This window comes from Lytechinus pictus, chromosome 9 (assembly GCF_037042905.1).
Source record: "Lytechinus pictus isolate F3 Inbred chromosome 9, Lp3.0, whole genome shotgun sequence".
Lineage (NCBI taxonomy): Eukaryota > Metazoa > Echinodermata > Echinoidea > Temnopleuroida > Toxopneustidae > Lytechinus > Lytechinus pictus.
Genome location: NC_087253.1, coordinates 1,058,966 through 1,122,500, shown reverse-complemented (window position 1 = coordinate 1,122,500; position 63,535 = coordinate 1,058,966). Strand labels below are relative to the sequence as shown.

At 34.8% G+C, this 63,535-nt stretch overlaps 1 protein-coding gene across 3 annotated transcripts; it reads left to right on the top strand.

Annotated features, from left to right (window-relative positions):
- The first annotated feature begins 7,261 nt into the window (after nt 1–7,261).
- LOC129268465 (dynein axonemal intermediate chain 7-like) lies at nt 7,262–41,855 on the top strand. 3 transcript variants are annotated; one of them, XM_064104444.1, is made up of 14 exons: nt 7,262–7,325; nt 16,488–16,596; nt 24,077–24,168; nt 25,654–25,758; nt 28,241–28,381; nt 28,861–29,007; nt 32,576–32,679; nt 32,900–33,432; nt 34,206–34,362; nt 34,746–34,852; nt 35,290–35,456; nt 36,107–36,277; nt 36,847–36,996; nt 40,093–41,855. In XM_064104444.1, the coding sequence occupies exons 1-14, from the start codon at nt 7,323–7,325 to the stop codon at nt 40,330–40,332; spliced, it is 2,226 nt and encodes a 741-aa protein (XP_063960514.1). In that variant the 5' UTR covers nt 7,262–7,322; the 3' UTR covers nt 40,333–41,855. The 3 variants fall into 3 exon arrangements, with proteins under 3 accessions (XP_063960514.1, XP_054761992.2, XP_054761993.2); XM_054906017.2 differs by lacking the exons at nt 7,262–7,325; nt 16,488–16,596 and adding an exon at nt 19,240–19,536; XM_054906018.2 differs by lacking the exons at nt 7,262–7,325; nt 16,488–16,596 and adding an exon at nt 21,550–21,923.
- The last annotated feature ends 21,680 nt before the right edge of the window (nt 41,856–63,535 follow it).

Sequence of the window (63,535 nt, the reverse complement as noted above, 5' to 3'; positions counted from 1 at the left end):
TATCATTCTAAGCCGGGTGGGGTCAAACATTAATTCAGGAAGTTCGAGTTCAACTAAAGTTTGTGGAGAATATTTATAATAATTGTTATATCCAATGAAAGGCATAATAATTGCATTTCCTTCCATTGAAAATAGAAGGATTTAGTGAAAATACTCGTCATAATGCCCAACTTCCCGTTTTGATTTTCTCTATTGCGAACTTCAAGATGAAGCGATACTCACTGGAACAAAAGAACACCGTCACCTGTGTAGACCCTAATAATTCCATGTATAGTATAAGAAAATGCGTTTCTTTGTGTATTTCCGTGCACGGCGGACAAAGAGTTAACAAAAAAATTACATAGGCCTATTTTTTATTGTTGTTTTTTTACTCATATTTCCCCCATGGATCTGCATCATGTCTATCAAGAGGACATAATTTTGTTTAATATCATGATAACTGTAACTATTAAGTTAAATTGAAGTAATCTTCGGTAGCATTGCTCTCCTGTCATTAAAGGGATGGTCCCGGCTGAAGATATTTATATCTCAATAAATAGAATAAAATTCACAAAGCAAAATGCTGAACATTTGATTAAAAACGGTTATCAAATAATGAAGTTATTGAATTTTTAAGATTTGTATTATTCCGGTGAAACAGTTCGAGGCATATCTTTATGAAATAGGTGGGCGGGTGATATCTCATATCCCCATCACTCGTTCTTTATTATATGAAATTAGGTTTATTCAAAAATTTTCTACCAAGAACTAAAACAATTGGATTAACAACTGATTAAGTGCATTAGATATTTATTGCTGCAACTTATTTCATCATAATGGAGACACATCATTTACGCAATCACGTATGAAAACATAGGCGGATCCAGGGGGCCCAAGGGGTCCGCCCCCCTCCCCCCCCCCCCTATTGGCGGCGCAAAAAAAAAGGAGGAAAAAGGGAAAGAAAGAAAAAAAAGAAAAAAAGGGAGGGAAAAGAGAGGATAAAATATAGGAGGAGGAAGACGAGTAAATAAAAAAGATGAGGGGAAGACTTGGAAAATAAAAAGAATCTTTCATGTCACTATACAAAATTTTTGCTCGCACTTCGCACTCGCAATGCCTGTTAGGTGGTTTTCATATCTTGTTCAATATGGAGCTAAAATATCAAATTTGGAAATCAATATACAAAATATATTTCACCTCGGAAATCGAACTTTCATTATTGTGTGTGATTTACAAATTGATTTTTAAAAAGTGTTCTGTAAAAATGTCAGATTAATGGCTGAATATTAACATTTTCTGCTCGCGCTGCGCGCTCGCAAATTTTGATTTATCAGGTACCTATTATGTTTGTGTCTTCCATAAAGTTTTCAAAATATCCCTTTTCAGGTCTGTTTGTCAAAATGTATCAGCTAGCGCTGCACGCTCGCATTTTGATTGGCTTTTAGGTCTAAATCATGATTTTGTTCCGCTTGCGCTTCGCGCTCGCATGAATTGTTTAGTTATATAGCTATTCTTGAAATGTCCAGTTTTTAGGCCATATTATCATCATATTTCGCGCCCTCAGTAGGCATTAATGAATAAGATAATTCAAAAATTAAATTGTCCCTTTTGTTTCATCTCGCTCTTAGCAAGAGGAACAGGAAGAAAGTCATCATTTTCATATGATGACATGTCATAAGGATGTCCCGGTCCTATGTCAAAACTCAAAGTAATAATAATGAAAAACATCAGCTCTTTATCAAGTGCGATCCACATCCACCTCATAATTTTCCTACAAAGTGTTTGAAATACAGAGCAGAAATTGACACTTTTTCAGATTTTGATTTTCATGATAAAAGATGTATTTAGAATGGCTAGATTCTAGGTCTAAATATGAAACACGTGCGCACATGTTTATCCAGATACTCAACGCGTTCTCTATCTACATCATTATCCAGTTTCAGATCACAATATCAAAATTTTTCAGCTCGCGCTTTGTGCTCGCATTATTAAAGTAGGAAGATCCCTTATTATTCATTCTTTTCATGATTTACAAAACATGAATAGAGTGTCCCGTTTTTAGGTCTAAATCTCGATTTTTTTTTTCCGCTCGCGCTCGAATGAATTGTTTTATAGTTATATAGCTATCCTGTTCACGATTACAAAAATTGTTTAATATATTCCATTCTCTATGTAGAAATGACAAAAATTTTCAGGTCGCGCTTCGCGCTCGCATTATTTGATTGTTGAAATATGTAACGTCTTCATGGCTAAGTGCAAGATCAGTTCAAAATGTATATAAAAATTTTCTGCTCGCATTATTAATGTAAGGAAGATCCCCAGTTACTCATCCTTTTCATGATGTACAAAACATGAATAGAGTGTCTTGTTCAGTATAGGTCTAAATATCGAAATTTTCCGCTCGCATGAATTGTTTAGCTATAGGGCCTATAGCTATCCTGTTCACGATTACAAAAATTGATTAAAATTGTCCATTTCTCTATGTTGAAATGTCAAAATTTTTCAGGTCGCGCTTCGCGCTCGCATTATTTGATTGTTGAAATATGTAACGTCTTCATGGCTAAGTGCAAGATCAGTTCAAAATGTATATAAAAACTTCTGCTCGCATTATTTATGTAAGGAAGATCCCCAATTACTCATCCTTTTCATGATTTACAAAACATGAATAGAGTGTCTCGTTCAGTAGATCTAAATCTCGAAAATTTGCGCTCGCATCATTTGTTTAGTTAATTATGTTTAAGTTACAAAAGTGCTTATAGAATTCCCATTCTTTAGGTAAAAATGTAAAAAAGCTCGCGCTTCGCGCACGCATTATTTGATTTTTTTTTAATATGTAACGTCTCCATGGCTGCAAGCAGTCTTTAACAGGTGCCTTTTCCATCAATTCATTTCTGCTCGCGCTTCGCGTTCGTATTAATTATTTAGTTGCATACACATCTTTTTCAGGATAACAAACATTACCCAGAATGATCAAATTTTAGGAAAACTACATAAAATTTCCACCAGAAAATTAGCTCGCGCTTCGCGCTCGCATTATATAAATAAGGATTATTTTATTATATATTTATAATTATTTATAAGAATAAAGTGGGAATGTGACATCATAAGCCCAATGAATATTCATGCGATGTGCATATAACTGTTTTCACAAAATATTAAAAACTTAAAAAATCAATAACTTCGTAATTTTTTATCCCATTTGAAGAATTTTTCAGCATTTAGCTCTAGTCTAAATATAAATATTTTCAGCCCGGACCTTCCCTTTAATGATGGAGAATATTAGTGACAGCGATACAAATTGGCGCTTATGTGCCACCCCACTGCGTGAGGAATGGCAATGTTGCATTAATGTTATAATAGCGTTATTACAAAGCATCATTAATAAAACACGTTATGTGATAGCTACATATTAGGCAATCCATTTTTTTTACTTCTAAAGTTTTCATTGAATTTCCTCCAATAATAATAATAATACAGAACCCATTCTGTACCATGCATTCAGAATATTGCATTTTATGTATAGTTTTTGCAGTTCATTCCGCTCGCTCACAATAAACCTGAAATGTTCAACGGTGTAACTTTTGTCAGGAAATTATGTAAAATGGTTCCGCGAACGCAGCGCATATAGGCGGCGATTTCATGAGATTTTGGTCCATGGGGGGGGGGGGGGAAGATGACATTCTCCCATAGGCGCTGTACAAAATTCGAAGATCGGAGGGGGGGGGGGGCTATGTCGCCCCCTCCCCTCCCCCGGATCGCCTCAAACGACGCAGTGTGTACCTATAATAACTTGAAAGCCATGGGAAAAAATCCACCTTCTAGGTCCATTAATGGGAAAAAAATGTTATCAAAGAAAATAAAGAAATTTCATTTGATTTGAGTGCACTAAAATGGGGCGACTTGTCTACATATAGCAAAATTAAGTTTCCCTCACCGTTATTCATTTCTAGCTTACACGCCTATATAAAATCATGGGTCCTTAAAATATTTTCAATGCAGAAACGCACATGGAGTTGAAGTTATTTTGCCAGTTAACGCGTAAAAAGATCATGAAAATGACTATCTACATTTGGGGCATGTTGAAGTCCCCAAATTTGAAAAAAATCTCCTTGGCCACTAAAATAGACCAATCGTAAAATGAATAAAAAGAACAAAATTATTAGATAAAAAGAAACACCTCTAAAACGCTCATAAATTCCACATAGCATGAGGATGGTTATCGGAAACCCCTTTACGAGTTCCACTTCTGAGAATGCACCCCAGTGACCAGATATCTACACCCCTCTATGCCCCCTATGACAGTGACGTGGTCCTTCCTCTTGTAATTTCATATTTCCTCTCACCATTCTGGAAGAAAACTACTTTTGTCACAGGGCACGATATTCGCGTGTTCCTGCTGAAACTTAATAAAAGGGAAATTCAAATTACCATCGAAAAAGAGTGCAACCCTTTTATGCAAAAATGACAATATTCTAAGTTAGTAGTCTGAGCAGCATAGGGCAAGGGCGTCCAATGGAGGGGGGCATTCAACCAGTAGACTCGTATTGGTGTATGGGAACACAAGCGAGCCCCCCCCCCCCCCCCAAAAAAAAAAAAAAAAAAAAAAAAAAAAAAAAAAAGATAGACAAAAATAAACTAAATGAATAAAATACAACATAAATGAATGATAAATAAATAAATCGATAGATAGATAGATAGTTAGATGAATAAATAAATGAATAAATAAGTAAATAAATAAATAAATGAATAAATAAGTAAATCTAAATAAATTAATAAATAAGTAAATAAATAAATAAGATAGTATAAATAATTTTAAAAAACACGCCGAAATGCAGCACTTTCTGTTTAAGACAGGATATCCGTTGTGCTTTTATGGTATAGGGTGTCAAACATGCACACCACCCCGCCCCACAAAAAGAAAATGAGATAAAGGAATATGGCTATTTCGAAAAGCAGTTAAAACGAGGACTGGGCCAATGTTTTGGGGGCATTATGTCTATATTGGCATGTTCACTCGCGCTTAGGGTTCCCCCCCCCCCCCTCATGGAGTTTTTGCGATCTAAAATTTTAGAATTAGGGCCAAGTAAATCTGAGAATTTACACCGTGAGGATTACTCTAGGCTGGAAATTCTATAATTTGGACAAAATGAGACAAACAAAACACTGAAAATATGATAAAATCTGACAAGGAATAACAAATTAAAGTTATGACATTTTAGAAATTTGTTTTATCTAGGTGAAACAGTTGTCTCCATGAATAATCAATGAGCTAACCAATGTTGTCATTTCCCCCACTTATTGAAAATGAAATTATGTTTAGCATTTTTTTCCCTCCAAGAACTAAATTAATTGGATTGACAACATAGGGCATTAGATATTGTGGTTGATCAGATCAATTGCAACTCTTTAGGTCCTAGAATCATGATCTGAACGCACGGACGTTCAGAAGAACAGCCATTGGCTGAAGTTCGTTTACCGTGTTGAAATAAAATAAATGAAATGAAATGAAATATTCAATGAAATCTGAAAAGTTTTCAGCTCGAGCTTTGCGCTCGCATATTTAGGAAGATATCAATTCTTTCATGATTATAATAAGTGTATCTAATGAATAATCTAAAAAAATATATATTTATATATCAGCTCATGCTTCGCGATCGTAATAAAATTGTTTATTGAGATTAATGTGTGCTTAAGCTGTCAGTTTATTTCGAATATCAAAGATTTGCAGCGCGAATTAACGCGCTCGTATCAATTGTTATGAGATACCCCATCCTATGTTTATGATTACAAGAAGTGATGAGATTGTCCAGTTTTTAGATCTAAATCGAAAAATGATATCAGCTTGCGCTTAGCGCTCGTATAGTTTATCTATTTATTAACAATGTGTTTATAAACTGTCCAATTTTCAGGTCGGAATAGAAAAAAAACAATCATCTTGTGAGAAAACTGTTCAGTAAGATACAGATCCTGTTAACTATAAAAGTGCTTCGCCTAAGAATGTCAAGGTTTCAGACCGGAAAAATGAAAAAAAAAAAAAGCTTGAATCAATGGTTTAGTTAGATGGCCTGGTCAAATACAAAAGTGGTGGAATGTCAAGTTTTCAGGTCGGAATACCAACAATTTCAGCTCGGGCTTCGCGCTCGCATATTATTGTTTTAGTTACATTATGCATCTTGTTCATGATTACAAACTGCTGCTCAGAATGTGATTTTTTTAGGTCTAAATAGGGCCTACATAATTATAATATAAAAAAATTGAGCTCGCGCTTCATTTACCTTACTTTGTAAGAATGATGCTAATTAATATGCCTTAATTGATAAAAGACTACCGCTTTAAAAATAAGTATATATTTTTAAATTCGAATTTAATCAGCTTTTATCAGCCAATAAATTTGGATGAAACAATATCCCCCCTAGCTCGTTGAAAGCTGGATCCGCACCTGAGAGGGGAAAGGGGATAGTGGAGACAGGGGAGAGAGAGAGAGAGAGAGAAGAAGAAGAACAAAAATAAGGTACTGAGGGCACTGGCGTACAGACAGGGGGCTTGTGGCGCTTGCCCCCCCCCCCAAAAAAAAAAAAAAAAAATATATATATATATATATATGAATATATAAGATAAATACAAATAAAGAGGAGAGGAGAGGAAAGGAAAGCTAGGAAAGAGAGGTAAAATATGATACCATTCTCTGAATATTCCGTCAAAATCTATCAAAAAATTGAATTTGTAAATATGTCAAAATTTTTGCTTACTCGCTCGCAACTTTTTAAATAAATTTTGCCCGATAATTATATCCAGCCCCTCAAATTTTTTGGCTCATTAGGCCACCGACTCAGGGACCCAAAGGAGAGATAGAAAAGGAGAATGAATAGAAGGTAAAGGGAAATGAGAGTAAAGAAGAAGAGGGTAAAAGAAAAATAGGCAAATAGGACCTATATAATATATAGATATTTACATGCTTCACAAAAGAAAAAAAATCTCGTTCACAATAGGGATATCGGAGCGGCACGCGACCAAAACGCGTGTCGGATTTCTCGACAATCACTGTAACGGAAACATTTTAATACGCTTCTTCGGTTTATTGGAGTAAGTTAAATGAATAGATAAATGAGTTATTCAAAGTATGAGAAGAATTTCGTTTTATCTTCCATTTTTTGAACTGCTAAAAAAAAGTTAACATGCGTAAAATTACCCCTTTGTGTCGACGCATTCGATCAGGCGATCGATGAATGCAGAATACAGCGCGGGCTATGCAAAAAATTTGACCTGCTCCTCGATCAATTGCGCATGCGTACACTAAGGCAATTTTGCGTTGCCATCTTTCGCTGAGAACAAACAGAGGCACCATGGTGAGTAACCGGCGGAAGAAATTCGATAATTTCGTATGAAGCTGACTCATTGTGGGGTTAAAATGTATTAATTTTCTTTCACTGTTAGCTAAGGATGTCATCCGCTCTTTCAGCTATTATCATATTGCCTGTATCTGGGCCAGCATCCAGCTCAATGTATGTGATAATTTTTGGCAAGTTGTGTTGGCGTGGCGCTTGAACCGGTAGCAGCATGTATTGTGTACACACGTTGTGTTGCTCCGCGACTATTCTGTTGTCAATTACAGTTTTACACTGTCAAAATGTCCCTAGAATACAATAAAAACCGAGCCAGATAGCAACTTCAGTGTTATTTCCTTTATCCCTAAGATATGTGTCGTGTGTTTGTGATGAAAGTGACAAAATGTATGGTCATTTTCAGCTCGTGTCGCTAAAACAAGTTCTAGTTTTCTGATATTGAAATCTAGAATTTTAGAAAGTGCCGGTTTGCGTGGTCTACGGTATAATTTTGGCGGGCTTGCATGAGCGCACCGGCGGTCACCGTACATGTATTGAGGCGCCGGGGAGAGTTGGACTTGGAAGTTGAGTGCGATTGTGAATGAGAGGCTAAGCCTACATGCAAGAAATGGTGGTGTGAATAGCCTGGAGGCGTCTGGGGAGTAAAAGTCATCTACTCTACGTAGGCTTACTCCCCACTGACGCCTGGTTAAGTACTATTGGTCTATACACACCATAGGTTTTCCCACGGTGAAAAATAATAAGTTTTGGTTAAAACTTAGGATTTTGACCCCAAACTAACGTATATGGGCCAAAACTAAGTTTTCCCCCCAAATTTAATATGTTTGTATATATTCCTTCAATAAATATTAGTTAGGCCTAATATGAAAAATAATTAAGAGCACGAGTGTTGACTTACCAAGTCTGTTTTGGTCGCCATCTTGATGTCTTGACTTTGTTATCGATACCTAGATACCACACGTGTGTATAGCTGCCAATTTAAATTAAAAAAATACTTGCATCGGCAGATAAATATCATGAATCGTAAAATACTTGCATCGGTTGATAAATATCATAAAATTTGCTCTATGATATTTATCAACCGAGGCAAGTATTTTACGATTCATGATATTTATCTGCCGATGCAAGTATTTTTAAAATTAAATTTGGCAGCTATACACACGTGTGGTATCTAGGTATCGATAACAAAGACATCAAGATGGCAACCAAAACAGACTTGGTAAGACAACGCTCGTGCTCTTAATTATTTTTCATATTAACTAATATTTATTGAAGGAATATATACAAACATTAAATTTGGGGGGAAAACTTAGTTTTGGCCCATGTACGTTAGTTTGGGGTCAAAATCCTAACCAAAACTTATAATTTAGGTCTACTTTCACCATGAGAAAACCTACGGTGTGTATAGACCAATACTTAAAGGGGAATCCAGCCTTGGCCATAAATGTTGTGTTGGGAAGGAGAAAAATAAATTAAACAGAATGGTGAAAGTTTGAAAGAAATCGGACAAGCAATAAGAAAGTTATAGCTGCTTTAAAATTGAGATCACTAATACTATGTAGATTTCAAATTGGCAACTGGGTAAGTAATTTATGACAAGGGGCAAGGACACCTTTCCCATAGGCCATGTACTTTATTATCAGGGATTTGTGGTTTTCTCATAAGTACCCATTCCCCTGGGGCAGTAATCTAAATATAACCCAGGTTGTATATTGTTTTATGTCCTCATGAAAGAAAAATATAATTTGAAATAAAACTTTTGGGAAAAATGACATTTTAGCCATAATATGTATTGGAGTACATGGAAGAGGAGTCCTTGCCTTACATCACTATGACATCACACATGCGGCCAATTTGAAGTCTCCATGGGTATAGTGATTACAAATATTTACAACTTTTAAAAATTCATAACTTTCTTGTTGTTTGTCCAATATTGTTCAAACTTTCACCTATCACCTTGTCTGATTTTTCTTTTCCTTATAAAAACAAGTTTTTATTTGGGTTGGATTCCCCTTTAAGCAAACCAGGCGTCAGTGTTACTCCCTACGTAGAGTAGATGACTTTTACTCCCCAGACGCCTCCAGGCTAGGTGTGAATCGGGGTGTCTGAAGGCACCCTGAAGCCTGATACATGTACTTGAAGTTCTTAATTATTTTTCATATTAACTAATATTTATTGAAGGAATATATACAAACATTAAATTTTTGGGGAAAAATTAGTTTTGGCCCATGTACGTTAGTTTGGGGTCAAAATCCTAACCAAAACTTATAATTTAGGTCTACTTTCACCATGAGAAAACCTACGGTGTGTATAGACCAATACTTAAGCAAACCAGGCGTCAGTGTTACTCCCTACGTAGAGTAGATGACTTTTACTCCCCAGACGCCTCCAGGCTAGGTGTGAATCGGGGTGTCTGAAGGCACCCTGAAGCCTGATACATGTACTTGAAGTTGAGTACTACATACTTGGCCTAGACTACATGTAGATCTAGTGTTATTTTTAGGGGTTACTGTAAATTCCTGATTCATTGGTTGGCCTAGAGTCCATGTAGTGTCAGCATGAAAGAAGTCTGATCATTTTCACATTTAGGCCAAAGGGGAAAATGGCATAGGGTCTATTATATTTTAGGGGTAAATTCCTGATTGGTTGCACCCATTCAATGAACAACCTTGTTCTCAATCTCAGTACGCCATGTGTGGCAAAATAAGGTTGGCAATGTTTGGCGTATTTTCTCATTGAAAAAAAATCAAATGCTTGATTGTTGGACACTGTCAGATTCCATTATTTACAGCTAATCATCATATGAAATGGCTCTTAAGTGAATTTGATTCTTTTAGGTAATTGTTTTTTTTTTAAATTAAAAACAGAGATTGAAAAATGAAAATTTTCTTGCCATATTACTTTACACCAATAGAGGGCGTACACAAAAATATGCCCAAATTTCAAGTGTTTCTGGTGAATACAAAAATTATTCCCGAGTTACTAATGAAAAATTGCAATTGTATGGAAATTAGTATTTTTGGTCACAAAAGTGTTATTTTAATTTTATTGTGTACTTACTGCATTGGCATACCTTAGCCCTAGCTGTAGATTCCCCACAGGCAGGATGGTTGTAGTGAGCAAGTGATTGGTTGTGAGATCTAGATCTAACGTTAGATATAGTCGACCCTATAGTCGACGTGCATTGATCTTAAATTTGGCCCTTTTGGGAGTGTGCAGTTGGGGTCAAAATCAGTGTTAAGATTAGAATTATAGATGCCCTAAGGCAGACCTTCACGTTTATAATTTCGTGGAGCTCAATAAATGGCTCTCCTTATTTTTTTGAGGAGCTCAATTGAGCTCCTCAGAATCGCTCTCCGTGAGGAGCTCAAATCAATTCATTACAATACATGTATGATAAATTGTAGATTTTTCCTAACATTGTATATATATGCAATAGCTGTGTTAGCTATTAATTAATCTGTGGTGAAACTAGGCCTGGGTCACGTCAATACGTTTACAAGAGGTCGTATGCACTACTGCTAAAAAAAATCCATAATACCTTGAAATTACTTTGATTTAGTTGAAAACTATCAGAAAAATGAAGAATATTCACCTCTTTCCCGACTCTGATTTGAACTTACCTCGGTAAATATTGTAGTCCCACATGTAGACTTCCATGGTGCTGCCATGAAAATCTACATATGGGACTGCAAATATTTACCGAGTTTAAATTAAAATCAGAGTCGGGAAAGAGATGAATATTCTTCATTTTTCTGATAGTTTTCAACTAAATCAAAGTAATTTCAAGGAATCATGGAAAAAAGAAGACCATTTCAAGGATTTAATTTTAAAGATGTGAAATGTGAAATTTTAACAATTTTTTTTTCATTTTTTTTTTTTTTTTTTTTTTTTTTTTTTTAGGAGCGCGATTTTTTGCTCTCCTTATTTTTTTTAAGGAGCGCGGTAGGAGCGCCGGCGCGATCGCGCTCCTCAAAAATGAAGGTCTGCTAAGGCTTTGCGTTAAATGCCTGTTTTTGCAACTGAGATTTATTTAAGATAATGACTTTTTTAGCTAACTAAAATCTAGATCTATAGTTTTTAGCTCAATTTTTGCCCAGATTTCCTAAATATCTGTTTAAAAATTATCAATTTGAGATCTACGGTACATGATTTTAAATGAAATTGAGCATAAAAAACTGCTCTATTTTGCCATTGATCCTGATGTCCAAAATCTCGGAGTCAGACTAAGGCAAACTCGATTTTTTTTTTTTTTTTTTTTTTTTTTTGGTATGGAATTAAGTTAGCGAAAGTTTTAGTGACATAATGAAGTGAAATAGAAGCTGAAATAGAGCTGTTACAGAGTCTGATTTTGGCTAAAAACTTGGATGATAGATTAATGAAACATTGGAGATCAATTCTAGTTGTGAACAATTAACCCCCCCCCCCCAAAAAAAAAAAAGGACAGATGGTATTTTAAGATGATCAAAGCTATGACAATATTTGAATATATCGTCTATAATGTAGGCCTAACTGTAATTTGTGGTAAATAGCGTACAGATCATTACCCAAGAAGGAAAAACAAATACTAAAATGCATGTATTCATTCTCTTTATTGATTTTCCTACCAGATTTGAAATGGTTTCTTGTGTTATGTTTTATTTGTCATGCAAAGGAAAAGCATATTTCCAAGTCTCATTTTATAAGATCTAGAGGATTATTAAGAACAGCTCTATTGAAATTGTATTTGTTGAATTTTGAAGCTGCATTATGGGGGAAATGACATTTCTGTTTGGCAAAATTTTTCACTTTATCACAATTTTGCTTTGTGGTTTTAAATTCAAATTTAAAAAATGAATAATGATAGTATCATTGAGTGTCAAATTTGCTATCTGAGCATTTGTGGACAAGTCTGACATTTATAAATTCACAGCAGCCTTTAGTAGTCTTGAGATTCAGAGAAGCTCAAAATCAGGATGAGGAGTGTCATTTTCTCGTTTAGCCTCTGTACCCATGATCTCCATGAAAATAGGTGAAAAATGTTCTTATCCCTTTTCTACAGTAATCTTTTTTTTATGAAATGCCTCATTAAGTATGAAGGTTATCCTGAAAGATGATTGTAAATATAAAAAAATAGCATGTTTTGATGTACCAAGTGTTTCATTTGCCTTTATCACCGCTGATATGCGTTCATGATATATATGTAGGCATATGTGATGTATAAAATAAATGCATGGTTACTTGTCTGTATACAGTACTACCAATCCTTTGATTGCCATCCACTGAATATATTCCCATAATTGCAAGTGCTTTCAATACATTTTAAGTGCTATAATATTGTACACCAAGTTTATAGGAGCCTACATGTAATGTACATTATTTAGAGTGGTACAGGTCAGAGTTATTCTATTCCTTACACTGCGCTCATGGTGTGAATATACATGTATGCTTTAGGGATTCAAGTATACAATAGCAAATGATAATGACTAAACTGAACGTTTCCTCACTGGGCACCAAAGGCAGGAAGGAGTTAGCCCTGGCTATCCTCATCTTTGTGTATAGAAGGAAATGCCCTTTATGCCTGGCTTTGTATCCATATGGGTTAATACATGTCATCAACATTGTGTTGAAAATGAGGTCTGTAACATACATGTAGTATTCATTGAATACACTATCCAAATGATGTAGTTGTGCAGTATTATCCAAATGCCTGTTTCATGTACATTCACAACTTTATAGCTTTTACATAATGCTAAAGCATCAATTATACTGTCATAGATTATTGTTTTGTTGACATCCATGTACTGTAGTCTGTTTGTTCTTGTAGGTGAACATTTTCTATTTAATAACCAGCTATCAAAAAATGGATGGTGCAAAAAAGGGGAAAGATATATAAAGTAGACCTTGATGTAGTTAGTAAAAAAAAAGGAATGACCAAATAGTAATTTTTGCTTCCCCAATGAACACACATTGTTGTGATGGTACATGTACAACAGTCTGTGATTAATGGATAGCGTTGCCAGATTTCATGTCCGCAGAGTGTACAGTACATTAATTGCATGGGATTCCAAGTTATCATCTGTCAATTCTCTACCCTATACCCCAACCAAATGACCTTGTACGCCAAAACCCATCCAGACATGACGGTCAAATTTGAGATGGCAGGCCGCATCGTCGGTCTGGAAACGATGACTTTACCATGAATGAAGTTCATACATGTAGTCTTGTCCATGTACTGTCAGTCTGTTTAATAAACTATACGTACATATACATGCACTTAGCTTAATACCAGACAGACCATATGTGATGTACATTGCAATGTGTTTTAAAACTTTTTATTTGAAAACTTTGTAATTGTTCCATTGATTTGCATGATTTATAGATACTTGAGTATGTACAGGCCTTGCATACTGACTTATAAAGGCATGGTCTGTGCTGAAAATATTTATATCTAAGTAAATAGAGTAAAATTCACAGAGCAAAATGCTCAAAAAAAATTAACAAAATCGGATAATAAATAACTAATTTATTGAATTTTGAAGTTTATAAATATTTTGTGAATACAGTTCAATGCTCATGGTCATGAATATTCATTAGGTGGGCTGATGATGTCACATCCCCACTTTCTTTTTGTATGCCCGTCTAGGCGGGACATACTATGGTATCACGCTCAGTGTACGTCTGTCTGTCTGTCCGTCCATTAACTTTTCCTTGTAAACGCAATAACTTCAGTTTAACTTAACCTAGACTCAAATATGTATAATTTGGTGTGTATGATACTTGCATGGATCCCAGGAAGCCTATTGATTTTGAGGTCAAAAGGCAGTGTTGAAATTACTTTTTATTTTTAGGGAGCCATTTTGAAAAAAAAAAGAGCCATCTTTCATTTTACCAGAGGCATTTTTTCCCTTCATTTAATATTAACCATTGTATAATTGCTATTTATTTTTTGTTGATTGTTATTAATTGTTAAATTATTATTTAATTTATTGTTCAATTACACTGTACATGTAGATCTAATGCTTATTGTTTGTATCTCGTATATTAAATTAACTGGACTTTCTAACTTATACATTTTTGTCCATCAAATTGAATAGGATGAAGTTTATCAAATTCAAACTGAATTTGTATTCAGAGGAATCATTTTCATGATTACTTTTTGATAAAAACTCACTTGAAAATTATTATATGAAATATTGAATGCATCACAGCCTGGCAGCTAACATCACCATGTCAACTATTTCTCAAGCTAGGCTAAGCTTAGACAGCTGGCAGCCGTCTGTTTCGAGGAGTTTTTTTAACATTTTTATTTTTTTTTATTTCTTCGTACACAGACAGCTCGCTATCGTGCAGCCACCATTAGGGGATTAACAATGCAAAATCCCCCCGACGGGGCTCATCGATTTTTGTCTTTATTTCTTAAAAATATATAAAAAGAACTGTACCAAAATAAAGATTATTGTTCCGTTTTGGCCTGAAATGCACCAAAATGGGGAAAAATAAACTTAAAAGGGGAAAAAACAGTGACTTACTTCGGCTGTCGCGCAACTTCACTCCCCTTTTTTTTCCGAACTTAATACATAAACATATGGCCATTGAGTCCCCTGTACAGATCGCGCTAGAACTTCGGTCTCTGTATGTGGTGAGTGGAGCCAACGGAGTTCAGCGGAACAACCAACATAACAGAGACTGAAGCTTTTGGTCTAGGCTAAGCTATGCCTATGCTAGCGCAGCTCAGCCACTGAACATAGCACAACTCTCAGTCAATCATCACTGCAACACAGACGGGTATGACACTGCATTAGTGTCAATACATGTATACATTCAGGCACTGACTGTTACTCACCAAAAATCCCCACTGAAAATTTTGAAATTGCGTGATCTGCGCCATACTCCAGAGCACCAAGTGTCTTAGTTCAGATTTAAGAAGTGAAGTCGCTGAAAATTAACTCTAAAATGAAAAAAAAATATGTGATATTCTTCAGAATTCATGATCTTATTTTCTTGCAAATTTAGGAAGTTATCTTCAAAATTAATCCAATAATGCGTGACCTGGTGCCAGTGCCGCACAGCGTTTTGAAAAATAGTACCCGCGATATCGAGAGTTTGAAACTCGATACGCATTTTTTTTTTTGAAGTGCCGCGCCCGTGATTCTAAAATTTCCACTCAGTTACACGTCAGAACGCAAAAAATGCATGAAAGTAAAAACTGCAGCTGCGCTGGCCAGGCTGTCTGACTACTACGCAGTCGTAAATGCGAGACTGGACGGGAGCGATTTTCATGTTTCAGTACTTGGCAGTTGCGAGAGCAATTCCAAAGCACACAAGGGCGGAATCGCTTGTCGCTCCCGTCTATTTTCAACCCCGTCAAAGGTCAAGGTCACAGTGACACGTTTTCATATTATAATACCCTTCTGCAATCCTTGTAAACTTCTGTTTAACTTAACCTAGGCTCATATAATTTGGTGTGTATGATATTAGCATAGTTTCCAGGAATTCTATTGATTTGAGGTCAGACAGTCAAAGGTGAAGTCGCCACCTTCCACTTTTCTTGCTTGACCAATAACTCAATTTTCCACGTTACAGGCGGGTATATAATGTACATGAAATAATAAATGTTTCATTTTTTCATACATGTGACATTGTGTAAATGATGTGTCTCCTTTATGATGAAATAAGCTGCTGCAATAAATAACTAGTATAATGCACTTAATCGTTGTCAGTCCAATTGCTTTTAATTCTTGGTAGAAAATTTTTGGAATAAACCTAATTTCATATAGTAAAATACAAAAGAACAAGTGGGGATATGACATCAGCCCACCTAATGAATATTCATGACAGCATGCCTAGAACTGTTTTATACTGGAATAATCTTTAAAATTCAATAACTTTGTTATTCGATTTTGATCAAATTTTCAGCATTTTGTTCTGTGAACTTTACTCCAATTATTTAGATAGAAATGTTTTCAGCCCGGAGCATCCCTTAAAGCTGTCGTAACTGAAACGGCAATAAAAAAAATTACTTTCCATATTTCCTTTTGATATTAAGCCATTCATTTGAAAAGTGTTAATGTCATTGTCAATAAATTTGAATTGTGCCAAGGAGTTAACATTATTGAGTAAATTATTAGTATACAACTTCTTTTATTAAAGGAATTGTATTTTTTTTCCCCTCTCTCCCACCAGCCTCCAAAGCCAAAGTCACCCGCTAAGGGGAAGGGTAAAGGGAAACTTAGCAAAGCTGAGAAAGAAAGATTAAAGAAAGAAGAAGAAGCCCAGCAATTAAAGGAAGAAGGTTTGTTATTCTGTTCTATTTACAACGTGCCATTAGTAATCAGCAATTCGTTATTAGCAATCAGTTCGTCCAAATTAAGAAGGGGGAAATATTGTTTCCCCTTTTCATTGTTTGAGTGTTTCAGGATTTTAAATTTCATGTTATGTGAACCTTTGTTCTTTATGTGCTTGAAATTTCAATAAAACACTTCCACTTTCAATTCCATTGAAAGAACATATTCACACTTTCCCTTTTGTATTGTGTAGTTCCAGTTAAAGGATTCAACAGTTAGACATCATTTTTTAATTACAGAAAATATTTAAAGTTTGTTTTGAGAAAAAAAATGGCTTGATAACTGTACATACATGTATGTCTGTTTGTGTTTAAAGTACACACAGATGAGTAATTGTACTGTGGGGGGGGGGGGGTCATTTCATGAAACAAATTGCATTTTACAGACTATTTTATAATCTGATGAAATCATTGCATCTGATTGGCTCAGGACAAATTTGCCCATGAAAATAACAAGATGCTTGATGAAACAGTCCCTTGCATAACTCATACCCTAGTGACTTTGTCAAGTACAATTCTCCTATTAGCACTAACAAGACAGAGGAAGTGAATATGTAATTGATAATGGCTTTGGGAAGTCTAGTAGGTTAATACACTTTGATTGGAAATGTCCTTTTCACCCTTAATCTACACTTGGACATGTGGGGGTCTGAAACAAAAACAATCCCTTGTCTTTGTTTCATTTCCCTCCCATGTGCATTAAGTGTTGATAAAGATTTTTAGATCTCTTTCTTGCCCTATGAATTGGTATACATGTACCAACCTATTCATGTTTATGACTGAAAATTAAAATATGTAAATATTTTAGTCGATAGTTTGATAAAATTACGAGCTTAAAATGTGCTTAGTCTACCTGTATATCTCCTAGGGGAATTTCCCTCCAAACCAGATCAGTAATTAGCCTGATAAAATACTGTATTTTTTGTATGGTGAAATGTATTTTTTGTACCAGTAATTATTATTTTTTTGAAAATATATTTGCATGTAATTGTAAATTGAAATAGAATGCCCTGGATAGCTCTTGCCCATAGAGTATCTGTTTTCAAGTACAGCAATACATCAAGTATTTCCTATTGCATTACACACTATATTTTTGTTACATTTTGAAGTTTTGCTTGATTTCATAAAATGATCACATGTTTTCAAAATGTAACAAAAGAAATAGTGAGTGTATAATGCAATAGGACATACTTGATGTATTGTCCTTTACTTGTGCACAGCATGGTTCATGTATGAATAAGAGCACTGATGTTGAAGACCTTCATTTTTGAGGAGCGGGATCACGCCGGCACTCCTACAAAGATTGTAAAATGCGAAATTTCAGCAATCTTTTGTGAAGTTTTTTTTTTTAAGGAGCGCGATATTTTGTAAACATAATGACCCAGGCCTAGTTTCACCACAGATTAATTAATCGCTACACAGCTATTGCATTTACGATTTTAAGAAAAATCTACAATTTAGCATAAATTTAGCTCCTTTAGGGGAGTGATTTTGAGGAGCTCAATTGAGCTCCTCAAAATAATTAGATGCGTTTTGTTTTTAATTCATTAAGACTACTTTTTAGACAACTGAGCGCTTTTTTATAGAAACATCTGTATTTAGCATCCTACAATGTTATTATTAGCAAAGAGTGAATGAAATAGTGTGTGACATTGATTCCCTCATTTGCATATTTGCCCATGTTAAACTATTTAGTGAAAATTTTAAAATATTTTAACTGTCTTATATGATTTTGACCTCCAATATTGATGACCTCCTATATTGATGACATCTTTATTGTCAAGTTTATCAACTTTTTGTTTGGAGTTTGAGTCAACTTCAGTTTTGCCAAGATATATATATTCAAGTCTGTATAAAGTGTGTGTACATGTGCTTGTGTCATATACATGTTCATGTATGTCATGAAACCAATACATCATAAAGATGAAAATAGTTATGCCTTGGTTTATGAATCTGGATAAAGTGTTCTTGGGTTTTAATAGATTCTTTATTCACTCCCATCAGCTGAAGATTAAATTTTGATTATTTTAGATAGATTAAAACTACATTATTATTTGAGTGCCGAGTTTTACCTTGTCAAATAACGAATTCAGTCCCACTTCGTAAAAAGCACATTGTAAAAACTTGAGGTTAATTTGTGGCCCATTTAGCAAAATAAGCACAAGATTGAGAACATTCCAATTATTTTTAAATTCACACAAACTTTGACCAAAAGCTTTGATGAATCAGCTGTTGGTCATCTTCATGTAACTTTTCCAATGTGCATCAACGTGAATGTAGATGCACACAATAGCATTCTGACAGACAATGACATGTTCTCACTATGTGCAATATGAAAAACATCTATAGTCGTAGGATGCATCTCATTTTCATGCTTTATTATTCTCTTGGCTGTTTAGGATGACCTTTGTCATATTCCTAGGTCCATTGATTATCAACATCCCCCTCTTGTCCCCACCCCTCCCACCAATTGCCTCCTTGTCAGGCTCACCCAGTGACTAAGGCTGCTTCTGATTGGTGGATAAAGTTAGGGAAGTTGGTACTTCCTGTGCCACAGGTGGCTTTTAAAAGGGGTTTGTTTTAGGAACCAATGAGCCTAGATCTCTTGGTGTGAATCACAGGACTGATTCACAGACTCTCTCTTTCCTCCATGCTTGGCCCTGTCACGCTGGCTTGGTTAAATAAGGAGAACATTTGGGCGTTGGCTATCAGTTCCGTGCAGTTTGCCACTTCGGAAGGAACCGTTCCCTGTCGGAAGCTTTGGCTTTAGGATTCTTCTTCAATCCTTGGTCTTGTATTGTACCTGTTCAGCATGGTGTTCCATCTGGTGAATCTTTAAGAACTTCTGTCCCTGATCTTAATGGATGAGGAGACCAGCTTCACAGCAAGGTGTGTACTTTATTTCTAAATCTTCCATGACCTGTTTGTCTCTTTGACTGTTTTTTAAGTCTGTTACAATTTCAAATCAAATTTTAATCTTGCCTTTACTGAAGGAAAAAGTCATAGGAAGAAAGAAGATTGATAAACAATTTATTTTGTTTCTTTAAGTTTTGTCGTTAAGATATAATTAGATGCAAGTCTAAACACTTAACACAACAATGGGGTTAGCAACTTATCCTTTCGGTTTGAAATGTTACATGTACATGTAATCACGATAGACATGTAGAAGTTTGCTTTATATAGCCTTATAAAATATCTCATTCTATATTGATATCTTACTTTTCATTTCTGTGTCGTTTTATTTTATAACTAATATATTTGCTTATTAATTTTGTCTGTTGATTTACTCACCCATTTATTTTGGCATTTTCTTTCCGTTGGGAATAAAGCATTAAAAAATATTACCAACGTTTTGATACTTCGTTCAACATGTAGAATAAATGTACATGCAGATTGAAGTGTCATTTTAAACCATGGCCTGTGCTTAATGTACTATTGCAAAATTTGCCTCCCATTCTGATTGTTAAGGACAGACCGCTGTAATTTATTTTTGTTGGTTATTGTTTCAAGTGAAATGAACAATGAGAATATTTTCTTCTGAGCGGATAGGTTGCTTCCTCCTGAGTTTCCGTTAGGAAATGTTCAGGTCTCTGAAATGTCAAAAAGTCTGCTTGCAATTGTTACACCTGCTGGAAGCTCTTTACATTGATATGAAACTGGTATTGATACCCTTCCTGTGGGAAAAAAAGTAGGACTTTATGTATGTATTGTACATGTATCATAATGGTAGGGACAACATTGCCTGTACATGTGATGTACATTATAAAATGTAATCCACTAGATTTTTTTTCATTTGAGGATGGGGAATTGAATAGATTTTTAAGTCAGCATATGTATGCCTGAGTCCAGCTTATTCTATTTTTTTTTTCACTTAATTTTTTTTAGAGGAGGGGGTGAAAAGATAAATTATTTAATTTCAGTTATAAAAATCACCCATTAAAGATTTAAATTGGGCGAGTGATGATGTAATGCTGCTCCCCCAAATGTTTCTAGTCAGCATCACTACATGTATACGTAGCATACTTTTAAACCTTTTTTCCCCCTGATGAACTCTTTATGGTATTTGCTTTATAAAAACTCTATCAATATTTGTTAGTGAATTATGTGTGCATTTAAAGTTTGTCATCCCTCATTACTATAACGGGCAGTAAATATGCAATGAATGTATGGTATTTGGGTTTATGCTGGTAGCTGTCAATAGGAAGAAATTAAACTAATTGTCTAGTCACCTTGAGAAACAGATTAATTGATCAACATTATAGTGAATAAAAAAAATAGTCACATACATGTACATGTAAATTGTTTGAAAAATCGTTTCTGGGGTTAATATAGCCAACTATGGTGAAATTTCTTTTTTATATACTGTATATTGGCAGGCCTTTCTGTTTATTTCATTTTGGGGTCTGCAATTTTACAAGGGCTACCCCCCCCCCCCTCCCCATTATTTTCAGAATCACTTTTTTTTTTTAGTTTTAAAATATAGCTTTTAGTTCAGGGTACAGCATGAATATCACTATCAATCTATTATTTCTGTGAGACAATATTTTATTTTAGTTAATGATACATGTAATTTAGAATGGCCTTGCTTTGTAGTTTATTGTAGGCTTTTTTTAATGCCATGTCCATGAAGGAACTACCAGAAGTCCCTCTATAGGTCTATGTATATGTACATCTGTATTAGCCATATAGTATTGTGATATCAGTCTTTGATTTTCATAGAGGTCTACAATACAGTACATGTACAATCAATTATAAAGCGATAGGCCTGTGTTGGTGAATAAATGAAGAACCAGTCTTTTGGTTTGTTGGCTTTGACCCCTGGGTCAAAGGTCACCAAATGGGTAAACCACCTGGGATTTGGGTCTAACCTTTGATCAATGGCATTCACAGGAAATAGAGATTAGTCTTGGAGGGGTCTTTGTCCTGTGTAGCATACCTGTTGAACACAGTCTTTGTTCTGCATTCCGTTAGGTTCTGCATTGACCATTCTTTGCTCAAGAGCTGCAGCTCATTCATTCTCATTCAAACGTTTCCCGCCACAATGCTTCACAGTAGAGAGCATGTGTGCTGTGTGTGTGTAGTGCTCTGGGTGTCCCATTGCCGAGCTATCAGCACGGCAGCCATGTGCTGGTGCGTGTGAAGCAGTGAGCTTTTGTACTGTTGCTAACCATCCACTGATGTGTTGGTTGTGTTGAGCAGTATTTGGACACCAAACCTTGACTTTGCTAGTTTTGCCATTTCTTTCTGGATGAATTCTGCTCTTATTCAGATGAAATGTAAGTAAGAAATTTCTGTATGGCTTATAGATTTTATTTTATATAAAGCCAATGTATATAAGTTGATGCCAGGGGAAATGTTTGATTTTTTTTTAGTTTGGATTCATTTATATTTTATTTTACTCATCAGATTTTAGGCTGTCATTTTAAAAGAAATAATTGTTACGGTGTACATGTATTGAAACCGGTGTCTGGTAAACTGTCTTACATGTAATTTGCTATGAGACTGCTGCTATTATTTGCCTTGAAGTAGCATTGACATGTAGATTAGGAATGCATTATGTATGCTTGGTTTATTAACGATCAGGGTTCATTGTAAGGCCATTTGAGTTGACATGTGTTTTTTGTATGCATAATGACCTTGGTAAGAACTTGGGCAAAGGCTTTCTTTACATCTCTATTGCTTTCTTTGTACAGTGTACATGTACTGTGGATTTACAATACTTTCTACGCATTGAGCCTGTAGAAGTGGTGTCCAGTATCGTATCTAAAAATCTGAACAAGCTCCTTTGAAAATATTTCTTGATATTTGATCATTATTTGGGGGAAATTTTCTGCATCTGTACAAGCTTCGTTTCAAATTATTTCATGATATTTGATTATTATATGGAGGGAAATTTTCCTCCATCTCTTATGGATAGTAGGCCTTGGTGTTGTGATTAATATTCAGTGTGGGTCCGTTATGAATTTGGATTCTTGTAAGCACGCAACTTGGAATTTAAATTCATTTGAGAGTTTTTGATTCATGGCAATGATGGTAGAATTAATAGCTAGACCATTATTTGCTCTTGACTGGGTCAGGTATGAAAGCCATTAGAGATATGATATGGTCAATCATTGTTATACTACACAACACAATTTACATTTGCATTTACAATGTGCATTGTTTCTCTATTGACTTTTAGACCTTGGTAGGAATTCAATGAGGAAGTTAGGTTAAACCGCATGCCAGCAACATTGTGCTTGGAATGCACTTTGTAATGTAAATTGACTAATTTCATTATATCGAAATTAGCAATGCAAAATGTTGAGCAATAATTTCATAATTTCTGCCTGGGCAGTTGCACAATTTCCTAGTCTTTTTTTTTTTTTTTTTTTTTTGTTGCTGAAAATGTAATAACATTCCATTATGTTGCAATTTACATTTTGGGCAATTAATCTTGGTTTCAAAGTGGTTATTGACCCCTAATCTCTATTGCATTTTTGTTGAATGATAATACATGTATTCCTACATATACATGGTAGTGTTGATTTGAAAACACACTTTACATGTATCTGTTATCTCTTTATGGTGCCAAGCAACTTGCGATATGAAATACACTGATTTTGATTGGTATGTCTACATTGTACATTGTAGCCTATAATGTTACAGACCACAGCATCTTTTTACTATTGGGAGTTTTATGCTGATGTGTGTTTGTGAAATTAGGGCTCATTCATTGTATGATCACTAGCATTGTTTGCAGTTTAGCTTTTAGCTTGGAGTGGACTCTGCCTACTAGGCCCAATGATATGATACATGGAGATGAACAGTGTACAATGTACATACGTAGTCTTTCTAATCAATACTGGCTAAGGTACATATAATTGAATGCCTATTATGATGTGTGCTACATGGACTAGATTAATGATTTATGATTTCTAAACACGCTCGAGCAGATAAAACCAAATTTTAATTTTATTTTGAACTTAACCGTATTTAAAAGGTACAGTTCACTGGTTTAACGTGTAAGAAGCAAGTTCTTATACAGAATTAAGATATTTCTCCTATAGTAAGAAGTGGTTCATGTTTGTATGTTTCACCTTCTTAAAGTTGACCTATATTGTTGAATGATAAGTCCAAGCATGTGTTATATACCTCTTCTGAATCAAAATTTTTTAGACAACCAAAAAACGAAATGCAATTCTTGATATAAACCTTGGGAAATATTAGACCACACAGTATGGATACTGAATGGGAAACTGGTGTTATAATTATTTCCCGAACTGTAGATAAAGCTAGGACAACAATCAGTAACAAATACTTGCGTACTTGTTTTATTGAGGACAAGGAAATAAACACTTGTTCCATCTTGTTATATTCAATCTTTAGAATCTTGTTACATTTGCTAGTCAAGTGTTTATGTCATTTTTATTTTATATTACATTTATAGAGGAAGAACGTGCACGTAAAGAACAAGAGGAGAAGGAACGTCTAGAAAGAGAAAGATTAGAACGAGAGGAAAGAGAACGAATCTTGGCAGCAGTAAGTATCCCCCTCCTCTTTTCCCCTTTTCTTCATTTGACTTTCAGTCATTAATGTATTGTAGTATTTTCATGAATTGTAGGAAACATCACTAATGAGAATGATGCATTTTTAAAACTTTATCTTTCGTTTATCAGTTATATTTTATTCATAGTACACTTATTTTAAGCTTTATAGATCTCCAATTTGCAAATTGTGCATGCACATGTAGTTGGGATCAATATATATATATATATATTCACATGCATAGTTTCCTAAGGTTAGCTATAGTTGAGCTATGGTCTATGGATTCTTGTTTGAAATCTATTTATGGAAGCATTTGTACACTCATGGCGCTTGACACAAAGCTTATAGATTAATCGTATCATTGATATTTACAACTTATTTTACATGGTATTCTATGGAGACAATCACAAAAATCATGCAATCAATCCTATTGGATTGTGCTACACAGTCCTGGTCTCAAACAGACGATCGAGTATGCCAAGAATGCAATGAGACAATAAATAAATGACCAGCTTGTCCCAGCTCAGCATTTCTACTGACAAGCTAGTTTTAGATGGATCTACATTCTCAATCATACTACATGTATGTATGTAGGATGTTATTTCTTGTGGGTATACTTCAGGTGGCAGCATTACAGTATATGTGCATCATGTACACATGCCATCCTAAATTAATATAATTTCATTAAAATGTTTGCATTATAGGCTTCTTTTATGTAAAGGGGAAATTGATTAGAACATTTTTTTTTATGTTATTAACTTCTATAAAAAAATTGATTAATTTCTGTATAGACAAACATTCTCGAAATGCTTTTGGTTGATTAAAAACATATACTAACCCAATTGTAATGTTTAGAAAAATATTGCTAACTCAAATTGAAATTGAGGAATGTTCAATAGCATGCTGCTGAGTCATAGCACAAGCCGTGTGACACGTTGATTACAGGAAACTCTACTCATCTTTCTTTAGTTATTAGAGCCAGTGTGGTAGAATTTTTTCCCCTTTTCAAAGCCATAATTGTACATATCCTGATGAGAGAAAATGTGCAAGGAAAAGCTTCATTATCGTAGGATGAACAATTGTTTCATCACTGCCCTTAACAAGGATATTCTCTCTCATTTTCTCTCTCTTTCTCCCACTCTCTCCCACTTCTTACTCTCTGTCTCTCAATGTTTCTTCCTCTCCCTGGTGTAATGTACTTTTGTCTAGTATTAGCATATTTTGAAAGTTAGAAGAACAGCATGATTTCCACAATCACCAGTGGGTTCTCAAGTTAGGAGGACACAAATGCTAGTCACTTGCTATTAATATAGGAAGTTATCACTTGTCATATAATCCATAAAAACACTTGTAAAATCTATATTCAGATGCTATTCAACTAGGATGTTTGGTTGTGTTAATAATATTACTTAATAATGCTTTGAAAGGAAAAAAATCTTCAATGTTTCTAATGTGCAAATTTTGTTAACATCTCATCAGGAACATCAGCGACATGCAGCAGAACTTGCCCAGCTTGCTTCCATCTTGGAAGGGAACTATACAGCTCTTAACAATGTTAGACAAGCCAGAAGAGCTCAGGCAAAGGTGTGTATATCAGGGGGAAAAGTACATGTGGGGGCTTAGGGCATATTCACCCCCCCCCCCAAAAAAAAAAAAAAAATGCCCCCAAGAGCCCTTGAAAAATCGGAAGTTTTGATTCATTTAGATAAAAGATGGGAAACCCAAGTTGCCATATACTTGAAGCAACATGTTGTGTGTGACCTGCTGTAAGGTTTGAAGGTCATAGCTAATGGATGCTCAATGTAGGGTGAGTGGAAGTTTTTAATCCAATTGGAAGTCCTCTGCTTAAGCTAGCCTGGCAGGTAGTGGGTGATTAACTGGGGTACAGTGATGTCACCCCTAATTACTCATCCTCCCTTTTGTTCCCTTCTTGCCAGTGATGGCAGCTTTATGAGGAGATAATGATGACAAAACATGGAGTCAAAGAAACCAGTTTTTGTAAGATATCCAGGGTACCTTGCTTTAGTTGGCACTAAAATGTGATCCTATGATTTTATGATCAAATACATCATAACCAGCAGAAAACTATGCAAAATTAAGCCATTCATTAGACTGCTCCCGAGAAGGCTAATTTGATTATACTCTAAAACTGATACTGTGTTGAAAATCAACTGATTATTCTTGCCCCTGTTTTGTTGATTTATATATTTAAGGGGGAAAAACAGTGTGCCAGTCTTTATAGGAATGTGGGAATCAGTGATTTATAGATTAGTGGTCCCATGAAATACTTTGGATTGTACATAATATTTTATACCGTAGTCAAAATATTTTTAGAAGGTTAATCTACAAGCATATTTCATGCATAGGCAGAAAGTATCTTGTTAATGTTGCTCATTGGACTGATGAGGAAATGAAAAAGGAAAGTATTCTCTTCATGGTTTACATTCAATGGCTCAAGTGTGCCACTTCATGCATGCTTCCTAAAACCACATTTTCTCCTTGAAGTTGAATGCCTTTATGGGCAAAGTTTCAGCCACAATGCATCCCTGTGCATGGCCTGTTCTGTTTTACGGTGGCTCACTTTCGGTGGCGAGGAGCGTTCGATCAAAAAAGGTCAAGCGCCTGTGTCACATCACATGCTGGAAGGAAGTGTGGGCGTCAGAATTGGAAAATACACGGTTTGATCTATTCCACTGAGATGCCTTTTTGGCTTGCATCCCAACACAACTTTCGTTTCCTCAGTCAGCTACAGTCTACACATGTATAAGCTGTTCTTCAAGACGGGATGACAAGATAATAAAAATGGGGAAAATCTAAAAATTTAGTAGGTTAGGAGTAACCTGTAGGGAACATTTTTCTTGGATGTGATGTAACATAAAGCCACAGGGAAGGATGGAAGTTATTTGAAGAGACTTGGATATAGCAATGTAAGGGTTGAATCTGAACGGAAATCCTTGATTAGTGTTTGGTAGAGTCACTATGACTGAGCTTCCTGTCATTCTATCATCACCAGCGATGTCATAAGGCGTTGCAAGGCTCCTGTCGTTTAGGATATTGGATAATAGGTTTTTGTTCTGCAGTGAATTAAGTCAGCGATGGCTCACGCTGCCGTCATCGCTCTGGCTCTGTCACGATTCTCGTAAGAACGTGCGTGAGAAGTTTCGTGGTACGGAGGAGGGGGATACAGGCGCAGAATACTGGCGCTGTTGGGGAGGCCAATTGGATAATTGGGTTTTGTTTCTGTCATAAGAGAGGCATAAGCCGGGGCTCACAGAGGAGCCACTTCTCAAGATTTGCAATGATGTAGGAAATTCCTCATGAAGTGAGCTTAAGAAATGAGAAGAGAATATGGATTCATCAAGTCGATGACGATGCTGACTTAGTGGCGTCTCTACGATTCCCTGAAGTAGGCCGCACATTTTAAACAAAATAAAGGGATATGTATATGTATTTGATTTTTGAAGGGCTTTTAATATATTCTTGCAGTGAACGGGAATGAAAAGCATGTGTGAATATGAAGCAAATAACTTTGAATAAAAGGATAGTATGGCAACATTGTAGAATTGATACAACTTATTTAGGCCCCTTTCTTCATGGGGAAAACCCCTTATGTAATTCTAGGGTTGTGGAAAATCTAAAATTGTTGCCAAAAGAGCAGGTCACTGAATTAAATATCTTTCAAGATTTAGTTTATTATCCAGAGCGGAATCACTCCGAAGCGAGAACCATGCATTGAGCAGTTAATGCTTAATGTAATATTGCGTCATTTAGGTATTTTCATATTTTTTTCCACTCCTTCAATTGATTTTTACGATTGGTTGGAAATTCATTATTGGCAAAAATGGGGAAATTAGCACAATTCAAAAATAAACCACCAGGAAACTTTAGCTTAAATGCAGTACCGAACTACTCATATCCAACTTGTGCTGTAAGTGGCAATGTGTAATTGTAAGAATATGAGACAAGTGAAATATGTGTGCCTGTATGCCAGTATTTCAGCCTTTGGATAGTGTGATGACTAAATAAAAAGATGTTTTTTAAAGTCTCTGAATGTTTCCATATCCAGTGGGATCGTTACATGCTTTGTGATGGGAGCCCAGATCCAACCATCCCTGCAGAGATCAATACATACATCAACCTATGGAAAGATGATGCAAATAGAAATGATATCAACTCCGTCCTGAAAGAAAGTAATCAAACACTCAGGGTAAGTCAATTTGTGCATTTCATGAAAAAATGCACTTTTCTAAAAACTGCTATCTGAACAATATTGACAATATTGAATAGGAAGGTATCAAGTTCTGTAGTATCATCACCATCATAAAGCTGTTCGTTACATATGACTTCATGCATGAGTGGTGATCGGGGGGGGGGGGGGGGTTCACAAATAGTGAAGTGTGCTTCTCAACTGATCAATATCAATAATAATAATATCAACTTATATATATACTACTATCATCCTGTATGCACACTGCGATCATAGCATTCAAGTCTAATACATATTCCACTATCTAAAAAAATCCTGGGGCGATCAAGCCTTTGCTCATGCTGGACCAGCCCTGTGGAACTGAAGAACTCAAACTCTGCAGCCTTGTCAAATGTTTGCAGATATACATATAGGCAGCAGTCGTCTATGAAAAAGTAGCCTTTGAAAATAAGTTTATTTCTGCATGGTTTTATTTGCAGCTGATTCATGAGCTCGAGTTCCTCCTTGAAGATACACCAGAAGAACAGCTTGATGAAATCACAGAGAAAAGATATGAAGAAACCATTATCGAACTCCAGAATATCCTACATGCAAAACTTGACGAATCAACCGTACTTCTGTTAAAGGTATGTCATATAAACACTTCTTTCATGTATTTTAAGCCCGTCTCACACTATGCGATTTGTTGCGATCCGAATTTCAAATTAATTTTGATAACATTTGATATGGATATTCCAACTAATAAAATATTACAGATCAGAATTCAAAATAGTGGTAGGACTACTGAAATCGAAAATTCAGTCCAGTTAGACCCTCCCTGAATGAATAAAAACAAATTCAATTCCAAATCGTAATGACATCATCATCGGCTGTGACTTGAAGCCGATTTGGACTTTACTCCGACCAAAGTAAAAATATGATTTTATTTTTTCTAACAATATGCCAAACTTTTAATAAAATAATTTTACTTCTTGGAACTCTCATATTTAATGCAAAATATGATTTCTTGAAAAATCGCAGTGCACCGGATCGCATAGTGTGAGATGGGCTTAAGGGGCAATGAAATACAGTGAAACCTGTCCATAGTAATCACCCAAATGCTAAATGTTACCTTTACACACAGTTGACTTCTCTAGAATGGTTCATGTCCACATAATTTATTCATTTATTGGAATATATTTATTCAGGTCCGAAAGATCTGCCAAAAGCTGTTTTTCATCAAAAGTTTTAGTGGTTTCTATAGACAGGCGTCTGCTACAGAGAGGCTGTTGTGAACATAGACTGTCTGTATATTACAAAGATGTTTATAAAGTAGAAGCAATGTATGTAATGTAATTAAACAATAATGTATGGGACATTGCAAGAAATGTACAATCAAAGGACTTTTCAAGTCAATGATTGCTGATCTTGCAACAAGGAGTGATTTATCAATTGTAAAGTTACAGTAGGAATTTGCAGTTTATTGCAAATATTTTCTTGCAGCACCCTCAGAGAGAAGCATAGAAGATTAGTGCTTTGATTATATTGAACCTTGTATTGTACAGATAGCCATCTGATAAATGAATTATTACATAACAGTCCATGACCTTTGGTTGTCAGATAAAACATTCCATTCTCTAGGGATTGTAGTCTGTCATTGTAATTAACATCAGCCAAGTATCTCTGCTATGCAAGCAATGTGTGGCTGTGCTGGATTGTGTGCAATCAGATGGCTTTCTTTTATACATTTGTTGTTCTGCATTCTACATTGTAGCCATTCAATACCAGCGTACTTTCGCTGGTTGTGATTAATGAGCCTCTTTAGCTGATAAAAGGTGCTTCTCAGAAGATTAATGGCATTGATATGCAACTAAACATTCTGTGATTAAAAAAATATGGCAAGATCACTTTGACTGCTCTATAGGGTCATTGCAATGTATTATCATTGCACTTAAATGTCAAGTTTATTTTATTTGAACACATTTTGCTTAGGTGTGCAATATTGTATGCTATTATAAACCTGCATTCTTAAAAAAAAAAAAATCTGTGCTTATCTTGATAAAGCTATATTCATGACAATATAAACAACTAACAAGTCATTGTGTGTGGGCACTGTAGAATATCTTCTATGAAAGGTATTATGGACATGGTTTAGGCTGTGGGTGTGCATTTAACCTGTTATTGAACTTGTATCATTAAAGGTTTGATCAGAAAGCTTTGTGGCATAACAGATTAACATATTTAGTTGTAGGATACCTTTTTTCCTGAACAAAAATGGATCAATTCTGGTTAAATCAGATTCATTTAAAACTTTGGTCCAAAAAAATTGTCTAGTGTTGTACAGGCAAGCTTGTGACGTCTAACACAATTTATGAAATAATAATGAATTATGTCATGGATTAGCTTTGTACAGGTTTTTTTTTTTTTGTCTTTCTTTTTGATGAGGCATATAATGTGCATTTATTAGCATAATTGGTGTGATATGTCACACCATATTTGAAAATAGGACTAAGTACTGGGAATTAACTTTGTGTATACCCCTATTTATAGTAGATAATACTAACCTTTTCTGTAAAATGTTTACTTGCATTAACCCATTAAAGTTCTTGCAGAAGTTGTAAAGCATACATGTACATTATACAGCTTGGAAAATACCATACCATATGCAAAGAAAACTGGTCTAATATTTCCCAAACTGTATCAGGTATTTGTAGGTTTGTAAACCAAGCGGAACAAGGGCAGTTAGCTCTTACCAGTTCTCACAATGGTGATGATAATATGTCGCTTTGTGTAGAAGTTTGGTTCATTCCCCGCTTAATACATTAACTTGCTAAATTATATCCGTTCTACACAATATAGAGACCCCAGCAAAGGTTTCAATTATTCATATCATAGCTTGATGATGTATATGTACTTCTATTTATGGAAAAATGCACCAAATATTGCACTAAAGCTCATGTAGTTCATTTCATTATGGGTACATGGCCTGAATTCACACCTTGGCACTGGCTTTTGTTATATTATATTGGCTTTATTAATCTGTTTTCATTGCAACTTAAACTAATTTTCATTGAATTGTCATAAGCAGAGTAGAGTTGAAAGTACAAAAGAAAGATTTATTATTATTATTATTTTTTTGCCTGTCGAGACATATCTAATTTTCTAATAATGTGATCCTGGTAACACAAAGCTGAATGGCTGATCTTGAAATTGATTTAATTCATGATTGATTTTACATTTTGGTCAATACAATCAATCATGATTTTGTTCTTGTAAAATCAAACAAGCTTCCAGTTAAAGGTGCCCAGATGCATCTCTGGACATTTCACAAGGAATTAATTTTGCAGTAAAATCACATGTTACCTGGTATGTCTTGTAATGAAGTTCCATTAATACTTATTCTATCATAATCTTTGTTAAGTGGCCCTTAATCGGTTTCCATGCAAGAGAGTTTAAAAAAAAGTATTAAAAAATTAGCCACAATGCCAATCAGGTATAAATCATTACAAGCTTAAATGCAAGTGTCTGATCAACTCTGTCTACCTTTAGAGCATTCCATGAAACAGTCATTTTCACTGACTTTGGTACAAGGTAATTAAATCCTTATTGGCTCAGACAGAGCAAACTTGTCATTGTAAAGCACCGACTTATGTTTCATGAAATCCTCTGTTGATAAAACAGCATCTCTTTTTGCATGCTGTTTCTTACATCTGATCGCTACACTAAATTCTATTTCTATGAACATTCCTCTCTTTTCTGTTTCATATGCTTTGATTTTTGCTCAGTGTTACTGAACGATGTATTGGTGTATAAAGTTAACAAGCAGGAAGGTAATTAACTTGGTGGAAGCTGACTTTCTCTTCTCTTGCGGGTTCATTCAAAGGAAGACTAATGAAGAAGATGACCATCTTGCTTGGTACTTGGTAGTACTGGCATATGGACATTGTTGTAATAACCCTACTTTCAATGTTCATCTGTCCGTACTGCCAAGTGTCCGGCCATTCATTCGCCATGCCATCTCATCACTTTATCGCTGATATCTTCGCTCTTCTTCTCTGTAAAGCCTTACCAGACATATCCATGCTAATATATCTTAATTCTTTTTCTGAAAATATGCCCTAAGTAGGTTTTAGTTATAAAAAAGTTCTTGTTTTTCTAATTGTGACTTAACTTAATTCTAACACAAGGTTTGGTTTTTCTTCTATTTTGCCTCAGGATGCATCAAACTGTGCTGACTCAGAGACGGGTAATCTTCAGTTCATCAAAGGCAACAAGGATATAGTTCTTATGATATGGGGAAACCTTGTTAAGAATCCAAGGTATGTGCGAGATCATTTTGAATTTTAAAAAATGGAACATATGAATAAAATTGTATGGTATTGATTGGTAGCTCTCTCCAATTTAAATTGCCAGGAGATATTGTCAAGAAAAAAAATAGTTAAGAAATTTTGTTTAATTTTAAGATTTCATTTTTTTTTCTCCCTTGAGCAGTCCTTACACTCAGTTTTAATGGAAGTTATGTTTTCCACCTATCTACAGATTCAAGAGCTATGCCTTTGAGGATCAAGACTTCTCCTTTGAGCTCCCAAAGCAACTTGCCCTCTCCGACATCGCTATCCGGGTGATCCATACTACATACGATCATTTCTCTCATCGTTGCCGCACCTTCAAACTTAAGAGGGTGCGTTACTACCCCCCTCCACCGGAAGAAGAGCCAGTAGAAGAACCGCAGCCCCCAGAGGGTGAGGGAGAGAAGACTGAGGGGGAGGAAGGAGAAGGTGAAGACAAGGAGGGAGAGGTGACAGAGTCTGTGGCAGGAGAGGAGAAAGAAGAAGTCCAAGAGACCACACCAGCAACCCCAGCCAAGGAACCAGAGCCTTCTAAAACCCCAGCTGGGGAAGAAGGAGAACAAGATGAAGAAGAGTATGAAGAGGAAGAGGAGGACTATGAGCTTGAAGATGAGGATACTGTTGACCTTCGTGCTTACCAGGTTTTGGGAGGGGTCATACACTTTGACCTTTTGACCATGCCTCCTCAGCCAAAGATTGTCAAGAGCTGGATAATGACACAAGGTAAGTCATTGATAGCAAGAACCTCATAATTAATTGCAATTCAGCTTTAAGTCATATAAAGGCTTCCAAATGACCCATTTTATGCCTTTTATCTTCCTACTATATGTAATCAAGATAGAATTGTTATGGTTATGAAATGTTGCTCCTCGATATATGAGTGGATCTATGGTTAACGCTTGCTACAATTTTTGCTGTTTTTGAACAAATCTCCAGTACATTCAAATTCATCAGTTGCACCCTTTTCCATTCAAATTTATTAGCCCGAATTCACAAAGGTGTTTTTTATTAACCAACGGTTGAACCCATGGTTTATGCAGATTTCCTGTATAAATTACGCTTATTTACAGCGTATATTAAAAGATGTCCAGTGCTGATGCGCGCCAAGTTGACGCCTGTTGCCATAGTTATCCACGCTATCTTATTCATGAGTCCACTGTTTTGAATTAATGAGTATATTTTTCCAACAGTGGACTCGTGAATAAAATAGCGTACTTAACCATGGCAACAGGCGTCAATTTGGTGTACTGCGACAAAAGCGTGCATCAGCATTGGACACTTTTTAATATACGCGGTAAATAAGCATAATTTATACAAGAAATCTACATAAACCATGGGTTCAACAGTTGGTTTTAAAAACCACCTTTGTGAATTCAGGCCATTGAGTTAATTCTCAAATTTATTCCTTGTTCTTCAGTGCAATCAAATTTGAACTTAAAGCAATTAAAATAAATTAGAGACATTGGCTATTCCTGTCTTGTATTTGTTCCTTTCAGATACACCCAATGAGCTGAAGCGATACCCATATGGATCTGATGGTGTGAAGCTTGGTGCATCACTATCTGGTACAATGACGATGGGACAGACCATGGACCCAAAGGCTGCAGCAGCAACAGAAGCCTTGGGTGCCCCTCCTCTTGGTGTTACTGTCAAGTAAGTTGCATATGTCCAGTAGAGCTGATGCCTGTTTTTTTTAAACACTGAAAATCTAATAAAATTCTACCTGTTTTCATTGAAAATTCAGTTATTGTTGGATTTCTTCAATTGGTTCAATTGACATAGAGCCGGGCTAATAGTTCCTCTTTGCTATTTCCCAAGTTTGTGATTAATGGAAAAAATGTTCTTTGACTTAATCCCTGAAAACCCCCAAAGGTAAAATATATTGATTATTTAATTGATTGAGGGAGAGCGTAAAATTCATTTGTTTGTTTAAATATGACATTCAAAGTAATTCATAGTATTTGAATGTAGGATCCTGAGTGGCATCACTGTTAAAAGTACTGTTCCATATTTCATATTCCTATTACTCTTAACAGGTTACCAGATAATGTATTATTTTCTGAAGAACCTCAGATGGTATATTGGTGGGATGAAGGTAAACAATGGAGACTTGATGGTTTCCATGATGTCAAGTATGAACAGGGTAAATATCCTTTACCCTTTACAGGCTCTCCCATCCCGGGACCAGTTCATAAAGCTGTTCATTATTTACACTAAACATATTTAAGCATCACTTTTTATCATGTGCTCAGTCAAACAGATTCTCTATTATTTTGATCTGAATGGAAAAAGTGCAACATGTATATTGATCTTAGTTTTAAATATTAATTTTAATTAGGGTTATAGAAAACACTCCATATGTTTGTTCAAACAGAAAAAAAGTTAACTACTTTTCACATTTCAATTAAATTTATTTTGCTTTTATTATTTGTTTTCAGAGGAGGATAGTAAATAAACTTTAAATTGAATTTTAACTTTATTTAAAAGTTCAAAATATAGAATTATTTCCATCAAAGTACTATAATAAAGTTTATCATCCGCATGCCAATCAAATTCATTTCATTGTTATTTTTTCTTCAGAGGAGAGGTTACTATCCTTCAAGACAATCAAGTTTGGTCCTCTAGCCTGTATACAGGATAAACACATCAATATGCCCTTCCAATCATGGGAGCTGTTTCCTCTTGGTGTCAATCATGCACGCTTTACCATCATAGCAGCCATACTAGAGGTTGAGATAGAGATCAAGGTATGAAAATAGGGGCTTATATTCCTCATCCTTCTCTTCCAAATTGCATTTTACAAATTACATTCAGGAAGAATAAAATGTTCCTACTTCTTGGGCCCCTGTTTCATAAAAATGACTACACTGTGTGGTAACTTTACCATAATGGCAGCCACAATGGTACACTGTGTGGTAACTTTACCATAATGGCAGCCACAATGGTACGCTGTGTGGTAACTTTACCATAATGGCAGCCACAATGGTACACTGTGTGGTAACTTTACCATAATGGCAGCGACAATGGTACACTGTGTGGTAACTTTACCATAATGGCAGCCACAATGGTAGCAGGCAATTACAATCAAAGTTTCAATGATTGTTACCATACCTGTAACTCTTTAGGAAATGAGCCCCTTGCCCCGATGGGATTCAACTTTAGGGAATTATTTTGTTAACTATCTTGGACTCTTATTAAAAATTATAAGGGTATATTTTTACATTTCTTTGGACAGTCGCCACTATCTTTGTGGTGAGCTTTACATTTTGCATTGTCCATTGATGTTGTTTGACCAACTTTAGCACAATCCATAACACTGTTTTCTGGATTCATAATAACGATACATGTTTAATAGCAGTTTGAAATAACACAAAACAATTTTTCTCATTTTTTTTAGGATCACCTATGTTGTTTCCGACAAGCTGGTGAGTCTGACCCTAAACCAGAGCTAGAATCTATCTCAAACAAATGGATGGAACCACCTCAACTGATAGAAACCATGAAGAAAGCTGGCGTTAATGTCTTCCCAGAAGAAGACTCCAAGAAATATGTTAGCGTTTGTGATAAGGTGAGACGATAACAACAGTAAATGGTTTATGAACAAGAATACCTGAAATAAATAGTGATATTCACTGACAAGTTTGCACTAAAACATACAGATGCTAGGATTGAGTGAAAAGTCACAGTACAGGTTTGATAACAGGGCAGCATTTCTTAAAACAAATAGCATGTACAAATCAGGCTCTCAGCCAATCAGATACAAAGATTTCAGGAGCTTATAACAAATAGTGAAAATCACTGGCTATTTGTTTCAAGAAATGCTCCGTTTGATTCTCACATGCCCCTATGTTCGAGCTGTGTCCAAAAATAGCTTTATTCAGTCTGAATATTTGTCTGTAGTCGCATTCAGGCATTTCAGTGTACTAAAAAATGTGCTTGTCAGCAGAATATTTCACTGGATTGCAAATATTTTCTTGCAACACCCCCAAAGTTTAATCTCTTGGTAGTGGAACAATCTGTTCAACTTACATGATGTAAAGAACACATGTTTTGTATATGGGGGGATGAAACATACCAAAAAGATGGCCTTATATGTCAGAATTATGTTGACCTGTATTTTGTATTTATTGACTGTAGGACGAACAGACAGAAGGAGCTGCCTATGATCAGATGGCATTGACTGCATCTCATTTTGCTTACTCATGGAGTAAATGGAACGCAGAGACATCACCGGACAAGATTATTCTACTTGGATGTGAGAAACTCGTCCCAGAACCAGTCAAAGATGTAAGTTAATTTATTCAATATAAAGATTATCAAGTCATTATTTCACCATAAAAAATGACACCAAAAAGAACCTTAACAAGAAAATCTGAATATTTAGTATACTAGATATCCTGTAGGATATTTTCATCAGTTGCTTAATAATTGATAACAACAAAAGATGGAGAACAGCTGTAAATATATCATTGAAATAAGATTATAAAAATGCCTTCAAGTGATGTTATGAAATTGATTGTAAGATTGATTCTATCTAGTAAGCATGGCTCTAATTCAAGATCAATCATTTGCATCTCACATTAATATTTTATCATATTAAATTGTTTTTATTCAAAAGCATGTGCATTCCAGTTAAAATAACTGTTTAAAAAAAATGTTTTTTGTTCGACCCCAAGTAATTTGTTTTCATATTTTTGACTTACCCATGCATGTTGTAACTTATAGAAAACAGATTCAGTCAGCGTTCTTTGTAAATAGTTTACAACTTTGCACTCTGCTCTACGCTCAACTGCCATAACAAAAGAAATAGTCCAGTGAGCCATTATTCTGTCTCTGAGTGTAAAGTCATGTGTAAATTACTGTCAAAGAATGCTGACTGCCACTATACCATGCCCGCTTTGCCATAAAAGATAAACCCCAACACAATTGAATCCTTACCTTACATTTTGCATCATCATGTTTTATTAAATCAACATTGTGTGCAAATTTGCCTCAATATGTGCATTGATCCAAAACTAATATTCATCATGATATGCTTGTTTTAAAAAATGATTGATGTTAACACTTGCATAATTGTTTTTGCAACCAAACAATGTTATGATATATATATATATACATGCATTTGTGTTTTGCTTCAATATTATGTGTAATGTTACATTTGTTCAATTCACAGTATGCAACCTGTATGGTTGTATGCACCAACTCCCTCTACCCCCCCCCCCCACCTTGAATGATAAAAAATGTACATGTAAGCTAAACCAGTTATTGCATTGCTTGAAAGTTTTCCATTATCAGTCATTGTCCTAACCACTATTTCATTTTGTTCCCAAACCCTATTTTTATATCCATTGTGTTGCATACAAAGAGCAAGGTATTGACTAGACCATTTCACACGTGTGCAGTGCTCACAGGACTCAAAAGACCTCGTTCACACATGATGCAGGGGTTTACTGATGAGGATTTTTAGGGCCTTTAAGAGAATATTAATTTGCTGATTTGCTAAAAACATTCTATTTTTAGATATACCTAAAAAGCTATATGCTTTGACCTGGCAATTAACACCAATCTACCAGTTTAGTAAGCAACAAAAAAAGTTAACCTGCAGTAGATAAAAGCAGGTATTCGGCCATGTGTTGTGATATACAGCTCAATTTGCATTTATTTTTGCGGACATTGACAGTTTCCCTACACTATGTGAACGAGGTTTGAATAAAGACACTAGGATTGTGACAAAAAGTTTTAATCAATTTTTTTTTTTATGTATGGTTCAATTTTTTGTTTACAATATCTAGTGATTATGTTGAATCTTGACTACAACTTTATCTTTATGTATTCATGATCAAAATTATTTACTTTCCTTAGAAATTAAGAATAATGAATGGACATTGATGTTTTGATGTATTTTGATGTCTAGAGAAATTTGATAAAATGACTCTGTATTTAACATTTATTTAATATTTTCAATTTCTCATTAATAATACTAGTTCCACAACAATACAAGTGCAGAACATGCATCTTTCTCTCTCAGTTAATTTTTCAGGGTTTCTTCCAATAAATGTAACATAGTTATTCACTCACCTTTTTTAAGCATGTGTACAAGATTAAAATTTCATTATCTAAAAGCTTCATGCTTTTGTTCCTGTTGAAATTGTGTGATATCTTAAGACTGGTATTGCATGAAGCAAATATTGAATTTGACTAGCTAGTTCCAAGTTACCCCATTCTTATTGATATCATTTGATCTGTCCTCACCATCATGTGTTCAGTGTACACAGCAATATGATTTTGTTTAACAGAACAACACACACAGCACTTATTAAAGTCATATTATGAGTGAAATGATACACTGCACCACATGAATATATATACACACTTGTTTCCTCAATAATCATGCACGAATTGTGAATATTCATCAATGCACATACTTGTTTTGATACAACACTAATGTATTTCATAGTTTAGGTATAGTTTTCTTATTTGAACAATGCATAGCAAAACTCACAATTTTATAGTAAATCAAGTTTATTGAGCAATGCCACAAGGTTACATGTATCAATTCCTATTTACGTCAATCTCCATTATTTTCTACTTTTGCTTCACTTCATAATAATGTCTACTCAAGCCATGATATTTTGAGATTTTCTAAACATGAAGCAAAAAGTGGAGACAAATGATTTTGAAAAAGTCCTTCATATTTAGTGGTCATATGAACCTACTTCGTAGCATTTCCCTTTTGCAACTCCATTCATGATGTAGATTAGTATTTGCTGTGTCAGCAATGAGAACTTTTGAACAGATTTTTTTTAATTAAGTTTTAATCACACATTTTTTTTTTTTTAAGTGATGGGGGATGAAAAGAGATGAAAATCTTGAATGCCACTTTTTACACAAATCAAATATTCCAGGATAGGAACATTTCCTGTTCATTTCATGTAAGTCAGGATATAATTTAGAGAAGATTGTGATGCCATCTTCCGCCATCCATGTATCTATTCCATTTGTATCATTTTCTTGGATGCAATGATAGATCAAAATCAGATTGGGTTTTATTGAGATTTTCAAATGAATGTAATGAAATTGGGTGACCTATTGTACTGAACTCTTATACCTTGAAAGCATTCCTACATGCTGTGAAACCTTAGAAGCATTTCATGGAGGAATCTATCATTGATTTTCACTGATACTGTTAAAAGCTACCAAACTCCTACGACCTGATTGGTCGAGAGTGAATTTGTCAGTGAAACCACTTACACGACTGTTCGTGTATAATGTTTCCCTGTTTCCAAGCAGAAGTCAGTGATGATTCAAATAATATGGATATAAAAATGAATAATTATTTCATCCTTGTTGATGCTGACCCTATTTTATATTTTTGTGTTTCAGGAGGAATGGCAAGTCTTATTAACCAGCAAGAAGCAGACATCAAAACTAAAGATGGGGGAGTACGATGAAGAGTTCTCTGAAGCATTCGCTGAAGGCTCTCAGTTCCACGCTGACCTCTACCACATGGTCAGTGACCTTTGCTCTGAAGAAGGTCATGAACGAATGAAAAACACAGAGTTTGGATACATTGATGCTGTTCATAAGATGCTAGAAGCTACAAGGGTCATTGCCTTCTCATAGATTGTATTGCATGATTTATGTATAATAGCATTTGTCAGAAAACAGGGATATATTGATAAAACAATTCTATCAGCTCAGAAGTAAATAAGAGCAGTCATTAAAACCAAAGTCGTTCACCAAATTACCCACAAATATGTTTATGATGGATTCAAGCTCATGAGAATTTATGATGGTCATGTTATTTACAGGACAGTTTGTAGGATTCCTCTATAGTGGAAAATAAATTTGTATTTATAAAACGTCTCCGAAGCATTGCCAATTTTATGGCTAGAAATGTGTCAATGCGAAGTGGCCTGTATTTATTTTACAAAAAGGAAATTGATATAAATCTGTGTCTCTATGGTTCACACCAGGGAAGTGTTTAATGAAATATATTGTCAGTGATATTCATTAAAAAACTTTTGATCTGACCCAATCAAGTGAAATGTTTGCAGTAGCTCATAGCAAATGATGAAAACCATTTATTTCCTGAAATGCTTCCCTTGGCTATGTAAGATGAAAGTAGAGATAGATGGCAAAACAAGCATTGGCTAATCAAGAGCAATTTTGTATCTGCACTTTTGCTCAAAAGACTGACCAGTAAATAGTCGGCATTATTCTTTTGAAATTTTGCAATCAATTGCAAACCTATGTGATAATGGGCATTGATCTTTCATATAGCTGGTTGTCTCTAGCTTGCTCATTAGCATATAATCTTCACAGCAAAATTTTAGAAAGATAAGTGTATGAATAAGGTTATATAACCCTTTGTATCATTCTAACTGCCGTCCTTTTAATGTATATAATGTAGATAAAGAGATAAATTTTACTGCAAGTCTTTCATTTATATATTTAACATTATGCAAATGTTTTCAAATCACCTTGAATGAATAAATTGGCATCAAAATCAATCTTTTGTGAAATCAATTTTCACATGTTATGAAATCCTTCACATCTCCCCCACCTGACAATATTTAAGTAATGGCAATTAAAATGCCTGATGAAATATTTTGTTATTGATATCAAATTGCTTGTAATCATTCTGAAGAGATAGGATTTCTAAGCATGTAACTGATTGAACATCATTTGGAGTCACCTGTAATGGTAAATTTTCCAGTATTTACTGCAAGCAAAGTAAATCAAGTGGAGAAAAAAAAACAAGATGATATAAGGGTCCTGGGCCTGTTGCATAAAAGTTACTTTTATCATAACTTTGCCATCCAATGGTAACGCTGATCAAAAGTAAATGAAAATCAAGGATTTAATTCAAGTTACCATTGCATTTCAAAATTATCATAATGTAACTTTTATACAACAGGGCCCTTATACACAAAGCCAAATAATTGATCATAGTTTATTTTCTGCATTGATCACTTAGTGTAACCAGTGATACAAATAAAATGTAAGTTCAAGTTTATTGTACAGGATTCTAAGAGCTCCTTTTATCTAATATGAAATTTGACTCACAAAAGTTGATGTCATTCAGATTTTAATGTCCAAGATATATATTTCAGAGTTTATATATTAAAGTCTTTAAAAAATAATTGACAATTACATAATTCTTAATGAAATGTATTTGGTGTGTCGAAAGGGAGAAAGGAGAGAGAGCAGTAAAATAGCTTTATTGGTGAAGATGGGATATAATAGTAGGAGAGAGAGTGAGAGAAATCGACGGGGGAAAAGAGAGAGTAGCAAAAGAGCGTGAGTGATAAAGATGCGACACAAATGAGATGGTAATAATGGAGCAAAGAGGGGGAAAGAGAGTGTGTTAGACTAGGAGAGAGGTCAGTAAAAGAGCATGAGTTATGAAGAACATAGACTGCATGGAACAAAATAAGTGAGAGAGGGGGAGTGAATTATGATGAAGGGATAGGGCATGGATTTAAAAAAAATAAAGAGGGAATGTGTGTAAGAGAGAGCAAGAAAGAAATAATGGCAGGGTGGTGAATAAAAGAAACTAATAAAAATAAAATTATTAATAGAACAGGGGCAGGGAAAGAAGGAGACAAAAAAAAAGATGATAATGAATGACAAAGCCACTCCGTTCGACACCTGCTTGTTATACTATCAGTTTGGTCTAGTCCGCATGGCATGGTCTCATTCTGGTTCCTCCTCTACAACTAGTTTTTTAAACTTTTGGTCTAATTGCCATTTGGCCCATTTCCAATAATAACCTTGAAAGTTACACCCATTTCATCTTACACCAATGAGTCAATATGAAAAGGTTGACTGTACATCAAAGGTCAAATCCACCCCCAGAAAAAATATTGATTTGAATAAATAGAGAAAAATCAAAGAAGCACAATGAAAATTTCATTAAAGTCGGATGTAAAATGAAGTTGCATTTTAAATTTTCGCTTATTTTTTACAAAACAATTATGCACAAATCATTGACATGCAAATGAGAAAGTCAATGATGTCCCTCATTATTTTTTTTATTGTTTGAATTAAACAATATTTCAATTTTTAACTATGTGACAATAAGGACCAACTTGACTGAACCATAAAATATTGAACATTGGTAATCCTACATGTTCAGGGAGGGACAAAACTTTGTTTCACAGGATAATGATAAGAGAATAATATTTCACATTTTATATAATATAATACAAAAGAAATAGCTGGTGGGTGGCGTCATCAGTCATTAAAGCGAAAGAAAAAAACATTTTTACCCCATCCCTGTCTCTTTCTTGTTTATATGTTGTGATGTGAACTAACAAATAAGTTGATCAATCGAGAGATGTACAGATTACTTAACAATATTCCTTATGCGTTCTAGATAATAACAAAACAGTGGTGGGTAAAATCATTATTTTCTACATGATCAAAGAGCAGCAGCAGTGAATAACACGAGTTACTTCTCATGTTTTGCAACAAGATGGCGCTCTTTCACAAATCACAACGAAACAGTAGTTTTTATTTTACAGTTTAGTCGATTCTTATTTACATCCAGATTCTATAGTCTTGAGGTTGGCTGCGATATTGACCGGTTTTGTCAGCGCTGAATGCATAATTTACTGGTTCATTTTTCATTAAATGCGTGGTTTTTTCATCTCATTTCCAACACCACCCACCCAATCATTTTCACCAGGTTTTTTTTTTTTCTTGTCATCCGTCTTCCTATCATAGTATTAAGTATACCGAGTTTTGAATTCCGTGGGTCAACCCCCACCCCTTCCAAAACCGTGTTATTTCCACTAGCTTTCAGAATACAGATACGGGCCATTCCATGAGATAAGTAACCTTTTGTACTTCTGAGCCCGACACACCATTTTGCACTTCATGAACTTCTTAAGTCAGAAAAGAATTACAACGTTTAATATCATAAAATAAAAACAGCTCTGGACATATTATTTAAGGAAGGTCCCACATAGACCAAGAAAGGGTTTATACCAAAAAAAAAGAAGACCCCCCCCCCCCCAGAAATTGTGTCATTTTTTTGTAATCACTTAAGGTCCCGTAGATTCAGTCATTCAAAATCTGCTATTTCATATTTAGACCCGTATTACTGATGATTGTCCCCCCCCCCCCTCCCCCCTGAATTGCAAAACATTTATGATTATGCCAAGAGACCGCTGGCGGCGGGCGAAATGTAATGATATATTTAAAAAAATAGTAAAAAAAAAAATATTGTAGCTATTATATTTCATGATAACCTTCTAGCGAAAAGAATGATAGAAAAATAATTGTTTTGGTGCCCTTTTAAATATTCTATTTAACATTTCGCACTTTTTGCGACATTATGAATGTTCATACAATGTTTGGAAAAAGTTGTCAATATGTTTTTTAACAATTATTTAACCGTATTTATTGCTTAGTGTTGATGCACATTGATACAAGGATTTACCAAAAACAATTTTATAATTGACCTTATCACGTTTATGAAGGGTCAATTCCTTTTGTATTCTTCTTCTGTCTCACAAGTTTGTGAAATTTGAAAATAACTGAATTTTTAGGCATAAACAAAATTACTGCTCTAAATTCATTGATTTGGGTAAAATTATTAAACATTTTAGATGCAAAGTATTTTCCGATTTTTTTTTCATGAGATGTCCGGTTTATTTCATAGACTGTTCGATACTCATCTCCTTTCTCTGTTTTGCTTTTCTTTGTCTTATTAACAATTTGGATTACTTGGCAAAGAAAATCATGGATTATGGGCCAACCCTACATATATATATATATCAGTCCTCTGTGGCGCAGTTCCTGCCTTTTTTGTAAATTTAGTTGTTGTTGCAGGGGCGGATCCAGCCTCCGCCAATAGGGGGGCCCGACATTTTTTTTAACCCACATTTTCCCCGATCGGCCGCTCAAAGTTGATTTTTGTTTGTTTCTTTGAAGGGGTTGTCCCAGTGGCGTAATGAGCAAAAACATTTGAGGGGGCTCGATATTGCGTATCGCATAAAAAATAATAAGATGAATTTTTTTGACGTTCCGGCCTAACGTTCTATGCACTTTTTGTAATTATGAACGGTACAAGTATGTAACCAAACAATTGATGCGAGCGGACAAAATTGAGATTTCAAACCTAAAAACGGGACACTCTCTTCATAATTTGTAAATATGATGAAAAAAAAATGGGTATAATTTGGTATCTTCCTATATTAATAATGCAAGCGCAAAGCGTGAGCAGAAATTTTTGATATTCTGATCTGACCCTGTTTATATAGGCTCATAATGATTTAAATAGAGAACAAGCTGCGTATCTGAATAAACATGCGTGCGCTTGTTTCAGATTCCGACCTAGAATCTGGGCATTCTAAACACCTTTTTCATCATGAAAATCAATAAAGCGAGCGCGAAGCGCGAGCTTAAAATATTTGATATTCCGATCTGAAAAAATTGTCAATTTAAGCTCTGTATTTCCTTCTTAGTAACAAAATTGTGAGGTGGATATGAATCACAGTTTAAAAAAAAGATCTGATATGATTCATTATAATTACTTTGAGTTTTGACGTAGGACAGGGACATTCTAAGAACATTATGTCATCATATGCAAATGATGACTATCTTCCTATTTCTCTTCCTGAGCGGGAGATGAAACTTGTCGATATTCCATTCTGAAAAAAAGGGACAATTTGATTATTGAATTAATATCTTATTTATTAATCTAATAAGCCCAATGAGAGCGCGAAATCTGTTAATTTATTATTTATTTATTTATTTATTCAAATATATTTATTCAGGATGACAAGATCAGTTAAAAAACTGTTTAACATCATGGTCCTGACATTAAAAACATAAATACATGTAAATCAATAATATATTTAAGATGAGATAAAAATCAAAGTAATATTTAAAAAATTGTGCTTAAAGTGATACAATGCAATACAAGAAAATTTACAATATGTTATACAAAGATATAAAGTAAATGTAATTAACTATAGTATTTAACAACGAATTAAAGTACACAATTCAGAGACAAAGTGTATGAATTAATGGTTACAGAACTATATAAAAATCGATAAAAATCAGGATAATAAAAAATATTCAGAAGTTGAACCCTGATAAGAGATAGAAATTAAAAAAAGTGGTACAATTTACATAAAAGTATGAGAATACATAAGAAATTGTGTTTCATGTATTTATGAAGCAAACTGAATTATAAAAAAAAAATGATACATAATAAATTGTAACGAATTACGACAAAGATATAGGTACTATAAAAAAAAAAAACAACAATGTTTGGATCGAAGTGTATTTGAACAAAATGGTATATGTAAAATGAACATGAGACTGCATATATATCGGGGTTTGGGTTACAATTTCTTTCATTAAACAATTCAAACTATCAGGTAATGTACATAGTACATATGAATTGCACATTATGGTTTTAGAATTAATTTCTTGTATTTAAATTTAAAATTATCGAGTGATGTTGCATTTTGGAGACTGGGTGGAAGCTCGTTCCATATTTTAGCACCAGCATATTTAAATGACTGTTTGAATAATTCTAACTTAGGTTTAGATATTATTACATTTAAAGAATCAGCGTTTCTGGTGTTAAATCCATGGCGGTCACAATACGTCTCAATTTCATTACATTAATCGTCCAGGAGCAGTGCCATTAATGCATTTGTACAAAAGTGTTGCAAGAAAGTAGTTGCATCTTTGTTCAATGTTTGGCCACGACAAGTCCGTCATTAGTTTAGTTCCATTGTATTTCTCATAATCAAAGTTTTTCGTGACTATTTGTGCATTATGCTGCTCTTTTCTGTGTTCTCAATAATTTATTTTTGTAAACTTCTGGGCAATTACCCCATACATAACATGCATAATCATAGCATGGTTGAATTGTGGATTTATACAATATGTTCATTAAGTTAGAGTTAACAAATTTACTAAGTTTGGCAAGAATATGGACTTTGTATGCGACATATTTACATAGAATATTAGTGTGAGCATTCCATTTCAACTTATCATCAATCATGAGTCCAAGATATTTCATGTTATTGACTTGCTCAATCTTGTGCCCTTCAATATAAATGTTAAGTTCATTTAAGGATTTTGATTTTAATAGCATCACCTTAGTTTTATCTTTATTAATTCGAAGTCTGTTATTAACATACCATTTATTGATTTCAACCATGTTTGCCTGTAATTTTGTATTTGCATCGGTATTATCTTTTCCACTAACATAAACAACCACATCATCAGCGAATATATTGCATGAACCATTTGTAACATATTCCGAAATATCATTAATAAAGATAAGGAAAAGGGTGGGGCCAAGGGCAGTACCCTGAGGAATACCTACTGTGAGGTTCCTCATCTGTGATCGTTTACATTGAATGTTGTACAGTTTGCTTTCTATTAGCAATATAACTCTGAAACCATTTAAGCTGATTCCTACGTATTCCATACTTCTCTAATTTATAAATCAGTAAATCATAATCGATGCAATCAAAGCATTTGGAAATATCTAAGAAGCAAGCAGCTACTTTTTCACTCTCATTTATGGCTTCATAGAAATCATCAAGTATGCGATGTAGACTAGTTGAGGTAGAGTGATTAGGTAAAAAGGCTGATTGGTCGACATTGATCATGTCATTTTCATTTAAGTATTTCAATAGTTGGGATTGAACCTCTTTTTCGATAATCTTAGCAACATGGCTAACAACAGAAATAGGCCTATAATTATTTTTATCTTTCTTTGAACACTTGCCTTTATAAACCGGGGTTGTTCGTGCTATTTTCCAGTCGTCGGGTATTTCGCCAGAAGATAAACTTCTATTGTAGATTAGGGTTAGAGAATCACATATGTATGGTGCTGCGATATTTAATAATTTTGTATCTAGGCCTAGAATATCCATCTTACTGCTTTTGTCAAGGTGAGTAAGATGTTTTAAAATTCTGTTTGTCTCAACATTTCTAAATTCAAAAGAATAAACACATTCAGGATGTTTCCATTCAATTTTTTTTATAGGAAAAGTATTTGCTATCATTTTACCAATATTTGCACAGTCAACATCACATGTGTTATTCTCATATTTATTGTTGCCTGTGAAAACTGGACATTTAAAGCACTTTTGTAATTATGAATAAGATGCATGAGTTAATATAATTATTTTCAACAATCAATGCGAGCGCAAATCGCGAGCCGAAATTTTTGATAAACTCTCATGAAATGGGGATAGAAGTAATTTTGAGATATATATACATATCAAATCACCAATCAAAATCGCAGCGCTAGCTGTTATGTTTTGACACTTTGACCTGAATAGGGATATTTGAGAACTTTATGGAATACAGGAAAATAATAGGTACCTGACAAATCAAAAAGTTTGCGAGCGCGAAGCGCGAGCAGAAAAAGTTAATATTTAGAAGATAAAACATAAATTTTTACAGAGCACTTTTTTAAAATCAATTTGTAAATCAAACAAAATAATAAAAGTTCGATTTCCGAGCTGAAATATGTTATGTATATTGATTTCAAAATTTGATATTTAAGCTCGATATTGAGAAACATATATAAATCACCCCAAAGGCAATGCGAGCGCGAAGCGCGAGCAAAAAATGTATACTTTATAGTGACATGAAAGATTTTTAAATTATTCTCCAAGTCTTCCCCTCATCTTATCCACTCGTCTTCCTCCTCTTATGTTTCCCCTTTATTTTTCTCCTCTCCTTTTCCCTTCTTGTCAGATCTGACATCTTACCTTGATGTTGATTGGCTAAGAAGCACTGTTACTTTGGCAACAAAGTGTCGGATAAAATGGGACTTGTCGGATAAAACGTCTGACAAGTCCTTTCATGAAATGCTCCCCTGGATCCGCCTATGTTGTTGCGGCATTCTTTCATGTTTTCCCTCCATGTAAATCACTGAACTCTTCAGGGTATAGTAGTTAGTGATGTAAATCAGTAAATAAATGTTTAGCGCCACCTCCTGTTTAAAAACACGAAATGAACCTTATTCGTTTTAAATTTCATTCTCAGCTTTATAATTCAAGCCGACTGATTTGTAGAAATGACCAACTTTTGTCCTAGTTTTGTTGATATGATTATATCGACCGAACCTTGTGGTGAATATTGACTATTGTAATGATTTCAGATGGTTTCTATCCATATGGTCTACAAGCAGTTGGTCTAATCTACATGGTTAAAGTGGGCTATTATTGTTAGTCCAATCGTCACATGGTCAAGTCTAATGCCATGCAGGTACTTGTCACGTCACCTGTTTATCATCTCGTTCTTTGAAAATTTGGTTCATAAACAGGTCATCTAAGACAAAATAGCCTAATTGTTAATATGAAAAGAGACAAAGTGGCAAATGGAACATCAACGTTAGAAGGTTAGTAGACGAACTATAAGATTATGAGACCAAATGAAATGTAGACAAAGTGGGTGCAGTATAAGTGAATCATGCATGCCTTCAGAAAACATGGCATGCAATAGGCCATTTCTCTCATGTCCCTATGTTCTAAGCATAAAATTCCTGTCCTGTATTTTGAATAAAAGTGAAATATTATGTGTTTTCTCCCGGGTTTTCTCAAATAATTTCCAACTGCCTTTCGATTTCTTGTAGAATAATAGGAATTGGATATTTCGATATGCTAAACTGAGCTGCAAAAGACTGGTCTTTTCAGAGATGAAATAGAAATAGACCTACTTTCATGATTGTCTACTGTCTATATAATAAATGAATTAAGAATTTTGCTCATGATTATATAGCCCATCATTATTTGACTAGCGACGATCAGATAGGCCTATCTGAAACCCCCATTGAAACCGTGCATGAAGTGAAATTGAAAAGGAACTAATTAGGCATTGATTCCCTGGTTTGTTTCGTTGAATAAGATTTAAATGATACAGACTTGGCTTTAATACTAGGCAAATTATCTTTTTCTGACCACGTCGTTAAAATGTGTCAGCAACGCAAGTGTCTTTGTGGACCCCGCCCCCACCTCTCCCCTCGATCCACCTCCCCCACACCCATATCCCCAACTTATTCATAAACAATGCAACGCTGGCAAAGCAAGTTGACCCACTTCCGTGTGGACTTCATTCATCGTTTTCTGTGCCTCGGCGCGCCATAAAGTGTTGTTTTCATAATCTAATTTGATCTCGCGATACCTCTACTACATGTATGCGAAGCACAGAATGCCAGTTAAAGAGCACATAGATTCGAATAGCATACGGGATTTACAGTCGAACCTGACGGAAGGTATGTGTCACAAGTTTACACTTTTGTTTGCATTTATGTTTGTTTAAGAGTATTGGTTGGTTTATTACAACCAAAGTGCAGATACGGATGATTTCCTTTGTGCATCCACAGTAGTTTGAATGACGTGTGGGTTGTTTTAAAGCATTAAGTGGAAGTCTTTTGTTGTGTTTGAGTGCACCGCTTTTCACGTCCAAAGCACCTGCTCGTGAACGGGCAGTTAAGTCTGGTACACCGCCGAAGCTTCCCCGCTGAGTCGAGTTAACATTGGTATGTGTGGGCTAAGGCCTAAGCGTAAGCTGAGTTCAAATACTTTGTGCACGAATTTGATATTGATTGTGAATGATGGTGAATGATGACGAAGAAGATAGTGATGAGCTAGGTTGTCTTTATGATTGCAACCAATTGTGATTCATGAATATGTTTCCTTATTTTCAAATCTTCTAACAATTGAATATTTTTATTTGATATTAAATTAAAAGTGAATGAGTGTGACTGACGCTGACACAGTGACACTGTGTCTGTGACAAACAGGACTTTTTTGTTATTTTTTTGTGTTACACCCTACATTTAGATCTATTTATTAGTACCGGTAACATAAACTTTTGAATGAATGTCTTGAATTTCCTATGAATTACTTTTAAATCTCAGGGCTGCAGAGGGCACTTCCATTGACAAGTTCATATCATTCGTGTCTAAAAAAATTCATGTAGACTCTAGTATATATATCTAGATTACATGTAGATTTCTAAATAGGGTAGGCCTAACTTAGACCAATCTATTTCAAGATTTGACTGTATGATGTACTGTTGATATAATTGAGTCAAAACACCAAGTACTGAAAAAGGGTAAACTTTTTGACTTTGTACCAACTCTTAAATGTTTATTTTCTAAGATAAATACCAGTATACCATTAACTTAAGGTACTCATTGTAGCATAGATTTTGATTCAAATCAAATACAAATTTAAAGGACAAGTCCACCCCAACAAAAAGTTGATTTCAGTAAAAAGAGAAAAATCCAACGAGCATAACGCTGAAAGTTTCATCAAAATCGGATGTAAAATAAGAAAGTTATGTCATTTCATAGTTTTGCTTAATTTCACAAAACAGTTATGCACGTCCTGGTCAGAATGCAAATGGAGAGACTGATGACGTCATCCATTCTGAATACTTCTTTTGTATTTTATTACGGTATATAAAATATGAAATACTCTAATTTTCTCATTGTCAAGTGAAACAACAATTAATTCCTCCCTGAACATGAGCATTGTTTAATACTATATGGTTCAGTCAAGTTGGTCCTTATTGTCAAACTGTAAAAAAATAAAATATTGTAGGCCTATAATTCAAACAATCAAAAAACAAAAGAAATAGTGAGTGAAGGACATCGACTGTCTCATTTGCGTGTTACTGAAATGTGCTTATCACTGTTTTGTGAAAAATAAGCAAAATTTTAAAATGTCATAACTTTCTTATTATACATCCGATTTTGATGAAATTTTAAGCATTCTGCTAGTTTGAATTTTCTCTATTCAAATCAGCATTTTTCTGGGGTGGACTTGACCTTCAATTGCAAACTACATGTACATGTACACATGGTCTACCGTCTATGTCATCATTTTTTTGGTGTATTTTGTATATTTTTTTCTATAAATGTTCCTCTTAGTATTGGGGAAAAAAATTGTCATTTCACCCTGCATGTTTCTCTTTCTGGAATATTTTGGATTTAAGAATCTTCCTATTTCTGAAAATTTCTTACTAGGCATTAGGCAGGTGCAGGTACATGTATGTTGTTGCCTGAGGGATCACATATTTTTGCCTGGTTTCCCTTTTTTCATATTTTGAATTGTAGAATGAGTTACTTCGTTCAGAGGTAGAATAATGAATTTCTATGTTGAAATCATATTGATTTTTCATTACATTTTGGGTCATATCTTTTTCCAGCTCTCAATAATAATAATAAGTCTAGGCTGTAGAATGATCTGAAACCGTCCCACCAAGTGTGTTCCACTTAATGTCAACATCACTGCAGGAGGTATATTTCACTGAAGAGCTGAAATCAATTTTTGAAAGCTTACCGGTAATCACCAATCATATGTATGTCCGAAAATCAATTTTTATCTCATTTAGAGTACATTCTGCAGGCTTACATCTGTATTTAATTTAAAATTAATCCATAAAACTGACCGTGTCCATTGGACCCAGTCTTGAAAAAAAGATTCAAGTGCTTTCAGATACAGGCAAATGGTGAAACCTACTTCAGGCATGTCCTATAATGATTACTAGTGTGGATTCCCTCAAATAATTGTCTCTGTTGAAACATGTATAGGAACCTGCCCATGAAGATTGTCTATAAACTGCCATTCTTCATGTCTTATTTTGATGGTCTTTATGTAGGATACTACATTGTAAACTTGATATAAATTAGTGGAGATGGTCGTTTTTATTTCCTGGTTTTGTTTTAAAAAAATGAATGCTTGGAAGTACATTGTAAGCAGTAATCCTGGGACTGACAGCTTAACGTCCTTATGGAGGAACCTGCTAAGTATACATGTACCTTTCCAAAGGGCACTAGTGCTCTATTCCTGATCCCTCTGCTATTTGGAGATTCCTAGTGCTCTAACTGGTTATTGCACCCAGGTCATTGTATTGCGAGACCAATGCTCTACCACCTTTACTATCGTACCTCAATGAGTCTCTACTTTCAGAGGCGACAAAAACGTTTCCTTCCAGTGCTGTCAGGAGTTTGACCTAATCAATAGATAGAGCCTGTCATTAGCTTCATGCTATCATCAACTTACTGTTTACTGTTTCCCTTGAAAAAGTTCATTTGGAAAGGAGAGAAAACAATTACCCAAGATACCTGGTTTTTGTTTCAGTTTGTTTTGCTCCCTTAATGCGGAAATAGCCATGTCCTATTGAACCTTGTACATGTATAAGATACAGTGTATTGATTTCCTGTATTAGATTAAAAATCGTACTTGACAAGTATAGCCTATAGTCAAACTATTTTCTTGAGAAATTAATTAATGAAAGGTCGAAGATTAGGAAAGTCCAGACTATTTTTGTGCGGTTCCAGTCCACACCTCATCTCATCTTGGTAATTACTAAACAGAATCCTCATACGTGTACATGTAGTGCTACAAATGTGACTGACTGATTGACTTGTAACATTTTTTCTTTATTTTGATTTTAAGAGTACATTGTGAACAGCTCTCCACAAACAATGTGTCCATTAATGGATCCAATTGAACATCAAATTTTGTATGCGTTTGCTAACTAGTGTGTTCCATGATGATAATACAATAATCCAGGCTTGCTGCACTATATGTAGTGAAAAATATTGCAGACTATAAAACACATTTCCTTATTGCCATGCAAACACTATTCTGATCAGGACAATCCTACATGTACATGTAGGAGAGAAAATTAATGTTTCTTTTCTTGCTTTCATCAAAAACTTGGTACATGAAGTTCAGACAGGAGGGGGAGGGCTGTCAAAAATTCATTCACTTTAATAAAGTAAAATCACATACAACTTAAACTTGTTTTATTACTTTTTCTTCTGATTTAGCAATGTGAACTGCTCTCCAAATTCAGTGTATGAATCCATTGATATGATCTGTAGAGTGTGAACATACATGTACATGTATCTACAATGTACGTATACTTGTAGGAAATGATATGAATGATTATGATAGTGTTATCATCCTGTTGATATATAAAGGAAGTAAACACAGACAAGATATGATGATGACCCATTGCTCTAGTGTATGAACATAGTCATGCGTATTGACATTTGATCTTGAAATTAAAGGGTAAAGTCACATTATATCATTCTGGTTTTTATGTAGGATATTGATTTTCAAAAAATACTCTTGAATGTCATTTTTGGTGGATCTAGGGCAACTCATAAAATAATGGTTGCCCCAAAACATTCAAGTTTATAGGGAAATCTACATGTAGGCAGTTTGAACTGATGAGGGCTCAACTACCTATTGCTCTCGTGTAGGGGAAGGCGGGGTAAGTTGTGACACTTTTTGCATTTTGCATGTTAGAATTGATATGACCAATAATATTGTAGAAATAAGTACCTTGCCTTTAAATTTGATTGTTGGGAAATATTTTTCACCTTTATATAACTTTCTACCCCCACACTTAAAGTCATTGTGATCTTTGAAAAAAACAATGTAAAATGGCTCAACATATGGGGTAAGTTGTGCCCCCTTCTGGGGTAAGTTGAGCCACAAAAACTATGTACAAAATCTATGCGGGAAGAACCAGCATGTCATTTTTTTATTTAAAGTCTTTTCACTTGCTAATTCGCTGTAAATACTAACATCCTCTAAAAGTAAAAGAACTGTCATGTGAATTTGCTCCTTTCTGCCTGCATATCAATGGCTTTTTAAGGTTTGTTTTTCTTATTATACATTACCATTTAAGAATTACCATGGCTCAACTTGCCCCATGTTGGCTGGCTCAAATTGCCCCATTCCAAGCTTCATGCGATATTTTCACATCCACACATTTTTTATGCATCCATCATGTAAAAGACCATGACAAGAATGAGAATCTATTCCTGGACTAACGATATTGTTCTTATTTCTTTATTTTTTTAAAAGACGTGTGGGGGTAAAAAGCAATGATCTATTTCACACCCTTTTTTTACCTTTTTGGCTGAAATTTGTATTTTTCCCTCTAAAAAAGTACTTTTTGTTTCAAAGTTGAAAACAATGTGGCGGGGTTAAGGGTTATGTAATGGGTCATCAATACATGGCACCACCATAATGTCCGACTCATTCATTATTGGCCTGGGGGTGGTGGCTCAACTTGCCCCTATGCTCAACTTACCCCGCCTTCCCCTACCTATGCCGAGGCCTTTGTACATGTACTGTATGTCCAGTGCAAATAAATGCATTGGAAATTGATCCTGCATACAGTATGGGGACAGGGGTCTAGTTATTATTTTTCCAGTTTTGATTTTTTAGCCCAAGGCTATCATCTATTTATTGTGGTGAGAATTGTTTTGACTTCATATCATCTGCAATTATTCTTTGTTGACGCTGACGAACCTTTCTCTGTTATTATAAGCTATTCATCAGTGTAGGGTGTCCGTGCACAGAAAACAATAAGTCATGGACAGCCTGAAATACTTTTCTAATGTGAACTGAAGTACATGTAGGACTGTATGGTGAAGTGGGACATGGTGGTCCGATGGCACTAACTCTTGCCTTTGAATCAGAAGGTCATTAGTTCAAATCATAGCCATGGCATGATTCCTTTGAGTAAGAAATTGATAGACAATGTGCTGCACTCAACCCAGGTGAGATGAATTGGCTATTAGTATTGAAACATGAATTCCTTGAAAGCACTAAAGGCATCTACTGACAGCAGCTTGGGCTAAAGGTAATGCAGTATATCACACCATTTAATGAGTAGGTAATTAGATAATGCGCTTAAGATTTTAAATTCCACTTTGCACGCCTTTTGATTTTAAAGGTGGATGGTGAATTTATTTTTTTGGGTCATGAATTTCAGCAGCAGATACGTTTATAAAGTGCAAGTTCATCAGAATCAGACTAATGAAATTGAATATCTGTTCATTTGTAAAGATTTTAGTTCATTACTTTGATATTAAAAGATTGAATTGAATTTTTATTGCCATCAAAAATGTTTTTTTTTATTGATCACACATGTATTCAAATGTTCATAGATTATTTGAATATGATGCACCACAGGAAAAACACAGCCATGTTTTTTTAACCATAATTTTTTTTTAAATTGTTATTGGAAAGTGTGCTTGTTTTTAGCTGTATGTAATGCGTCATCATTGTATATTTATGGATCATGATGGATGTGAAGGCCTTCGGTTGTAGTCATAATGAACTGCTCTCCAAATATGATTGTTCATCTCCATTGCTAATAAATTGGATCAATGTCTTATTATTGACAGCCCCCCCCCCCTCTCTCTCTGTCTCTCTCTCCCTCTCTTTACGTAAAAGACGGTAGTCGCAGCAAACAATCATTTCACAAGAAAGTCTTTTTAAATCAAGTTTAGTTGTCAAAATAATATCATACATCTAGATCTGGTACATTAATGTAAACTTATCTTTGTAAAATCATGGAATCTTAGCTCAAAATCGATTTTCTGATGATCACTACAGTAATACAGAAAAGCATACTGTATGTGGGACAGTTTATTAATATTGTTTCGAAAAAATACCCAACATGTGATGGAATTCCGTGCTTGTATTGCTTTACTTCTCAGCAATTACCCATTTTTCTTCCAGAGCACATATTTTTTTAATTTTTACGTACAAACATTTTGATGGTAATTTCATTGGATTCTTTTCGGATTCATTTTGAGATCGTTACAACAACTGGTATTTTTCTTTAATAGTCGCATTTCCCTTTCATTACTTTTTCTCAAGGAAGCATCCAGTGGTGCGATGTTCAGATAATATCACAACATTTTCTCATCAAACCATGTTTCAAAATTATGAGTGTTTCTTTTAACATGTTGTTTATGATTTTCACTGACTAATGTGTTCTGAGCCAATCAGATGCAAGGATTTCAGTAGCTTATAACATTTATTATTGAACATCACTGACTATATGTTTCATGAAACACTCCCCTGTTCAATCATCACAAAGTTGAACTTGATTGATGTTAATTGAACCAATACAAGCTGCTGGTTATTTTAAGCATTTGGAAATGATGGAGGTAAAGTGAAGGTTGAGAGCGATATTGTAGTAAAAATATTGCCATTTACAGTTCACCAATCAGAAATAAAAAAAACTACCGGTTCAGTTTCCAAAAAGTGGGAAGAATGTACAATTTTTTTTTCATGTACATTTACATTCAGTTGTCATTATCTTCATTCTTATTGAATATATTTGAATACTGGTGTAGGATCATGATATAAAATCAAGAACTAGAAAAGGGAGCATTATGGGATGGATGAAAGGGCAAAAGAGTGTTGCCCTTGGTTTTCATGTCCATGTCAGGCCTACATGTAGTTTTTTTGTCTCACCTGCATAGCAGAGTGAGACTATAGGCGCCGCTTTTCCGACGGCGACGGCGGCGGCGGCGTCAACACCAAATCTTAACCTGAGGTTAAGTTTTTGAAATGACAGCATAACTTAGAAAGTATATGGACCTAGTTCATGAAACTTGGCCATAAGGTCAATCAAGTATTACTGAACATCCTGCCTGAGTTTCATGTCACATGACCAAGGTCAAAGGTCATTTAGGGTCAATGAACTTAGACCATGTTGGGGGAATCAACATCAAAATCTTAACCTAAGGTTAAGTTTTTGAAATGTCATCATAACTTAGAAAATATATGGACCTAGTTCATGAAACTTATACATAAGGTTAATCAAGTATCACTGAACATCCTGCATGAGTTTCACATCACATGACCAAGGTCAAAGGTCATTTAGGGTCAATGAACTTTGGCCGAATTGGGGGTATCTGTTGAATTACCATCATAACTTTGAAAGTTTATGGATCTGATTCATGAAACTTGGACATAATAGTAATCAAGTATTACTGAACATCCTGTGCAAGTTTCAGGTCACATGATCAAGGTCAAAGGTCATTTAGGGTCAATGAACTTTGGCCAAATTGGGGTATTTGTTGAATTACAGCCATAAATTTGAAAGTGCGTTGGTCTAGTTCATAAAACTTGGACATAATAGTAATCAAGTATCACTGAACATCCTGTGCGAGTTTCAGGTCACATGATCAAGGTCAAAGGTCATGTAAGGTCAAAGAACTTTGGCCACGTTGGGGGTATTTGTTGAATTGCCATCATATCTCTATAAGTGTATTGGTCTAGTTCATAAAACGTGGAAATAAGAGTAACCAAGTATCACTGAACATCTTGTGCGAGTTATAGTAGTTTTCAAAATCAGCACTGCTGCTATATTGAATCGCGTGATGCAGGTGAGACGGCCAGAGGCATTCCACTTGTCTTGTTAAGTATCTGCTTTGGTTTTATTGTGTACATTAGGTTTTACTGTATGAGTAGTTCTTGGTTCTACTACTAGTTCTAAATCTTTATAATGACGTTATATCTCAATCATTCATAACACATATCAAATGCCTCACTTCCCCTATAACCAGATTAGTCTCTTTCTATTCCTGATCAGTCATTTTCGTGACAGTCTTCTGAATAGTCGTGAAAAAGGTGATTTTCCACAGAATTAAAAAAATATCTGCTAGTTAGTAGCAAAATAGCCTCCATTAAAAGTTTTTCATACATGTAAATGTCGCCCCGAATCAACAGAAGAAAATTAGTTCCGTGGAGAAAATCTGAATGTTATTTGATATGTGTTTATCAACATGTAGGCTGTGAATGCACACATAAATATCCCTGCCTGTCAAGCCTGAATTGAGGCTTTTGAATGATGGTCATTATTAACATCCCACCCCAGGAGAAAGTTCTATAAAGGTCACTTATTAATATTTGATGAAATCCTTTAAATTTGTAATGTGATTTACTGCATCTAAAAGGTACACATTAAAGATTCCATCTCATAAATCATACTCAAAACAATCCATGATCATACTTTTATATGAATGTGTATGCCCTTTAAAAGACAAGTCCACCCCAACCATTAGTTGATTAGAATAAAAAGAGAAAAATCCAACAAGCATAACACTGAAAATTTCATAAAAATCGGATGTAAAATAAGAAAGTTATGACATTTTAAAGTTTTGCTTAATTTCACAAAACAGTTATATGCACATCCTGGTCGGTATGCAAATGAGAAGACTGATGACGTCATCCACTATTTCTTTCGTATTTCATTATATGAAATATGAAATATTCTCATTTTCGCCTCATTGTCAAGTGAAACAAAGATTGATTCCTGCCTAAACACGTGGCATTAGCATTGTTTAATACTATATGGATCAGTCAAGTTGGTCCTTATTGTCAAATCTGTAAAAAAATGAAATATTGTATGATTCAAACAATAAAAAACAAAAGAAATAGTGAGTGATGGACATCATCGACTGTCTCATTTGCATGTCACTGAGATGTGAATATAACTGTTTTGTAAAAATAAGCGAAACTTTAAAATGTCATAACTTTCTTATTTTACATCCGATTTTGATGAATTTTTTAGCGTTTTGCTAGTTTGATTTTTCTCTGTTCATTCAAATCATCAGTTTTCTGGGGTGGACTTGACCTTTAATAGATCTACATGTGGATGATATGAAATGAAAATATGTTTTGGGATGGATTGAATGCCAGTTCAAAATGAGATATCAGCAAACTTGTACATGTACAGTACATGTATGTATCTTTACCACTTCTTATAAAGCTTGGAGTAGGTTGGAAATGTCAGGGATATCTTGTAGCTTTTAGATATCCAAGATTTTATGAAATTACATTATCTTGTCATAAAATTGATTATCCCTCAAATTCAATATACATGTACCTGTACAAGATGTCATCACCCCACCTTTTTTATACCCCTTTCATATTGCGCTTTTCATTGGCGAAGTTCGCCAGCGAAGGGGAAAGTGTCCAGTATGAAAGGTACACAGGAGAACTTCACCGGTGATGTTCGCCGGCGAACTTCTCCACCTGTATAGGTGGAGAACTTCGCCGGCGAAACTGTTTCACCGGCAAAGTTCGCCGGTGAAAAGGCCAGTATGAAAGCAAACCGGAGAACTTCTCCTCTTTAATGACGTCAGAGGTCAATTTTTTTTCTCTCCCGAAGTCCCCTGTACCGAGATTCCGCGCGTGATAGTTGCAAGCTCAGCTGAATGCTATGGCCAAGTAGATACCCTCGAACATATTTTTTGTCTCGCCTGCATAGCAGAGCGAGACTATAGGCGCCGCTTTTCTGACGGCGACGGCGGCGGCGGCGTCAACATCAAATCTTAACCTAAGGTTAAGTTTTTGAAATGACATCATAACTTAGAAAGTATATGGACCTAGTTCATGAAACTTGGACATAAGGTTAGTCAAGTATTACTGAACATCCTACCTGAGTTTCAGGTCACATGACCAAGGTCAAAGGTCATTTAGGGTCAATGAACTTAGACCATGTTGGGAAAATTATTTTCAAAATCTTAACCGAAGGTTAAGTTTTTGAAATGACATCATAACTTAAAAAGTATATGGACCTAGTTCATGAAACTTGGGCATAAGGTTAATCAAGTATTAGTGAACATCCTGCTCGAGTTTCAGGTCACGTGACCAAGGTCAAAGGTCATTTAGGGTCAATGAACTTTGGTTAAGTTGGGGGCATTTGTTGAATTACTATCATAACTTTGAAAATTTATGGATCTAGTCCATGAAACTTGGACATAAGGTTAATCAAGTATTAGTGAGCATCCTGCCTGAGTTTCAGGTCACATGACCAAGGTCAAAGGTCATTTAGGGTCAATGAACTTTGGCCAAGTTGGGGGTATTTGTTGAATTACCATCATAACTTTGAAAATTTATGGATTTAGTTCATGAAACTTGGACATTAGGTTAATCAAGTACCACTGAATATCCTGTGTGAGTTTCAGGTCACATGACCATGGTCAATGGTCATTTAAGGTCAATGAACTTTGGCCGTGTTGGGCGTATATGTTAAATTACCATCCTAACTCTGAAAGTTTATGGATCTAGTTCATAAAACTTGGGATATAAGAGTAATCAAGCTTCACTGAACATCCCCTGTGAGTTTCAGGTCACAAAACCAAGTCAAAGGTCAGTTAAGGTCAATAAACTTAGGCCATGTTGGGGTAATTGTTGAAGTGCCATCATAACTTTGAAAGTTTATGGATAGAGAATGAATGAAATGTGGACATGGGTGTAGTTGACAAGTCTTAAGTCACTGTTCAAATGTCATCTATGGTCAATGAACGTGGTATTATATCATTATATGAATGGTGTTTTTGTGAATGATTATTTTATAGTAGTTTTCAAAGTTAGCACTGCTGCTATGTTAAATTGCGTAATGCAGGCGAGACTGCCAGAGGCGTTCCACTTGTTTTTTTTACCAACAATATTTATTAAAAAGCACTTTTTACATGTATAAAATGCGCTAAAATATAAAAACAAGGTGATATTGTTTGTTTTTATCGCAATACTTCCAAGATATGTTGTAATTAATTTTTTTGATACCTTTTTGTAATAGGTACATGTAAGAAGTAATGTTTACAATTTTCTTTCGTTTGTTCTGCAATCGCCCTTTGACTTTCGCCGGGGAAGAAATGTCAGTGCGAAAGGGTACATTTTTTCTTCGCCGGGGAAGTGAGGAATGCGAGGCGGAGAAGTTCGGGGGCGAAGTTTGCCGGTGAAAAATGAAGAGGGCAGTATGAAAGGGGTATTAAAGTGGAACTGAGATTCCATTTTATCAGAATCTACCAGCATAATCTTATTAAAAGCAATATATTCGTGAGGCTATGTAAAAGTGGTTTTTTAAAATCTACCCCTCAATGCAATCTGTCCATGCCAGTCACGCTGCTATCAACGCACTTCCCATTATTTCTCATTACATCCTGGCTCTAGCATCGGCTTAAATCTATCTATTTTAATTTGATTTGATATGCTGGGCATGAGGTGCCATGATTGAATTCACCACACAATTGGTTTATATTGGATTCACTCCCAACACTATGATCATTGCTAAACTACATATCAGTACAGTTTTCAAGCCATGCCTTTGCTTTTTTCCAATTTCACAAACATATGTACATGTGTGATACGATTGAAAAAATTGAAACACATTTAACTTTGTTGAGTTTGTTACGTTTATTCTCCTTTGAAATTATGCAGCTAGCAGCTGATTAAAAGTCTACTTTGCATATTGGTATTCTTCTATGCAATTATATCAATAATTTCTGTTTATTTATTCTTTATACCATTGATATTGTGAGGGACCAATAGAAATCTTAAATTAATTTCTCTATGTCAACAAGTCTGACTGTTAATGTTGCTGGCACACAGGTACTTAATACCCACTTTAATAATTGTTAGACTTGACAGGTTTTTAATGCAATGATTGTCTGTCTGTCTAATGTGTTTTGGCTATTGATTTATCACATGTTATAAGTGTGTAATTCTCCGCCTAATTTACTTTGCATTGTCCTTTTAAAACTAAACAGCTTTGAGCTCACTCCATTTTGCACATGCCTGTACTGGATATAAAAATAGTACAGTGTGGATAACAAGCTTGATTTGACTCAAAGGTGAATTTTGTGAACTGAAAATTAAAAAAAGAGGTTTAGACCCTACATGCGTACATGATGAAGTCCTTTAAACGATATATTTGTAAAAAACTTGAAAACTTGCCTTTTAATTTTTTTCTGTGATATCCACAGGCCTACACGTAAATCACTTGGAGAGAAGAATTTGTATACATGTACATGTATGTCCAAAGTATTTATGTGGGCCTTCATACATGTACTTAATTTTTATGATACTGTACAATGTATGAGTTACATGCAAAATAATTTTTTTTTGTCCACAAAGGCAAAAAAAAGGCAGCAGACTGTGATCAGCTGTGTATTATGCATGCATGCATGAATACATATTTATATTGTATTTTATGTATTGAAAGCCTTCTCCTCCTTTATGATCAAGTCTTGTGTGTTTTGTTGTCAAATATTGATAGTGAGTGCCTTAAACACATGTTCTGTGTTTACAAAGTTACTTTGAGTCATGAATGTGTACACACTCATTGCATACAAACATAACCTCCTTGTACTGTGTACATGACTACTTGTGCAAGTGTTGTGTACCATATAGATATTAAATATTAGCTTTCGTTTGTATACATTCATGCTTGACTTCATTTTAATATTCTAATTTGCCTTTGTGTGAACCCTTCAAATATTGTTATTGTAGTAATGCTGAAAATTTTTGTCTGCAGCATACACTGCGATTATTTCATAGAAGTAATTGGCATATGCATGCTGAATTCTGGGGATTATAATGACACTTCAATTGTATTGTTATTTTTTGTATATGAACATGTATTTTGATATGTTTTTCCATGGATCCTACTAGAACTAGTAAGATCCATAGTTTTATTCTGAATCTAAATTTCTGTATTACTGCCGTGATAATTCTTAATTGTACTATTAGCTAGATCTTACATACTTTACCTATAAAATAAAGAACTATAACCATCTACATGTACATGTATTTACTTATTGGGTCTCGACTCTTGAGCGTTGTAGTATTAATAAGTAATTTTGCTGTTCAGTGATAACTACCATGGCAACAGGACTCGACAGCCAATCAAATTTAAGGAATTAATATAACTTTCAGAAATTGAAAACTATTGCAGAACTAGTATTAAACTATCAATAGAAGGTATAAACTTCAGTGCAACTTGTTTTTAGCGCCTCTAAATATCCATTAACATTGCCTACATCTCTCTTCATTATAGGCTACTTTCACTTCATCCCATGACAGGCAAAAAAAAAATTTCTGGGAGTACTATTCAAAATCTAAGTACTGCCTATAAAATCTGAATGGGGATTTCCAGGGCTCCCTTATATGTTCCTGGGGCTGAAAGAGTCTTTGCAAGAACCATCTTT

What these genes read in the sequence shown, in the direction of transcription:
- LOC129268465 (XM_064104444.1), top strand. An exon ending in CCAGAAGAGCTCAGGCAAAG is followed by an intron (nt 25,759 to 28,240) that starts GTGTGTATATCA and finishes TTCCATATCCAG; the next exon opens with TGGGATCGTTACATGCTTTG. An exon ending in ATGTTAGCGTTTGTGATAAG is followed by an intron (nt 36,278 to 36,846) that starts GTGAGACGATAA and finishes TATTGACTGTAG; the next exon opens with GACGAACAGACAGAAGGAGC.